This window comes from Lithobates pipiens, unplaced genomic scaffold, assembly GCF_037356315.1.
Source record: "Lithobates pipiens isolate NorthernLeopardFrog02 unplaced genomic scaffold, aLitPip1_a1.2 Scaffold_16, whole genome shotgun sequence".
Classification (NCBI taxonomy): domain Eukaryota; kingdom Metazoa; phylum Chordata; class Amphibia; order Anura; family Ranidae; genus Lithobates; species Lithobates pipiens.
In genome coordinates, this window is record NW_027507748.1 from 590,747,702 (window position 1) to 590,819,790 (window position 72,089).

Genomic DNA, 72,089 nt, shown 5'->3' on the forward strand with positions numbered 1-72,089 from the left:
ATCTGATCAGATACTATATTACTAAGGGAGGTGTATGCTTTGCGCGTGGGTGTTAGCGGTACTGGCACTAACCTGACGCTGGGGCGACGCAGGCCTTATCTGACCCTCAAACTTATATCACCCGCCGGGTGATCAGGGGGTTAAACCTTTATTAGGTAATAAATGGCGGGTGCCCTGAAACAAAAAAAAATAACTAACCAACCAGCGTCACCTGTAACAGTTATATGGTGATCACTGGTGAAAGGGTTAACTGGGGGGCAATCAGGGGGCTATGCGGTAGTATATGGGGGTCCCTGACGCTATAAAAAGCTGCAGCGAACCTAAATACCTACCTGCCTAACTAGCGTCACCTGTGACACTAATACATCGATCAGAAAAACGATCGCTTATTAGTGACACTGGCAATGGGGGGTGATCACGGGGTTAAACCTTTATTGGGGGGGTTAGGGGGGCACCCTAGAGCTAAAGGGGGCTAGCCCTAACTGCCCTAACAGTTATTACAGTCACAAATGACACCAATGCAAAAAAAAAAAAAAAAAAGAAAAAAAAAATATGCAATTGGTGTCACTGTGACTGGGGGAGGCAGGGGTGATTGGGGGGTGATTGGGGGGTGATCAGGGGGGTGAAAAGTGTGCCTGGCGTGTTCTACTGTTAGTGTAGTGTTAGGTGCAACTCACGATCCTCTCTCCTCGGTGCCGGAACGAAAAAGACCGACACGAGGAGAGATTACATCACTTCCTCTGCCTGTGTTTACATTACAGGAGAGGAAGTGATGTCACCGAGCATTTTCATTCGTCGGGAGCGATCGCGAGGGGGTGGCCATGAATGAATGGCCGTCCCCTCGTCCGGGATCGCTCCCGAACGAATACCGACCGCCGCAGGCACCGGGCGGGGGCCCCGATCGGGCCCCCGACCCGCGGGCAGGCAAGGACGTACATGTAAGCCCTTATGCCTGCCCGTGCCATTCTGTCGACGTACATCGTCGTGCGGCGGTCGGCAAGTGGTTAAACCACGTCAACTAATTAATCCGTGACTACATAATCAATCCCTCATTCCCAACAGCCACCACAAAACACAAGTTCGATCAACAAAACAGAACAGAAAAAAAACAGGCAGAAGATATAATTGCAGGTAAGTTATTATACCAATAGACTCGGGAAAAGATATATACCTGTCTTTGAGGACCACAGGCAGCCGATATGGACACAGATTAACCAATCACGACTACAGGATAAAACTGTAGTAGACTAGATATTAAAACTGTCTTACTGTTTTGCTGGAGGTGATCAAGTCTCCATCCCGTCCATGCTGATTTCCCTGTTTGCTGTCTTTTGTCTGTCCTTTGGGCCTAGTCTCGAGCTCCACGCTGTGGGCACCAATTGTTTTGGTTAGAACCAGTCAAGGTCCAAGATTATTTCTTTCACTGGTCAGATTAACAGTATTAAGGTGTGGCCACACCAAAATAAAAATTCACAGTATCAGTGTATCAACTTTCGATTTATTTCAGTTCCTGTTTTCAATTTATATACTGATAGCCGGACATTTCATTATCAGACTAGGCAGGCTTATGCAAAATACAAAGTGACCACAGAAACATATACATCTTATGATAATGATAATGCATGACAGTGCATAGATTTTAAGCTGGGTCCTTGTCCATATAGGGGAGCAGCATTCTATTAAAGCCATATAGGGTAGGAGGGTAGGTATTTTGCTTCTCGACATCAATGTCACCATTTTGGGTGTAGAAGCCGGCGCAGTCTTTTCCTTAACTCTTGCTGTTCCACGATAAGGGAGGGGTGAGTTGTGCACATTATCTATTGAATATGAGTTTAAGGCTAATAAGAAAAGCTTGTTTGAAACAAGTACTTATATATTTAAAAACATATTATGGAATAGACATTTCCTCCATTACAGTATAATATTCTTGAAAACATTATACACCTTTATGTTTTTTTTTACATTTTAAAGTGGGGGTGCCAGATATAGGATCCGCCCTGGGTGCTAAATGCTCCAGGTACGCCCCTGCATGTCATTATGTGTTGCGTCATGCGCCTCTGCACACTGGGCCTGCTGCAAACCTCCTAGATCTACCCGGATAGGGCACAGCCGCTGCCGCTTCCCTTAAGAGTCCCTCCCTCGGCCTCTGGACCATACCCTTTCCAATGCACCAGGTACTGTATGTGGCCCACTGAACCTATGGGAGTCAACAATAGACTGTACTTCATACTCCTTATGGTTCTCAACCTGTACAGGGTAAGGACGAGGCGTCGAGGAGGTAAAGCGGTTGCAAACCAATGGTTTTAATAAGGAGACATGAAATACATTAGAGATACACATATTAGAAGGAAGGTCTATTGCATAAGCCACTGGGTTAATCCTGCGAAGAATATGGAAAGTCCCAATAAACCAAGGTGTGAACTTCAGAGCGGGAACACGAAGTGGGAGGTTGCGAGATGACAGCCAGACCCTGTCCCCAACCTGGTAGGAAGGTGCAGACAGGCGTCTTAATTCAGCATGGAGTCTGTATCATTAGGATGTTGAAAAGCCTCCTGGACTTGTGCCCAAGTGGAACGAAGACCACAGAGATGCTCCTCTAATGCAGGAATACTCTGCGGTACAAACGAGTCAGGCAACAGGAAAGGTTGGAAACCATGGTTCGCCATAAATGGAGACAACTGGGAAGCAGAATTCAAGGCACTATTGTGAGCAAACTACACCCACGGTAAGAGGTCTGACCAGTGGTTATGAAGGTCAGAAATATAGCAACACCTTGGGTAGCCCATGTAAGCGAAAGATCTGCTGAGCAAAAAGGGAAGCCAGTACCTTAGAAGTGGGCAACTTCTTAAGTGGAATACAATGGGACAATTTCGAGAATCGGTCAACCACCATAAGGATAACTGTGTTGCCCTGGGAGTTGGGTAACTCCACAATAAAATCCATAGACAGGTGGGTCCAGGGCCTTTCTCCATTGGGTATGGGTTGTAGGAGGCCCACTGGAAGGTGTCGTGAAGTCTTACTCTGAGCACACACGGAACAGGAAGTTACATCAGCATGTAGACTAGGCCACCAAAATTGTTCAAAAATGGCCCAAAAGAGTTGATTCTTCCCAGGGTAGCCAGCAGCCTGATAAGCCTGGAGCACGATAGTACGGAGACTCTGCGACAAAGCAGCAGTCGCAAGGTTTCTCAGGAGCATGAACTTGAGCAGAACAAATAAGTAAGACTGGTGCGAACCGTAGCCAGAATACGATAAGGAGGAATCACAGGAACCAGAACCGACCACATCTTGGAAGTGGATGAAAATAGTTGTGACAAAGCTTCAGCCCTTACATTCTTAGTACCAGGTAAGAATGAGTCAAAGTAGTTGAAACTAGACAAGAAAAGAGCTCATCATACCCTTCTGGGAGAGAGGCATTTAGCATCAGACAAGAATGTGAGATTCTTATGGTCAGTAAGAATGAGAACTGGCACAGTGATACCTTTAAGTAGATATCTACATTCTCTCAGGGCTAAAATGATTGCTAACAGCTCTCTGTTGCCAATCTCATAATTGCACTTCACAGGTGACAATTTCTTGGAAAAGTAGCCACAAGAATGCATAGCGCTCTCAGAGATAGGACGTTGAGACAGAAGGGCGCCAACTACAGTCTCAGAAGCATCAACCTCAAGGATAAAAGGTAACATAGGATCAGGATGTGCCAACACAGGAGCAGAAACAAAGGCAGCGAGACTCTCAAAGACCTTAATGAACTCTGGAGACCAACTATGTGGGTTATCGTCCTTTCTGGTCATATCAGTCAGGGGCTTGACCAGAGACGAGAAGTTATGTATACATTTCCGATAATAGTTGGTAAAGCCAAGAAAAAGCTGCAGACGACATAAACCTATGGGTTGGGGCCACTGTAGGATTGCTGAAAGTTTCTCTGGGTTCTTCGAAAAACCAGCACTGGAAATTACATAACCCAGGAATTTAACCTGTTCACGATGGAATTGGCACTTCTCCAATTTACAATAGAATTGTTCTCTCTTAGTTTCTGAAGCACATGACAGACATCTGTGTGGTGGCTCTCCGGGGACTTGGAAAATATGAGGATATCATCAAGATAAATCATCCCACACAACTGCAAAAAATCTCGGAGGACATTGTTAACAAATTCCTGGAAAACTGTCAGGCGTTACAAAGGCCAAAAGGCATTACAAGGTACTCATAATTGCCTGTTCTGGTATTAAACGCAATTTTCCACTTGTCACCCTCCTTAATCCTCAGGAGATTGTATGTCCCTCGCAAACCAAGCTTCATGAAAAATATTGCTCCCTTGAGGCGGTCAAATAACTCTGTAATCAACTAAATCAGATAAGCATTCCTAATCGTGAAACAATTGAGACCCCTATAATCAATACAAGGTCTCAGTTCACCACTCTTCTTCACAAACAAGAAACCAGCACCAGCAGAAGACAAGGATTTTCGGATTAAACCTCAAGAAAGTGTGTCTGCAACATACTCCTCCATGGCCTTATCCTCCAAGATTGAGAAATGGCAAACCTGGTCACGAGGGGGTATGGCACCAGGTTGAAGGTCAATTGCGCAATCATATGACCGGTGTGGAGGCAAACTACCGGCTTCACCTTTTTTTAAAGACATTTCTAAGATGGCGGTACTCTTCTGGCAGGGAGGAGAGGGAAGAAGTGCACAGGACCTTGGCTACCTTCTGGAAGCATGTCTTACTGCATTGTGGCAACCAGGAGAGAACCTCAGCATGGAGCCAATCAAAAGAGGGGTTGTGCCTCTGTAACCAAGGGTAACCAATAACCAGCGGAAACTTAGGTGAGAAAATAACTTTGAATTGGATTATCTCATTATGAAGAGCTCCTACGGCCATAGACAACGGAACCATCTCATGAGTCACATGGGCAGGCTGTTGAGGTCTCCCGTCAAGAGCCTCAATTGTAAGTGGAGTGTCACGCAGCTACAGCGGAATTGAGTGCTTTGATACAAAGGCAGCATCAATGAACAGGCCTGCAGCCCCAGAGTTGATTAGAGCCTGTATTTCGACGGATGACTCAGCACAGGAAAGGGTAACCAAAACCAGGGGCTTATCCTTCTGGATAACTGGGGACAAAACAACACCACCTAAGGTCTGTCCGTGACAGGACCTCAAGGTTCGGGCGTTCCCTAGACGGGTAGGAAGTGACCTGCCTGGGCACAATAAAGGCACAATCTCTCCCTCCATTTAAAAGATTCTCTCATCCACAGAGAGACGCATGAAGCCCAAGTGCATGGGTTCATCTTCACAGACTCGATACCAAGAGGCATGGGAGGTAAGAGAGGCAAGGGTGGGACTGCAAAGTTCGGAGACAAATGTACAGGAGGCTTCCGCAAGCGCTCCTTAAAAGGAAGCCTTTCTCTGAGTCTGGAGTCAATGAGGATCGCAAACGTGATCAACTTCTCAAGCTCAGTGGGTATATCTTGAGCTGCTTTCTCATCCTTGATGGTATCTGAGAGACCATGAGAAAAATCAGCCACGAGGGCATCTTTGTTCTAAGCAACCTCTGCTGCCAGAGTACGGAGTTCAATGGCGCAATCGACAACAGTTCTAGTACTCTCTTTGATGGACATGAGGCACTTGGCAGCAGAAGCAGAAGGTGCAGAAACGTCAAATACCCTTTTAAAAGGAGCCACAAACTCTGGGTAACTCAAAACAATGTGTTTTTGCGTCTTCCAATAAAGGGTTTTCCCAGGCCAAGGCTCTCTCAGAAAGCAACGATATCATGAAACCTACTTTGCTTCTGTCCGTAGGAAACACCTGGGGCCTCTGCATTGGACTGGATCACCCCCAAATTGCTGGGGAAGTGGAGCAGAACCAGACATACCTCTTATAGAGGTAATTCTCAAGGCAGGTGCCTGCACAGAGACTGGAGCAGCAGCAGGGCTGGCCTACAACAAAGGTTGTACCATAGCAGCCACAGTGTGAGATTCCAGGTGAGCCATGGGACTCAGGAGCATTTGTAATGCCATGACAAACTGATCCATGTGGTGATCCTGCTCATCCAATCTGTAAAAAAATATTAGATATGTTGTGTGCACTCGTCTGAGACGAACGGCTGAGTTTTCTCTACACGCATATGCTTTTAATGTCAAATGTGAGTACATTTTAATATTAATAAACGAACGATCTGATTAAGACTGTATTACGCTATGGATATGTCTTTCCTCATATATAATTAACGTTGGATACCATACGGACGGAACAACGAAGCTTCACCCAGTGCACCAGCAACAGCCAGAGAGCGGCACAGTGGCTTACATTGTGAAGGTCCATCCAGCCCCACTAGGGGCATTAACTCTGGTGAGAGCATTCACATACTATAGCACTGAGTGGCGCACCGGGGATGAAGTTCTCTTATTGAAAACCTACACCATTTGCACGAGTGAACCAATTATTCCCTATTGATTCTATGCACCAATAACAAACAACAATCTGCAGAGGCAGTATTATTAAGCCAAATATTTTATTTTTGGACTTATATTGGACATAAATGCGTCTTCATGCGATTATTGGTTGAAAATATTTCTGATCCTTAGTTGCTTCTGTACACATGTTGCGTCATTATACGATTACTGGTTGAATTATTTATGACCCTTGGCTGTCTTGATCTGTAGTTGTTTTTTGCACATTAATTTTTTGCACATTTCTTTGCACATGTTTGCACAGTCTACTTTAAATTAGCACATCGCTGAATATAAGCAATAACTTCACCATTTTTGTACACTTAACTGAAAGTTTACATGTTTTTAGCATCCACCTATAATAGGTTGACACGTATAAGATAATTTAATACCCACTTTGGTTTTAATTTTAATTTTAATTTTAATTTTAATTATGATGGAACACGACAATTAACTCCACATTTGATCACAAAAAAACCTTTTTAAATAACAAACACCAGGTTTTGATGATAGGTTAATTCATCACTTCACTCATAGGGTTTAGCGCCATAGCCTTATAATTTACACTGTAAAAAAATATTACCAACAAGTGGATTGATTGCATCTTCTGAATTCATGGCTTCCCCCTACTGCCAGAAACCATGGATCAGACTGAGACAGAAGTAGAGTTAAATCACACTTGTTTAATAATAATAAAAAAGGTAAACAGAGTAAATGTAGTCAAAACATAGGCAGACTTCAGGAACCGGAACAGATAGTCAGACTAGCCAAAATGTCAGGGAGCCAGAGATGAACGTAGTAGAACAGCAAGCAGGATCTGGAGCCAGAAGGAATGTCAGCCAAGCAAGCCTTTAACAGGAACACAGGAGAGCATTTCTAGAGCTGTGACCAAGGTAAAGTCAGAGATCATCTGGTCTGGATGGCTTAAGTAGGCAGGACTGATGAGGAAGATATCATCAACAGGTGAGTCACTGTGGAGAGATAGGAGCTGGCAATTAGCCAACAGCTGAGCGGCCAGCTTAGAGAAGGAAGGGCTGAGCCCAGCCCTGACAACACCCACAGCAGGGAGCCAGCCATCCACAACAGGGAGTCAGCCACCCGCAGCAGGGATCCAACCAACCATCCACAGGAGCCAGCCACAGAGGACGCAGGAGACAGCCATAGTTAGGATAAGAGGAGCACTACACGGTGCCAATTTTATTTCTTAATTTTGGTTGGGGCAGGGGCAGTGGCGTCTGGTGCTAAAAAATTTTGGGGGGGTGCAAACAAATTGAAAAATTCTGAAAAAAACGCAATCAATTGTAGCCTCAATGTGCCATCAAAAGCAGCCACTGTGCCATCAAACGCTGCCATTGTGCCCATCAAATGCTGCCACTTTGCCCATCAAGCGTAGCCACTGTGCACATCAAACACAGCCACATCGCCCATCAAACAAACCCACTTTGCCCATCAAACGCAGCCACTTTGCCTATCAAACGCTGCCACTGTGCCCCAAATGCTGCCACTGTTCCCATCAAACGCTGCCACTGTGCCCATTAAATGCTGCTACTGTGTCCCAAATGCTGCCACTCTTCCCATTGAACGCTGCCACTGTTCCCCAAATGTTGCCACTGTGCCCATTAAATGCAGCCACTGTGCCCCAAATGCTGTCACTGTTCCCATCGAATGCTGCCACTGTGCTCCAAATGTTGCCACTGTGCCCATTAAATGCTGCCATTGTGCCCCAAATGCTGTCACTGTTCCCATCGAATGCTGCCACTATGCCCCAAATGTTGCCACTGTGCCCCAAGTGCTGCCACTGTACCCCAAATTTTGCCACTGTACCCCAAGTGCTGCCATTGTGCCCCAAATGTTGCCACTGTGCCCCAAGTGCTGCCACTGTGTGGCCGGCACTTACCTTGTCTTGGGTGGGCAGCGACAAGGGGCCAGACACCTGAATAGGGGGCGGCAGCTGCGACATTAGATAGATTCATGCAATGCATGAATCTATCTATTGGTGATAGAGCGATGCAGGAGAGAGGGGGCGGTGCTCCTGCACCCTTGATGGATGCACCGCCACTGGGCAGGGGTGAGAGTCATGACATAGGGAGGGGGTCCCGTGAGGACCAGAGAGAATGAAGGTGCTCTCTGTACACTCTGTTAGAAAGAAGCCCCCTCCTGATTCCATTAGACTTTTTTGTAGTTTCTCATGGGACCTGGAGGGGCCTCTTTCTAACAGAGACTATCTAATGGACACTGAAAGGGGCACCTCTGTTAGAGAGACCCCCCCCCCCCCCTCCATGTCCCATTAGACTCTGTATTTTCCACTAGGGCCTGGAGGGGATGCTTTCTAACAGACACTCTAATGGACACAGAGAGGGCCTCTGTTAGAGAACGACCCCCCTCCAGGTCCCATTAGACTCTGTAGTCTCTAATGGGGCCTGGAGGGGATGCTTTCTCACAGAATTTCTAATAGACACAGAGATTGCCTGTTAGAGAGAAACCACAGCCCCATTATGCTTCTTTGTAATCATTAATGGGAACTGGAGGGAGGTCTCTCTCTAACAGAGACTCTCTAATTGTCACTGAGATGGCTTCTTTCGAGGGAAACCCCCTCCAGGTTCCCTTAAAGTGGCCAGTTTCACTTCCTGTATTTTGTTTATTGTTGAATGTGAAGAGAATCTGTTATTAAACAGTGTTTTTAAAAAAAGGCAGAAGTTGTACTTTATGCAAAATGTAGGGGTGGGGCCAGGGGCAGATCCTGGTGGGTCATGGGCGGGGCCTGACAGGGGGTCCTTGCTTTATCTGGACCGGGTGCCCTGAGTGTTGTCAGTTCCCCCCCTGTCCAGTTATATATACAGAACCAGCTCTTTAGGGAGTTTATTCCACATTTTCACAGATATTGAAGAATCCTTTCTGTATTTGGAGATTAAATCTCTTTTCCTCCAGACATAAAGCGTGCCCCTTGTCCTCTGTGATGACCTTAAAGTGAATAACTCAACACCATGATGATCATATCCCCCCTTATCCTCCTCTTTTTAAGAGAGAATAAATTCAGTTCATCTAATTTTTCCTCATAGCTGAGCTCCCATACCTCGTATCAATTTGATTGCCCTTCTCTGCACTTTGGTGAAACTCTGCTGATTTCCATCATCCAATCATGGCAAGCAAAATGCATGTTTTTTTAGTTTGATTGCAATGATTTAGTATTCTATACAGAGTGAAATTTCACATTCACTAAGCACTGGGGCCAATTTCCTTGCAAAACACAAATGCCTATGCAAAATGAGCAGCCTAATTGCTTTAGGTAAATCAAATGCTTTGTTCTGAAGGTATACATTCCCCCCCCCCCCCCTTTATAGGTGGAAGACTTTAGGGGCTTAGTCTTGTAATTTAGTTTAGATATATCCCTTATTTTAATTTGCTTGTTATTTTTGCATACAGCAGTTCAAATATGTAAGTTAGGCATGAAGTACATTGCACAGACAGGGAATGTAGAAAATACTTTGAAGAATAGGGATGAGCTTAGAGTTTGAGTCGAACTCATGTTCGACTCGAACATTGCCTGTTTGCCTGTTCTGGGAAGAGTGAACAATTTGGGCTGTTTGCGGCAAATTCGAAAAGCCGGAACACCCTGTATAAGTCTATGGGAGAAATCTAAAGTGCTAATTTTAAAGGCTAATGTGCAGGTTACTGTCCTAAAAAGTGTTTGGGGACCTGGGTCCTGCCCCAGGGGACATGGATCAATGCAAAAAAAAGTTTTAAAAACTGCAGTTTTTTCAGGAGCAGTCTGCCAGCCTGTCTGCTGCCTCATCTACATTCTACCAATCAAGTTCAGCTTCCTGCCTTTGAGTTCCCGGCTACTATCTGCACACACTTCTGGACTGATCCTAGGCACTCTTACCCCACTGTGCTCCAGTGGATGCTGCCTCACTATCAGTGGTCCTCGAGCCGGAGCTGTACAAGGGGCCTTCCTCTACACATCAGGCTCATGACTAGGTACATAACAGTAGCTATGTGTCTGGTCTCCTTAGCTGCTGATCCCTGACATCCAGAGATCAGCATTGTTAGAGACAGCAATCAGGTATCAGGGACCAGAAGGGAAGTCAGCCAAGCAAAAGTCTTGAACAGGAAAACACAGCAGAGATTATCTGGATATGTTGACCAGCGAAGGCACAGGAGATCTGGCTGATAAGCTGGCTGATAAGCAGGAAATGACCATCAGGTGAGCCAATGTGGAATGATGAGTGCTGACAATTAACCGACAGCTGGGCAGCCTGAGCTCTGAGAGGGGAAGGCTGAGCTCAGCCCTAACACATACAAACAGACTTTAGCTTCTAGATTAAATGTCTATGGGAAACTGTATCGAATGCTTTTGCAAAATCCAGATAGACCACATCCACAGGCCTCCCCCTATCTAGATGGTAGCTCTCTTCATCCTAGTATGTTAACAGATTGGTCTGGCAAGAACGACACTTCGTTAACCCATGCTGGTTACTACTAATGATACTGTTATCTTCAACAAATTCTTGGATACACTCGCTTATCATCCCCTCCAATAAGTTACCTACTATTGATGTTAGGTTGACTGGCCTTTCTTTCCCAACAATATGTCTCTGCACTTTATTGAATATTGGTACCACATTGGCTTTGCTCCAATCAGCTGGTACCAATCCTGACAGTATGCTGTCCAGAAAGATTAGGTATAATGGTCTGGCTATAACATGATTGAGTTCTTTGAGGACTCTCGGGTGTAAGCCATCTGGTCCCGATGATTTATTTGTGTTAAGCTTATCTAGTCTTTCCTTGACTCTAGCCTCTGTTAGCCTTATATTTCATGACACATTCGACATTGGAGAGTGAAAATTCGCAGTTAAGATATGGATGATGTTTTCTGGCATGTCATACAAAAACACAGAACTAATACTGAAATACACCTTTAAAAATGTTTGCAACAATTATGCCCTGTACACACGGTCGGACATTCCGACAACAAAATCCATCAGATTTTTTTCGACGAATGTTGGCTCAAACTTGTCTTGCATACACACAGTCACACAAAGTTGGTCGGAAATTTTGAACATCAAGAATGTGGTGACATACAACTCATACGATGAGCGGAGAAAAATTAAGTTCAATAGCCAGTGCTGCTCTTCTGGTTGATTCTGAGCATGAGTGGCATTTTGTGCATCGGAATTTGTCTACACACGATGGGAATTTTACGTAAAAACAGATTTTGTTGTCAGAAAATTTTAGATCCAGCTCTCAAACTTTGTGTGTCAGAAATTCCGATGGAAAAAGTCAGATGGAGCCTACACATGGTCGAAATTTTCGACAACAAGCTCCGATCACACATTTTCCATTGGAAATTCTGACAGGGCATTAGTCTATATTGATTTATATAACTGAGTTCAAACAGATGCACAACGTACCGTCTCCCTGTTATTGTCTATTAATCTTTATGCTTGGATCTCATTGTGGTATAAACATATGCAGTAATATTTTCAGGATTATCAGTATTGAACATATTGTATGGAAATTTCCACTAGTGTACACTATAATTTGTACTTCCTGTGTAAAATATTTCTTCCACATACCAGACAAAGTAGCTTGTGTCTAGTGTTACACAAATGCCAGTCAACATATTAAAATAATATAGCTTGGTGGAACAGGATGATTGTCTGCAGTAATGATAGAAGTCTAACATTTATTACAATAGGAATGAGAAAATGCAAAAACTCATTATACACTAAAATCTTCCCTACAGGGTCGATTTTGTGTAGGGAGAGGTGCAAGCTACATCCTCTTATAATTACAACCTCTGCTTAATAGTTTGATAATTAATATTTTTATACCAGCTTTAATTTCTGTCACAAGAAAGCTAATGATGTGTGAGGCAACCCTTATTTGAAAACTTATGAGTCAATTTTCCTACATTTTTCTTTGTAAGACAAATATTAATAAAATTGTCTTAAAAACATTCTCTTTTAAATGAGGGCATCATACATCAAACAATAATAAAGTGTTTGTTTGAAATTAATTTGCAACTTTTATTCATAAACTTTAGTGGCATAATTTAAAGATAACCGTCTAAATTACATTAAAGATAACAATCTAAATTGCATTAAAGTGGCTCATATAAACAAAGCAATTTATATGTTCACAATCTCATTAAGAGATTTTAATTTATACATATATTTATTCTAAAAATATAGACTGCCCAGTGTCAGATGTGCCAAGCCCAAAACCAAGCCCATGACTGTGGCTAAGTTATAAAGATTTTCTCAAGAACCAAGCCCTTATTAAAAAAATATAAAAAGCTGATTTTGGTCCTTCACAGGACTTAAGTTTAGCCTTCTCTTCCATCTGCTTCTGATCTTACATGCTGTCATCTGCAAGAACCACAATGAGCCAAAGCCAACAGTCATGTGCAACCAAGCCTGGAAAGGCTGGTGCTGGAGGTCCTTGTGGAGCTCGAAGCTTTAGTAGTTGTTCAACTGGTGGTGGGTATGGCAGAGTCAACTTCTCTTCATCTTCTCTGATACGATCTGGAGGGCCTCAGAGTTACTCTGTGCACCTTGGTGGTGGAAGTGGTAAATATGGCACCAACAGTCTTTACTGCTTAGGAGGAAGCAAACGGATTTCCATAGCTACTGGCACCAATAAGGGAATAAGCACAGTGGGCAAAGGATTAAGCTTCAGTGGTGAAAGTTTTCCTATTTGTCCACCTGGAGGTATCCAAAATGTTACTGTCAACCAAATCCTCCTCCATCCAGTAAAAGTTGATATTGATCCAAACATCCAGAGAGTCAAAACAGAAGAAAGGGAGCAAATTAAATCTCTCAACAACAAATTTGCATGCTTCATAGACAAGGTAAGTTAAATGCACTCAAATGTTCTGTAAAACTATTGCCTAAAAATATTGTATAGTTTTCCTAACCTTACTGACTGTTCTTACGACTGTTTTAGGTCAGATTCCTTGAGCAACAGAATAAAATTCTGGAAACAAAATGGAAGTTTTTGCAAGAACAAAGTAAAAAATTGGCCAACATGAAAGACACCATCAAACCATTATTTGAGATGTACATTAGCAGCCTTCAAAGACAACTGGATACCACTAAGAATGAAAAATGTCGTCTTGAAGGAGATCTGAAAAATATGCAGGATGTTGTCGAAGATTTTAAGGCTAAGTAGGTGAAACTAAATTCATGTTTATTATCCCGCATCAGTAAATAATATTATTTACCATCTATCCTGAATAGAATCAACTACAATATTATGACAAATTTACATAAGTATTGGGCATTAAAAAAAATATGCTCTGAAATATCTTGAGTCCTGTATGTGTCAAATATTTCAATATGGTAATTACTAAGAACTTATGTTTACCTTTGTTTACAGATATGAAGAAGAGATTAACAAACGTGCCTGTGCTGAAAATGAATTTGTATCTTTGAAAAAGGTATATTTCATAACAGTGGCTAAATTATAATGTAACATATCCCTTATTATTGTATATTAAATATTGGTTTTAATTTATTTAATTTTTCTGATTTTACTAACCTAAAAGAAATCCTACTATTTTGTAATTATCTCTGAAGAAGATCAATTTGTCTAAGTAGAAATGTACCTGACAGCAAAAATACATTTATTTTATCAATCCAGCTAAATTAATTTTTTTCGTCTCATTAATTTAATGTGTGAAAAATCATTCTCCATTGTGTGTTCAGTTGGATTATTTTACATAAAAGTGTAATATTTAAGTATACAGCACCAAAACTGTTTGCAGTCTCCCTCCTGATATACTGCTAGTATAGCTTAATTTTAAACATTAAAGTCAAACACTTGGTGAATGACTAGACATAGACATACAGATTAAATACTTATATAGGAGATATGTTTTCTGCCATTGGACTTGTGTTTCTGTCAATCCAGTAGAGGCCTGCTTTTCTGTGCTACATTTAAAGTATATGTTACCGCTAACATTTCATATTCCTGATATGTGCCTTTTGTACCCTGTAACTGCATGAAATAGTTCCTGCTTATTTTGCATTGCCTCCTTTGTAATCTTTGAACCTATTGATCCTGTCATTCCCCATGCTTTCCTATTTCAAACTGACCAGGGAGTGCTTCCATCTCAACATGGTCAGTTTTCTTCTTTGCATTCTACTCGGGAGCACAGTCTGCCTGCACTCCAATGGTCAGACGTCTATGGTTTGTGTATACTTTAAATTACACTTACAGATCTTGTCCCTCCATCAACCAGTTATTGGACAATGAAAGGAGAAGCAGCAGACTAATGTGCTTGTTTCTCTACCACTTTGCTATCTCATCCTATCAGCAGCTCTATTGTTAGGAAATAAGCATTACAGAACACTTGTTTGGCTCCATGTGCTACTTCTTCCTGCCACAGTCTGAGCTCTGTTGGACAGAGGATTGCAAGAAAGAGAGCACATTTAGATGTTTCCACTGCTTATAATAATATAATAGGGATAGCTAAACCCAATAACAAAAAATGTAATATATTGCAATGTATGATCCTTAGATGTAGTGGCTTCATTAAAGGGTAAGTTCACCTTTACAGAAAATCTGTAAGGTGAACTTACACTGGATACCCTCCCCATCCCCCCTGGTCCCACTGTACCTAAAGCCAGCGATCACCCACTAAGAGACATCTGACCGCCACTTCACTGGTCTGGGGATTTGAAATTCCCCACGGCTTAATCTCCTAAATGTACCTCGTAAAGGTACGCATCAGAGGCATTCTAATTGGTCTATGTGACGGAGCCACTTTAATGAATAAAGTGCTGCAATAAAATATGCCCTTTATATCTTCCTGGGATCCAGTTTCAGTGTTTCCTAGAAGTATACCATAAACTGTAGGAATGGATTCAGTTCAATTCAATGTTTAGTGCATTTGAAGCTTTTTCCAAACCATCCACAAACTGAATCTAGATGATTGGCCTGTAGGTGTTCTAAACAGCATTGAAAGCACAAATCCAGCCCAAGTTTGTTTTATAGTTCTGGATATAGTAGTGAAGAGTTAAATTTGCTGGCAAGTCTCTACTTTTGTGATCCCTTTGGGGAGATTTTCCCTCACTTTCTGCCCCTATGATACCTATGCGGTAGTTGAGGTTGTCACCAGAACAAGAAGTAAAAAACAGCAATGACAACATTGTCAGATTTCCAAACCCTTTATAACTCTACTAAAAATGTGGTTAGATTTCTGTCTGAGCCCTCAGTGGAGAAATGTCTCTTCACTGAGTTCTATTTTAATGCCAGTCCCACCAACTAAGCCCTTGACTTTGCTCCCCCTATACCACATTGCTGACTTACAGCTTACATAGGGTTGAAGAGTCTCTCTCCACCCTCATCCAAAAGTATTGAGAGCATGAGCTCCAAACACCAGTGCTGTCATGTGAAATGGGATTATTGAACAGTTTTCTTGAATACCATTATCTGAAGAGTGGCAAAGTGTTAAAATTAAGGGGAGTATGTGCCGCTAATAGGGTTGCATTTAAAAGAAGCTGTTTCTTTGCCCTGCAAAACCAAACACAGATTTGCTCTAAAGTAAACCTACCCTGAGAGATCTATGGAGACTGTCAATGTTAACCTCTTGGTTTGAATGCTAGCAGCCCAGACATCTGTTACTTTTTAAGCAAACCAACCTGGAACAAGCATGTAGGTTAGAAAGTCAGAGTGAACTGAGAACTACTGACTTGCATGACATTGGACTATGGCGTTGTTACAAATTCCATGTTGTCTCAGACAGTACAAAATTCCTTTTATAAACCATGACAATGTTTTTTCATATAGTTTTATTGAATTTTCCCATTATTTCTCATTATGTGCTTTTCTGTTATATATACAGTATAAAAAAACAACAGTTAGGTGCTTTAGCATAGGACTATTCATTTTAAATACATCTAACATGTTTTCATGCTTTTTTTTTTTAAGGCTGTTGATGTCCTGTACATGCAAAAGACTGATCTGGATTGCAAGCAAGATGCCTTGGTGGATGAGCTAAATTTCCTGAAGACTTTGTTTGATGCGGTATTAATCCCATTATTCAAATTATTAACTGCTATTAAAGTGCTGATTTATCAATGTGTGGGGGGGGGGGGTGTGGATTGGCTATGAAAAGTGCTTACACAACAATTGCATTGTGTTTGCTTGTCAAATTTTACGATAGCAATTAATTGTAGGGTGTATGATATGTTTGTGTAATCCCTTTAACCATTTGCATGTAAGCCCATGAAACATAAAAACTTTAGGCAAATAGAAAATGCTGTCATTGTAACATATAGGTCAAGATAGCATAAACATTGTGGGAAGCTAATAATAATTGTTTAGGACATCAATTTATATTCCACAAATTTCCCAATGCAAACTACAGACTGCCCATATAGGACAATGTACACACATTGTTATAAAAGGTGAACAGATTTTTGGGTCATTTTCATTGATGGCATCTATATTATTGCCCCTGCCCTTTTAGAGCTTGCTAGAAAGTTTGTAGAAAGGATCCTATATTGGTAGGCAAATTCTTGTCTTCCTCTTTAAATCCTCTGGTCCAGTTTTCTGGGTTTTATGTATTAATGAGTCTCTTTGCCAGGTTGGCACACAATATTGCTCTCCCTGGCAGATTGTTAATCTTTTATTTCAGTTCACGTTCTGAAGCCTGTAGCTGGTCATATGTTTTTTTTCTGGCACATAATAAGGGCCTGTCATGTCACAATAGAGAGCAACTTAAATCGTCTGCATGGTTTAAGAGAAAAATGCTTGTTGTCTGCCTTCACATTGTAAAGCGCTGCACAAATTGTTGCCACTATATAAATCCTGCATAATAATAAATAATAATAATAATAATATTTCAGCAAATTGTTTCCCCAAGACTGTTGCAGATTGAAAGAGTCTATCTATTTAGAGAGCTAAAAAGAGAAAGAAGACATGCAGCTAATCTAAAGAGAGAATGTTATTAAGCAAGAAATTGTTGTGTTAAAGCAGTCTTAAATCATATCTAAAACCAGCATTGGCGTGTGCAGCCTCTTGCATTATGGTGTGCACCCCAGAGCACTAATGCACATACAGTATATCAGCAGAGCAGTGGATGGTGTCAGCAGAGCAGAGATTGGTGTCAGTAGTTTTTATTTTTATTGTTTTTTTTTAATTTTGTTACTTTAATTATTTTTTACAATATTATTATTTATTTATTTTCTTTAGGAGCCCCATTGGGGGTCCTTGGTGAAATATCAAGGGTCTAAACAGACCCCTTATTTCTCACTTTTGAGACAAAGCTTCCCCTGTCCCTTTCTCTACAGCCTCAGCTGCGCTGGACAGTGAACTAACGAGAAATGCTCTGCGCTGAGGGGCATCCTGTTCATTCAATAACTGTGTTCATTCAGAAAAGGATGGGGCCAGAAAATAAAATATTTTCCATCCCCTTCCCTGTTCTCCATCCTGAAACATCCCATGCAGCAGCTGGCAGGAGAGGAAGGAAGCTGTCAGAGAACTGTAGGGGGGAGACAGGGCATTAGGAAGTAGGGGAAATCGGCACTGTACAGGGTGATTAGGGTGTATTCAGGCACACCTGGCACACCCTGTGCGCACACCTATGAAAACTTGAAAAAATAATATATTACAGCTTATGAGTCCCTAGATGTGATAGCTACTTCAATTTTTTTATAGCTATGTTCATTTTCTTCAAGAACAAATACCTGTTGATTCTGTCAGAAATCCAGTATTCTTTTTACTTTTTGTAAACTGAACTGATATCTCAAATATTATTAGCTTTCCCAGCTATATTCTGTGAGCTGCAAATTAAAGTTCATCTACATATAATGGAGAGTAGAAGAGTGGGAGTGGTTTATTGGCCTTATCTGCAGAGTAGCCTAGGGTGACAATGCTGATCGTCCATACACACAGTGAGCTTTGTTACCCTAAGATAGGAAAGTGTTTCTTTGGCAGAATTGCCAGGTGAACATAGAGGAGGTAAACTGCAAGCTATATACTTTTTATTATTGGATTTAGGTATGCTTTAATATGCCTTTAACACATTGCGATTGCTCATATCAGTTCAAGTACCCTGTCATGTGTACCCATTGCCGTTAGTATGTCTGGTTTCTCTATCATGTGTCCTGCACTAATGGATATTTTGAGAAATTATAGACTATTGGGGGACATTGTTACCCGGAGCATTAAGCTAGGTCTTTTTTACATGTTGTTACACTTGCTCATTACAGGAATTGGCTGATATGGAAGAACGAATTTCCAACACCAATGTTATCTTGACTATGGACAACAACCGAGACCTTGATTTGGATGGAGTCATTGCTGAGGCTAAAGCTCAGTATGAGGAAATTGCCGCCAAGAGCAGAGCGGAGGCTGAAGCCAACTATGCTAGACAAGTAAGTGATCAGCAACAAATATGCCCATGCCTATGTTGGGAAACAACAACTGTGCTACCCATATTAGATATCACAATGCATGCCAGAGTGATAGAAATAATTCTAGGGCCATCGTTCATTGGCTAGCATATAAATATATGACCTGTAAATGCTTTTTAAATGTCACCTTTTGACAATTTTGGGTACCGAAGTTTGTCGCTATTCCTTGGTTTCTATTTACTTGACACAACGCCATATTTTATATTTTAACAAAAGATACAGGAGTTGATTTACTAAAGGCCAATAGACTGTGCACTTTTCAAAGTGCCATTGCACTCTGCAGGGCAGTTACATAGTTGCAAAGTAGGCGAGGTTGAAAAAACACACAAGTCCATTAAGTCCAACCTATTGAGACCTGGTAATCTCAAACCATGCAGAACGTATTACTAATGTTCAGATAAAGGATCATCTGGGTAGCAGTGGCCATAACATGATTTCATTTGATGTTAGCTGTAAGCAAAAATCACATACGGGAAAGATAAAAACACTTAATTTCAAGAGAGCAAATTTTCCAAGGATGAGGGCTGCTCTCCAGGACTTAGACTGGGAGAGAATATTGGCACCAATGGGCACAGAACAGAAATGGGAATTCTTCAAAAAGCTTGTTTGTGATCTCACGGCAAAGTATATTCCCATGAGCAATACGTTTAAAAGGTTAAAAATAAAGCCGATGTGGCTCACGGCCAAAGTTAAAAAAGCTATAAACTATAAAAAAAGAGCTTTCAAAAAATATAAAAATGAAGGAACGCTAGTGTCATTTAAATGTTACAAGGAATATAACAGAATATGTAAAAAGGAAATCAAGGATGCAAAAATTCAAAATGAAAGACAGATTGCAAAAGACAGTAGGACAAACCCCAAAAAATTCTTCAAATATATTAATAGTAAAAAGGTTAAGTCTGAGCATGTAGGCCCTTTGCAAAATAATCTGGAGTGGGTGACTGGGGACAAAGAGAAGGCTAACATATTAAATACTTTCTTCAGCTCTGGGTATACAAAGGAGCATGGGGGAGCTCATGTCCATAATGGGGGTGGTACTGACGCAGCCCCAAATCCACAATGGCTCATAAGTGATATGGTCCAGAAATATTTGGACAGAATAAAGGTGGATAAAGCACCTGGACCTGATGGCATCCACCCACGGATCCTAAAAGAATTGAGCTCTGTAATTTCAAATCCATTGTATCTAATTTTTAGGGACTCATTAATGACAGGAATAGTACCACTGGATTGGCGCAGGGTCAATGTGGTGCCTATATTTAAAAAGGGAACAAAGTCTTCAAGTAATTATAGACCCGTTAGTTTAACTTCTATAGTTGGGAAGATACTGGAGGGATTAATAAAAGACCACATAGACGAGTTCTTGCAGGAAAAAAAAAATATTTTAAGCAACAGACAGCATGGATTCATGAAAGACAGAAGTTGTCAGACAAACCTGATTTCTTTTTATGAGGTGGTAAGTAAAACCTTGGAGGTGGTGGACGTGATATATTTGGATTTTGCAAAAGCGTTCGATACAGTTCCGCACACACGGCTCATGTGTAAGGTAAAGTCTACAGGTTTGGAAACATCAGTTTGTAGATGGATAGAAAACTGGCTAAAAGACATAATTCAGAGAGTCGTGGTTAATGATTCTTACTCTGAATGGTCTAAGGTTATCAGTGGTGTACCCCAAGGTTCAGTGCTGGGACCCTTGCTTTTTAATATCTTTATAAATGATATTGGGTCTGGGATCAAAAGTAACATTTCCGTCTTTGCAGATGACACCAAGCTATGCAGTGCAATAACGTCCTTACAGGATGTCACCAATTTACAAGCAGACCTCAATGCTCTGTCTAATTGGGCGACTATGTGGCAGATGAGGTTTAATGTTGAGAAATGTAAGGTTATGCACTTGGGGGCTAAGAATATGCATGCATCATACACGCTAGGGGGAGTACAACTGGGGGAACCTATAGTGGAGAAGGATCTGGGGGTTTTGGTAGATCATAAGCTCAATAATAGCATGCAATGCCAAGCTGCAGTTTCCAAAGCGAGCAAAGTCCTTTCCTGTATTAAGAGAGGTATGGGCTCCAGAGAGAGAGATATCATTTTGCCCCTGTTCAGATCATTAGTAAGACCTCATCTGGAATATGCCGTTCAGTTTTGGGCACCAGTTCTCAAAAAGGATATCGGGGAACTGGAGAAAGTGCAGAGAAGGGCAACCAAACTGATAAGGAGCATGGAGCAACTCAGCTATGAGGAAAGATTAGAGGAGCTGAATTTATTCACTCTTGATAAGAGGAGATTAAGGGGGGATTTGATCAACATGTACAAATATATAAGGGGTCCATATAGGGAACTTGGTGTCGAGTTATTCACTTTACAGTCAACAAAGAGGACAAGGGGGCACTCTTTACGTCTAGAGGAGAAGAGATTTCATCTCCAAATATGGAAAGGTTTCTTCACAGTAAGAGCTGTGAAAATGTGGAATAGACTCTTATGGCCAGCTCAGTGGATTGCTTTAAGAAAGGCCTGGATTATTTCCTAAGTGTACAGAATATAACTGGGTACTAAAATTTATAGGTAAAGTTGATCCGGGGAAAATCCGATTGCCTCTCGGGGGATCAGGAAGGAATTTTTTCCCCTGATTTAACAAATTGGATCATGCTCTGCTGGGGTTTTTTGCCTTCCTCTGGATCAACTGTGGGTATAGAATTGGGTATATGGGCTGGTATATTATATATATATATTTTTAAAAAATATTTTTTGGTTGAACTGGATGGACTTGTGTCTTTTTTCAACCTGACTAACTATGTAACTATGTGTGCGATTATATGTCAGTATTACATTGTATATTCCTGTATATTGTGGTCGTTCAGGTGCCTATCTAATAGTTTTTTGAAATTATTGATGCTTCCCGCTGAGACCACTGCCTGTGGAAGAGAATTCCACATCCTAACTGCTCTTACAGTAAAGAACCCTCTAAGGCAGCGTACACACGCGGGGACTGTTCGCTCAACTTTGTTCGTCAAACAGTTTCAGCGGACAGTCCGCTCAAAATTAGCATGGACGGACATGGCCACACACGACGTACGAACAGTTTGCTGAAACCGTGCGCGATGACGTGAACGGCACGTACGACGGGACTAGAAAACGACGTCCTATACACTGCAATGCAACCTTGGGCGTATAAATTCTTTCTGAGCATGCGCGGAACTTTGTTTGACGAACAAGCCTACACACGAGGGGACTGTTCGCTGAAACAAGGTTTCAGCGGACAGTTTTTCACGCGGGGACGCGGGGACTGTTCGCTCAACTTTGTTCGTCAAACAGTTTCAGCGGACAGTCCGCTCAAAATTAGCATGGACGGACATGGCCACACACGACGTACGAACAGTTTGCTGAAACCGTGCGCGATGACGTGAACGGCACGTACGACGGGACTAGAAAACGACGTCCTATACACTGCAATGCAACCTTGGGCGTATAAATTCTTTCTGAGCATGCGCGGAACTTTGTTTGACGAACAAGCCTACACACAAGGGGACTGTTCGCTGAAACAAGGTTTCAGCGGACAGTTTTTCGGAAATTCCGAAAAACCTTGTTCAGCAGACTGTTCGCTGAAACTGTCCGCTGAAAGCCCACACACGAGCGGACTGTCCGCTGAAACACTGTTCAGCGGACAAAGTTGAGCGAACAGTCCCCGCGTGTGTACGCGGCCTAATGTTTAACCTCTTTTCTTCTAATTTTAGTGAATGGCCGCGTGTCTTATTAAATTTCCTTTCATGTAAAAGCTTTATCTCTATTGCGCGGTCACCAGTATAGTATTTGTATATTGAAATCATATACCCTCTCAAGTGTCTCTTCTCCAGAGAGAATTCGTTCCATGCTCATAACCTTTCCTCATAACTAAGGTACTCCAATCCCTTTATTAGTTTTATTGCCCTTCATTGGACTCTCTCCAGTTACAGCACATCCTTCCTGAGGACTGGTGCCCAGACCTGGACAGCATACTCCGGACCAGAGTCTTGTAGAGTGCAATAATTATTGTTTTACCTCTGGAGTTAATCCCCTTTTTAATGCATGCCAATATTTTGTTTGCTTTGCTTTCAGCAGCTTGGCATTGCATGCCATTGCTGAGCCTGTTATCTACTAGAACCCACAGCTCCTTTTCCATCCTAGATTCCCCCAGAGGATCTCCCCCTAGTGAGAAGATTGCATTCATATTATTGCCACCCAATTGCATTATTTTAAATGTTTCTACATTAAACCTCATTTGCCATGTAGTTGCCCACCCCATTAATTTGTTCAGATCTTCTTGCAAAGTTTCCACATCCTGCAGAAAAGTTTTTGCCCTGCTTAGCTTAGTATCGTCCACAAATACAGAGATTGAGCTGTTTATTTCATCCTCCAGGTCGTTTATGAATAAATTAAATAGGATTGCTCCCAGGACAGAACCCTGAGGGATCCAACTTTCCACCTCAGACCATTCCAAGTACTCCCCATTTATCACTACCCTCTGAACTCGCCCCTGTAGCCAGTTTTCAATACATGTACTCACCCTATGGTCCATGCCAATGGACCTTACTTTGTACAGTAAACGTTTATGGTGAAATGTATCAAAAGCTTTTGCAAAATCCAGATACACTACATTGACGGGCCTTCCGTTATCTAGATGACAGCTCACCTCCTCATAGAAGATTAATAGATTGGTTTGGCAAGAACGATTCTTCATGAAACCATGCTGATTACTACTAATGATACTGTTGTCATTACTAAAATCTTTTATATAGACCCCTTGGCCCTTTTTTAAACATTGATGCTACATTGGCTTTTCTCCAATCAGCTGGTACCATTCTATTCATGAGACTGTTTGAAAAAATAAGGAACAATGGTCTGTCAATGGTCTTGACTGAGTTCCTTAAGGGTGCATGCCATCTGGTCCCGGTGACTTATTAATGTTAACTTCTTCAAGTCTATTTCTAATTCTCTCCTCTGTTAACCATGGAGCTGCTTCCTGTGACATGTCATGCGGATACAAACATTACAGTTTTGGTTACTGAAGCCCCCCCAATTCTCTCGTGAAGACTGAGGAGAAGAATAAATTCAATAAATCCACCATCTCTCCATCCTTAGTAACTAGATTACCTTCATCATTCTTTATGGAACCATAAATACACATTTTTCCTCCCTGTTGCTCCAGAGCTTAGTAAGGGAGGTAAAGTTTCACTTTGCAAAGAATACCCAATCACATACAAGGAAATAAAAAAAACTGCATTTTTGCTTGCAGATTATTGGAAGATGGAAGTCAACAGAGCTTCTGCTCATTTACTAAGCTCTGGAATAACTACTTTTGCATGGTGCAACTGCACTTTGCAAAGTGCACAGTCTTTTTGTCTTTAGTAAATCAACCCCACAGTGTGTTTGCATGCATTTTAAAGCAGTAGTAAACAGCTGTTTTGTTTTTGTTTTCTTGCAATATGTGAAACTTACCTAAGAACAAAGCCCTCCAGCAGCATACTGTCACCACTGAAGATGCTTCATCTTCATCCAGTTTTCCTTCCGGGTTCGCAGACTCCAGTTGTGTGAGTGGCCAGAGCCGTGATGATGCCACTCTCACGCATGTGTACAGGAGCCACCGTTTACAGCACAGAACTCTGAATGAACAGCACGGGTATGCTGTTTCTACCGAGCACAGGTGCTGGTGATGTCATCGGCTGCATGTACAGTAAACATCTCTTAACAGTGCATGTTTAGGAGATATTTACAGTACCTTTAGGTAAAAATAATGCATGGGAGTTTGCTCCCACTTTAACATGTGTGCAAAAATTCTGTTTTACTGTTAAATAGGAGTATGTAAAAGCATTATTGTCTATAGTCTGGGCAGAGTTGCTTTTTAATATCTGTTCAGTCACTGGAAACACAGCATTATATTATTTCTAGTATTTCCTCAGATTAAAATAATCATTCTATTTGTTGGATTGATCATTGACTGATTTCTCTATAGTTCATACTTTTAAAGCGGGAGTCCGCCGGGACTCCGGGTTTTTTTTTTTTTTTTTAAAGCCAGCAGCTACAAATACTGCAGCTGCTGACTTTTAAAATAGTGACACTTACCTGTCCAGTGTGCCCACGATGTCGGCACACGAAGCCGATCTCTAGATCGTCTCTCGGGTGCTGCGGCCGCCATCTTGGGTATGGGAATCAGGAAATGGAGCCTTTCGGCTTCATTTCCCGGTTCCCTACTGCGCATGCGCGAGTCGCGCTGCGCAATAAGGACGGTCCCCGCTGCCTCTGGGATCTGTGTGTTTCCCAGCAGGCAGCGGAGCACTTGCGGAAAGGGGCGGGCACTTGCGGAAAGGGGCGTAATCTACGCCCCTTTCCGCAGAGAGCTATCCCGGAAGTGGGTACAGATACCTGTACTGTACAGGTATCTGCACCCCCCTCCCCCCTGAAAGGTGCCAATTGTGGCGCCGGAGGGGGGGAGGGTTCCGATGAGCGGAAGGTCCACTTTAGGGTGGACCTCCGCTTTAACGACCAGTATTGTTGTATTACTTTCCATATTACAGTTTTAATACTTATTGTTTACATACCTCATCACCTTTCAAAACTTTTAAAAGAAACAAAACCATTTGTTTTTTATTTTTTTCATTTTAGTAGGTTTTTTTCCCATTACATTCTGCCCCAATGACTATAAAGGTAGAATACACAGAAGACATATGCCCCAAAGAAAAAATAAACTTACAGAGGCCTTAACCCTCCCCTACTCTACTACGAAAGATCTTTTTTTTCCTGCCAAAGCGCCCTCACTTCCCGTCACTTCCTGTCTCTGTGTGCACCATCAGCGGAGCAGGAAGTTAGAGGGTGGTCTGAGTAATGAAACATACAACAATAAGGTTCTGAAAAACGTTATAAACTTTTCCACTATATCCTAAACAAACAAACAAAAAAGTTTAGGCTGCAGTTCCATTTTATATTTAATTGATGCAGTAGAATAACTTGTGTTGTGACAGGTTAATTGTATGATCTATAATAAAACATTTGAATTTGTGCTGGGTTGATGATAAATATTACACAAATACCAAATTATCTGCACATCCCTGACAGTACCAGCAGCTCAAAGACACAGCGGGGCAACATGGGGATAATCTGCGTAATCAGAGGAATGAGATCCAGGATTTGAACAGCATGATAAAGAGACTGCATGGAGAAATCGACTGTGTAAAGAAACAGGTAAGACCTTTCCTACTGTACACAGTATGTTCTCATCTTGGTTCCTGTTACTGATGATAGGGCCCTTACAGGGGAGGGGGCAGTCCTTGGCATGCATCTATTGTTAGCTCAGCCATATCTGTATCATTTAATTTGGTAATAATTTGTTTAATTTTCACATCGCACAAGGCTGCTTAACGAAACTTCAAGTGGATATAAAATATAGTTTAATTTGATGTGTATTGGTTAAAAATTGCAAATGAAAACATAGCATAGGAACCTTTGCATCAGTCCCTAGCAATACCCCTCAAAGCAACATTTACATCCATCTGAGCCATCTGTGGCTTAAAGACTAAGTTCACTTTTGTTTATCTTTTTTTTTTATTATTCCAGCTCCCCTATGTACCAATATAGCATTAATGTACTTCTTTTGCAAAAATAAAACAGTTTTCCATTTATTCTACCCACGGTTAACTCACTCTGTTAATGGCTGTTTTAAAATCCTGCTGCATTACTTCTGCCTTACTTCCTGAATAGACTTTAGGTCATGACACAGAAAGGAGATGACCAGCTGATCTCATTAGCACACACCCTGTATCATCTACCCACAGCTGGTCAACTCCTTCCTGTGTCATGATCTAAAGTCTGTTCAAGAAGTAAGGCAGAAGTAAAGGAGCAGTGTTTTTTTTTTACAACACACATCAGTGTGCTCCTGCTTCTTCAATGCCTAGGCATAGGTTGCTGTGGTGGGTCTTGGGTTGCATTCTATATCTGTAATGTATTTTGCAGGTAGCTCCAGGACTTGGCTGTGCTTTCTAAAAGGGGTCCCTGAATCCCAAGACTGAATGGCTAAATAGGTTAAGCAGCTTACCCTAGGTTTAGAGAATTTTTAAACTTAGCGCATATGTTTTTTCTAACAGCTTTAGAGCTATGCTCACTCTTTAAGGTATCATTTTATTCCTGCAGATTTGTGCACTAGAGACAGCAATTACTGATGCTGAACAGCGCGGGGATGTTGCTTTGAAAGATGCCAAAAATAAGTTATGTGAACTAGAAGCTGCTCTGCAAAAAGCCAAAGAAGATCTTGCAGTTCAGCTACGTGACTACCAGGAACTGCTTAATGTAAAAATGGCCCTGGATCTTGAGATTGCGACCTACAGGACTCTTCTGGAGGGTGAAGAAAGCAGGTAGGTGTTATAAAATAAGTCTCCCAAAAAATAAATAAAAGCATTATACATCTAAAAGCAAATGTATCCTGTACTACCTAAGCAAGTTTTATTAGTGTAATATTTTCAATATGAGTCTAATTTACACTAGCGTCTTTAAAGCAGACCTTCCATTAACCTATATGTAAACCCTCACCTTGTAAAACAACCCAATCAGTTTAAAATAGAAATAAAAAGGCAAAACATTTGTTTTTATAAGTGATCACATAACCTCTGTTCTCAGCTCCATAAGGATCTTAGCCCTTGCACACACGGTCGGAGATTCCGACGGAATGTGTCCGATCGGACCAATTTGTCGGATATTCCGACTGTGTGTCGTCTACATCGGACTGTTTCCGTCGGAGTATACGACGGACCAAGTTTTCCAACTTGTTGGTAAAATTTTCCGACAAAATACTCCGATCGGACACACTCCGAACATGTGTAGAGAATTCCAATCAGACAAAGTGCCACGCATGCTCAGATCAAATTCCTACACCAAAGCTATTGGCTACTAGCGTGAAGGTAGTCCTGTCATAACGAAATAACGTCATCAGGTTGGATTTTCCGACAACTTTGTCCGACTGTGTGTATGCAACAGTTTCGGACAAAATCCGACGGACAAAATCCGACGGACAAAATCCGACGGATTGGGTTGTCGGAATCTCCGACTGTGTGTACAAGGGCTAAGAGAGTTGAGGAAGGAGAAGCAGCTGTTCTTCACTCTGAATGGGTGGGGGGGGGGGGGGGTGCCAGCACCAGTCTGCTGATTGGAGGAGAGCAGGCTGAGTTCCCAGCACAACCAGCAGAATGACTACATTGTGCCCTCAAGACTAGTGTGGTATGTTTTTAATAGGTAAGCGGAGGGACTGGCAGGCTCACCAGGCATTTCACATAAAAGAATCAATACAATGAGAACAGGATACTTTTCCATACAAGTAGATGGTGCAGCAGGCACATATCGGAAATATGAAATTCTAGGTTGACATATTCTTTAAGGAAATCTCCTTAAGATTCATTTCAAATTATAATATGAAGCCATGGATGGCATTTTTATACTAAATGGGTAAAAGAAGTGGGAGGTGTCACTTTTTTTACTTTAAATTTAGGTGAAAGTAAGGGATTGCAGCTCTGTTTCCCCTATTCACATGGTCTTCCTATAGCATGCCACCCTTCAGTGTGCCTTCACCATTTCTCCCTCTTCATTACTTCTTCGCTGTACTGTGCCTCACCTCCACATTTAGTGCCCACTTGTTTCATCTCTCCGTAATGTCATCCTTTATGTTCTATGCCTCACCTCCAGCACCCATATGCTACTGTTTTTCTCCACCTCTAGCATCCCCCTCCCTCTCATACTTTGGTTTGGGCATTATAGTCTTTCTTATGATTAAACATTTCTCTGAGCTGCAGTTATAGCTAATTCCAGGGTACTAGGTATAATTGTACACCCTGTCCTTTCAGCCTTAAATCCAATCACTGTCTAAATTTTGCAAACTTCACCTCCACAATATTTCCAAAATATGCCCCTACTTAACCAATGAAACCACCAAGTTACTTCCTTGTCCCCTTTGCCTTGACTATTGCAACTCCCTCCTCATTGGCCTACATCTACACAGGCTACCCCCCTCTCTTCATTTTATCATGAAAGTCCAATAAGCACAGATCAAAACCCAAGCAACAACATACAAAGCTATTTACAACTTTGTCCCGAGCCAGTCACCAATCTCCACTAACCACTCTCAAAATATCATCCAAATCTTCCTCTCTGCTGCTCCCAAGACCTCCTTCTCTATAGCTCCCATGTCTGTTTCTCCCAAGTTTTCATCTAGGACTTGTCCAGTGCCTCTTCCATTCCTCTAAACTCTTTACCCCAATCTACTTGGCTATCTCCTACTCTGTCCATCTTTAGGTGATCCCTGAAAACTCATCTCTTCCCCTCCTCCCCTAAAAATGTAAATGTTAATTTTGCCATCAATTCATCTCTCCCAGGTAATACCTTTTTGTACCCCTTGTACATTCCTATTAGATAGTAAGTTTTCATGAGCAGGGCCTTCTCTACCCTCTTGTATTAAATTTTATTTTTTCCCTTTATTTTGTAAACCACTGCACAAACTGTTGGTTCTATATAAATGCTGAATAAGAATAACAGTAATAATAGTAATAATAAATGAGGGCTTATTCCTATTTGATTTCAGTATGCACGGGGCTGGGTAGGGTGGGACCATTTTATAATTTTCACTATATTTCCAAAATAGCCTTGCATTCACTGTTATCTTTTATTGCACAAGTGTTGTAATAATGATAATTTGCAAAACCTTGTTGTTAACAAAAAACATTTTTTTCATAAATTAGCTCTAGTGGAGACTTCATTGTAATCTATAGTACTAACACCATTTTTTTTTTTTTTTTTTGCAGGATACATGGCAAAGTTGACAACAATGTTACAATCTGTAAGTTTCACTTTAAAACAAAAATATAATTTACAATCCTTAAAGCCAAACTCCAGGCACAGACGTTTTAATTTATATATATTTATCAATAGCCACATTGGATATAAATCCATGATGTGTGCTCCAAACCCCTTTGCATACCCAGAGGTTATAATTTAAAGGTAGCAGTGACATCATCATTGTGCTGAATTTAACCTGTGCAGAGAGCAGAGCTGTGGGGGGATCCAGCAGGCCTTACCCACTACAGGCTGCCTCCAGAGAATTATAAGAGGGGAGTGGATACAAGACCAGTCACCTTCCAGAAGTAGAGAGAACAGCAGTGATTGGTCTTTTTTTGAGGGAAGCTCCTGCACAAAGGCAAAGTTTCATTCTTAATCACTGCACTGATCTCAAATAAATACATACAGCATGTCAAGATCCAAGTGGAAAATACTCCTCTTGGATTTAGACAATATTTGCTTATCCTGGAGATTAGCTTAAAGCTTAAACTTTTAAAAATGTATTTTTGGATATAATGTAAGGGGTTAAAACCTCTTTCTGGTCCATATTGTTGTCTGTGTATTACTGATGGGAAGTTCCAGTCTCTTGATGTGTCCTGGTGTCCACTGTCACTGGTACAGAAAGTAGGATAATATAAAATGTTACATTACTACAAAAACAAGAGGAGAAATCTTCCAATGTACATACTTGCTCCCATGATAACTGATCAGAAGGGAATTACCCTTATTTTGAAGAGCTTTCCTTTTACGTCCTATTATGTCTACAAGACCTTTTTTCAGATAATCTTTTTGTCACAAGATAAGTGAATCTCCATTATAGCGAGGACAAACCAAGGATCTTCAGTGGGAAGTACTCATCAACAGAATCTATATGATAATCTAGGAAGTAATTCCATTCTTCTTGATTTGCTTGCATTTGTTTTTTTTTAATCTCAACTACAAATATTGAATGAGGAAACTTTTGATTACCATATATCCAGTTAAAAATGCCTTTAGGCCCCTTCCACATGAGGTGGATACGCTCAGCGGAGTCCGCATGCTCAGTGGGAGATATCTCCGTTGATCTCCGCTGACTCGGTGGATGACAGCATGTTGGTTTTCATCAGATCTCATCCGATCCAACGTGCCAGGACAGATGGGGAGCATATGGCCATATGTCTGATTTTAGCAGATCGGATGTCAGCAGACATGTCACTGCTGACATCAGTCGCTCCATAGACCTGCATGGAGTGTCCATTCAGGTCTGCCTAAAACACTGGCAGGCGGACTTGAACGGTTCGCCCGTGTGAAATGGGCCTTAAACTTCATTATCTTAAGATTGTTGTGAAATATGAAATTTTCATTAACATTGGATCTGATTTTGCTTTGCAGCTGTCTTTAACAGTGCTGGAAAGGTGGCCAGTTCTGGTTTGAGCTGTGGAACAGGATCTTGCAGTTTCCCGAGGAGCAATGCAGCAGGAGGTAGGAATGCAGCGTGATCTGCTGTAACCTTTTCTACCACTTACATTTCTGACACTTTAATCCATTTGTATTTTTCACTATTTGTATCACAACAGTTGTATATAACAACATCGTGAAGGCGAGCAAATCTGATGCTTCTGCGTGTGGAACAGGAAAATGCAACATCAACAGCAAGGCAGCTAGTGCCACAGGAGGGATTGCAGTACTTGCTTCAACTGCTTTCAGCAAGAAGAACTATTAAGGGAATTTAAAAACCTTTAGTAGCAGTGCAAATATTTTACACTGAAAGCTATTTTCTTACTGAAAACTACTTTGCATAAAGCTTTGATAATAACTAAGGGTGGTATTTGTATTTGGTATTGTTTTCTGTTCTTTAGCCTTGGCAAACTAAAACATCATAATAATCACATAAAGGATCAGCATGTCCTTCGTCTTCCACTATTTAAAAATCCTGTACTGGCATGTAATGTAACTTGTAACTGTGTATCTATAATTCAATAAACTGCATGTTAAATTCATTCTGTTATTTTCTTTTTAAAATGTAAATACAACTACATTATGTTGGGTTGTTAACAGTGTTCTGGAGATTTTATAGGTGGCAACTCCTATCCTCATATTGATTAGTGGTTCCCAATTATTAACTACTGCAGTAGGGTACAGACACAAAAAATGCATTCAGCTTTCCAAAACACTTGTTCTGTTTTTATTTGATGCAATTGAAGGTTTTTATACACATGATTATGTAGGTATTACATTAACCACTTCAATACAGGGCATTCTCAGTCCCTTCCTGCCCAGGCCATTTTTCAGTTTTCGGCGCTGTAACATTTTCAAATGACAATTGCGCGGTCATGCAATACTGTACCCATATGACATTTTTATCATTGTTTTCCCCACAAATAGAGCTTTCTTTTGGTGGTAATTGATCACCTCTGCAGTTTTTATTTTTTGCGCTATAAACAAAAGAAGAGCGACAAGTTTGAAAAAGACACAATATTTTTTACTATCCAATTTAAAAAAAAAAAAAAAAAAACTGTTTTTTTTCTCAGTTAAGGCCAATATGTATTCTTCTACGTATTTTTGGTAAAAAAATTGCAATAAGCGCATATTGATTGGTTTGCACAAAAGTTATACTGTAGGAGACACATTTTTGGCATTATTAATGGCATATTGCGGCAGACATATCGGACACATTTGACACTATTTTGGGACCATTCACATTTACACAGCAATCAATGCTATAAAAATGCGCTGATTACTGTATAAATGCCACTGGCAGGGAAGGAGTTAACGCTAGGGGGTGATCAAGGGGTTAAATGTGTTCCCTAGGGAGTGATTGTAATTGTGGGGGAGGGGACTGACTTGGGGAGGAGACCAATCGGTGTCCCTATATACAAGGAACACACGATCAGTCTCCTCTCCCCTGACAGGACGTGGATCTGTGTGTTTACACACACAGATTCATGGTCCTGCTCTGTAACGAGCAATCGTGAGTGCCCAGCTGTCATCGCTGCCTCTGGGCATGCACAACAACTCCTCTGTGACATGGCATGCGCGTGCCACCTATACTACCGGGAAGCCGAGGACATCATATGACGCCCGCCCAGGATGGGAGATCCTATCTGTGGACATCATATGTCTATGGGTAGTGAAGTTGTTAATATTAGAATTGTACTTTTAAGGTAACAAGAGGCATAACGTAGGCAGGCTAATTTTAATCAGGACTCGAAAGAATGCAAATGTGCTGAAAAGATTATTAGTGCCGTGTGCACAGTGAATGCAGTGTGCAATACATACAAAATAGAATACAATAATATACAGAATTTATAAACTTTACAATATTCCCTCGTTTGATCAATATTTTGATTATTAACTATACCTGCTCCACACCCTTAGGTGGAGGTAGTCTTGGCTAAAGAGGCATTGTGGAGAATATAATAGTTGAGAGCAGCTTTTTCACTGCAAAATTACTTTTCATTGTGAAAAACAAATGATTTAAAAATAAATATATATATTTACAGAGCAATTGGCTGTACACTCCTGTGACCAGAAGGGTCTTATAACTTAATTGTGGACATGTTGACTTATCAGCATAGTTGAACACAGACAGTTCTACATAAAATGGAAGACGTATAAAATACAACATGACTTCAACATGGCTGAATTTACAAACACACACACATATATATATATATATATATATATATATATATATATATATATATATATATATATATACAGCATCTCACAAAAGTGAGTACAACCCTGACATTTTTGTAAATATTTTATTATATCTTTTCATGTGACAACACTGAAGAAATTAAACTTTGGCACAATGTAAAGTAGTGAGTTTACATCTTGTATAACAGTGTAAATTTGCTGTCCTCTCAAAATAACTCAACACACAGCCATTAATGTTTAAACCGCTGGCAACATAAGTGAGTACACCCCTAAGTGGAAGTATCAGAATTGGGCCCAATTAGCCATTTTCCCTCCCCGGTGTCACGTGACTCATTAGTATTACAAGTTCTCAGGTGTGAATGGGGAGCAGGTGTGTTAAATTTGGTGTTATCACTTTCACTCTCTCATGCTGGTCACTGGAAGTTCAACATGGTACCTCATGGCACAGAACTCTGACGATCTAAAAAAAAGAATTGTTGCTTTACATAAATATGGCCTAGGCTATACGAAGATTGCCAAGACCCTGAAACTGAGCTGCAGCATAGTGGCCAAGACCATACTGTGGTTTAACAGGACAGGTTCCACTCAGAACAGGCCTCACCATGGTCGACCAAAGAAGTTGCATGCACGTGTTCAGCGGCATATCCAGAGGTTGTCTTTGAGAAATAGGCGTATGAGTGCTGCCAGCATTACTGCAGAGTTTGAAGGGGTGGGGGCTAGTGCTCAGACTATATGTGGCACACTGCATCAAATTGGTCTGCATGGCTGTCAGCCCAAGAAATAAGCCTCTTCTAAAGATGATACATAAAAAAAAACAGCAAACAGTTTGCTGAAGACAAGCCAACTAAGGACATGAATTACTGGAACCATGTCCTGTGGTCTGATGAGACCAAGATAAACTTATTTGGTTCAGATGGTTTCAAGCATGTGTGGCGGAAACCAGATGAGGAGTACAAAGACAAGTGTGCCTTGCCTACAGACAAGCATGGTGGTGGGAGTGTCATGGTCTGGGGTTGCATGAGTGCTGCTGGCACTGGGGAGCTACAGTTCATTGAGGGAACCATGAATGCCAACATGTATTGTGACATACTGAAGCATAGCATGATCCCCTCCCTCTAGAGACTGGGCCGCAGGGCAGTATTCCAACAAGAGAATGACCCCAAACACACCTCTTAGCCCTTGTACACACGGTTGTACAATCCGATGGACAATGTCCAATAGGAGTGTGTTGTCCGATTATCCGACAGTGTGTGGGCTCCATTGGACGGACCAAGTTTGAGGGCTTGGCTATAAAATTTTCCAGCAACATGATCCGATCACGTCAGTTCCGATCGCGTGTAGCATAGTCCGACAGCATGCTCACAATAAAATTCTGAGACGGAAGCGCTCGGTCAGGTAAAACTACCGCTCGTAATCGATATAGCACATTCGCCACACTGCAATGTTTAAAATTCTTTCATGCAGCACATTCTCTTTTTCTTTACAATGCTACAAGAATGAAGTTGTTTTGTTGCTCATATTCACACACACTTCTCCCAAACGTATTTCTTTATTCTTTTTTTTTTTATAATTTTGTGATCTCCTTTTTTGACAGTTTGCTCATCTTTGCATTTTTTTTGTGTGTTTTGTGTGTCAACTTACCACAACACCATTATTATCTTTTTATTTTATTGTTTTCTTTTTTAATAAAGAGGAGGTTGTTTGGTGTTGGTGCCCATTGTTATTCATTTGACTTTGTATTTTTGAAATGTACCTGCCTACTCACAAATAAACTGTCCTTTTTGAAGTAAAACACATAGGCAAGTATTTCTTCAACCAAAAAAAACCTTTATTTAGGTGTCAGTAACAAATAAAGAGGGAGGCAGCGCTGGAAAAACTGGGGAGATTAGTGAAGCCTTTGGCCCCCGGGGCACACATCAACTATTTAAAAGCAAAAATTGGTGACCTGAGGAGTACATATTTGAGGGAGAGCAGTCTGGTCCTGAAGTCCAAGAAACCCGGAACAGCAGCAGATGACATCTATGTTCCCAGGCTGTGGTCCTACAAGAGGCTGCATGAGGATAAAGGAGCACAGCATATCAATTAGAGCATATTGCAATGATGGTAATTAGGGAATGAGGAAAGAAATACAATACATTAGCAATAATTAAATACATAGAATGTGATGTTAAAGGAGAAAACTTACCTTCATATAGTCCTTCTGCAGGACCTGAATGATGGCAGAACAGGTCTCTGGAATAACGATTCCCAGAGCCTGGGGGAAGATGCCTGTCGAGAACTTGAGGTCCTGAAGACTTCTCCCTGTCGCCAAGTAGCGCAACGTGGCGATGAGCCTCTGCTGCGGGGTGATGGTTTGCTGCATGCAGGTATCCTGCCTGCTGATATAAGGGGACAGCAAAGCCAGCAGACGGTGAAAAATGGGGTCCGTCATCCGGAGATAATTCCTGAAATCATCAGGATTATTCTCCCGTAACTCACAAAGCAAAGGCATGTGCGAGAACTGGTCACGCTGGCGCAACCAATTCTTGGTCCACAAACTCCTCCTCACCCTGTTCATGGACCGGGCTTGTGTCAAAGCTAAAAGCCCAACACCAAGCCCCTGCACAGCACAAACTCTTTGATGAGTACGTACACGAAACATTGCTTGAAAACGGTGGGCTGGTCAAAATACGGACAACAGAAAGCACCGATAAACAGCAATGCCTGAAAGAACGACCTGAAAAGCAGAAACGAGCAGACAATAAGCAATGAAAATCAAAGCGTACTATACCAAGATATAGTCCACAATGAGCAACAAATGCTAACTGACTACACACATTGACAAGCAGATACACACCAACAAGCACAAACTGAAGAGCAGTAACGAACTGAAGCACAAATCTGAAAAGCGCAAATCGTCCCTAACCAAACTTCTACTAACACGCGATAAACACGAGATTAGCAGAAGGAGCCCAAAGGGTGCCGGACGTGGTGCTGAACTTCCCTTTTCTAGTGCCATTGTATGCAGCTTATTTCACCGTGTTCTTAGCAACCGGAAATTCTGACAACTTAGTCTGACCATGAGTATGCAACACCACTTCCGGACCACTTCCGGACTAAATCCGTCGGAATTTATCTGATGGATTTGGTTGTCGGAATGTTCAACCATGTGTACAAGAGCTAAGACGACCACTACTTTGCTAAAGAAGCTGAGGGTAAAGGTGATGGACTGGCCAAGCATTTCTCCAGACCTAAACCCTATTAAGCATCTGTAGGGCATTCTCAAACAGAAAGTGGAGGAGTGCAAGGTCTCTAACATCCACCAGCTACATGATGTCGTTATGGAGGAGTGGAAGAGGACTCCAGTGGCAACCTATGAAGCTCTGGTGAACTCCATGCCCAAGAGGGTTAACCACCTCAATACAGTGCAGTTACACCCCCTTCCTGACCAGACCAATTTTCAGCTTTCAGCGCTCTCACAGTTTGAATGACAATTACTCAGTAATGCAACACTGTACTGTTTGGTAAAAATAACCCACATTAGTATATATTATTTGGTCTTTGTGAAAGTTATAGAGTCTACAAACTATGGTGCCAATCGCTGAAAATTGATCACATCTGATCAGGCCTTCAGTACATCAGGTGTATATAATTTCTTGAGACACTAACAAGTCAGGAAAGTACAAATACCCCCAAATGACCCCTTTTTATAAAGTAGACATTCCAAGGTATTAAGTAAGTAGCATGGTGAGTTTTTTTAAGTTGTCATTTTTTCCCACAATTCTTTGCAAAATGAAGATTTTTTTTTATTATTATTTTTTTTTACAAAATGTTCATATTATCAGGTTATTTCTCACACACAGCATATGCATACAACAAATTACACCCCAAAATACATTCTGCTACTCTTCCCTAGTACGGCAATACCACATGTGAAAACAAACATTGAAGTAGTATGTTCAGGCATTCTAGGAGCATAAATGACACCTCATTTCATTCCTACCTATCACACTTTTGAAGGTCCTGGACCACCAGGACAGTGAAATTACCCACAAAATTACCCCATTTTGGAAAGCAAACACCCCAACGTACAGTGGTGTGAAAAAGTGTTTGCCCCCTTCCTCATTTCCTGTTCCTTTGCATGTTTGTCACACTTAAGTGTTTCGGAACATCAAACCAATTTAAACAATAGTCAAGGACAACACAAGTAAACACAAAATACAATTTGTAAATGAAGGTGTTTATTATTAAAGGTGAAAAAAAATCCAAACCATCATGGCCCTGTGTGAAAAAGTGATTGCCCCCTAAACCTAATAACTGGTTGGGCCACCCTTAGCAGCAACAACTGCAACCAAGCGTTTGCGATAACGTGCAATGAGGCTTTTACAGCGTCCTGGAGGAATTTTGGCCCACTCATCTTTGCAGAATTGTCCTAATTCAGTTACATTAGAGGGTTTTCGAGCATGAACGGCCTTTTTAAGGTCATACCACAATATCTCAATAGGATTCAGGTCAGGACTTTGGCTAGGCCACTCCAAAGTCTTCATTTTGTTTTTCTTCAGCCATTCGGTGGTGGACTTGCTGGTGTGTTTAGGATCATTGTCCTGCTGCAGAACCCAAGTTCGTTTCAGCTTGAGTACACGAACAGATGGTCGGACATTCTCCTTCAGGATCTCTTGGTAGACAGCAGAATTCATAGTTCCTTTTATCACGGCAAGTCTTCCAGGTCCTGAAGCAGCAAAACAGCCCCAGACCATCACACTACCACCACCATATTTTACTGTTGGTATAATGTTCTTTTTATGAAATGCAGTGTTCCTTCTACGCCAGATATACTTGGACACACACCTTCCAAAGAGTTCCACTTTTGTCTCATCGGTCCACAGAATGTTGTCCCAAAAGTCTTGGGGATCATCAAGATGTGTTGTGGAGAAATTGAGACGAGCTTTGATGTTCTTTTTGCTCAGCAGTGGTTTTCTCCTTGGAACTCTGCCATGCAGGCCATTTTTGCCCAGTCTTTTCCTGATGGTGGAGGCATGAACGCTGACCTTAACTGAGGCAAGTGAGGTCTGCAGTTCCTTGGACGTTGTTGTGGGGTCTTTTGTGACCTCTTGGATGAGTCGTCGCTGCGCTCTTGGGGTAATTTTGGGCGGCCGGCCACTCCTGGGAAGGTTCACCACTGTTCCATGTCTTCGCCATTTGTGGATAATGGCTCTCACTGTGGTTCGCTGGATTCCCAAAGCTTTGGAAATGGCTTTATAACCCTTTCCAGACTGATAGATCTCAATTACTTTCTTTCTCAATTGTTCCTGAATTTCTTTGGGTCTCGGCATGATGTGTAGCTTTTAAGGATCTTCTGGTGGACCTTACTGTGTCAAGCAGCTCCTATTTAAGTGATGCCTTGATTGTGAACAGGTGTGGCAATAATCAGGCCTGGGTGTGGCTAGAGAAATTGAACTCAGGTGTGGACAACCACAGTTATAGTATGTTTTAACAAGGGGGGCAATCACTTTTTCACACAGGGCCATGATGGTTTGGATTTTTTTTCACCTTTAATAATAAACACCTTCAGTTACAAATTGCATTTTGTGTTTACTTGTGTTGTCCTTGACTATTGTTTAAATTGGTTTGATGTTCCGAAACACTTAAGTGTGACAAACATGCAAAGGAACAGGAAATGAGGAAGGGGGCAAACACTTTTTCACACCACTGTATATTCTATGAGACATGGGCTGCAAATAGGTACTCAGGTACTCTGATGGGCTGGAGATAGGTACTCTGGTACTCTGATGGCCTGGTGACAGGTACTCGGGTACTCTGATGGCCTGGTGACAGGTACTCAGGTACTCTGATGGCCTGGTGACAGGTACTCGGGTACTCTGATGGCCTGGTGACAGGTACTCATATGGACTGTGACAGGTACTCGGGTACTGAGATGAACTGTGACAGGTACTCAGATGAACTGTGACGGGTACTCAGATGGACTGCGACAGGTACTCAGGTACTCAGATGGGCTGGGACAGGTACTCAGGTACTCAGATGGGCTGGGACAGGTACTCAGGTACTCAGATGGGCTGGGACAGGTACTCGGGTACTCTGATGGGCTGTGACAGCTACTAGGGTAATCAGATGAACCGTGACAGGTACTTGGGTACTTTGATGGGCTGTGACAGGTACTCGGGTACTCTGATGGACTGTGACAGATACTCGGGTACTCTGATGAACCGTGACAGGTACTCGGGTACCCTGATGCACTGTGACAGGTACTCGGGTACCCTGATGGACCGTGACAGGTACTCGGGTACTCTGATGGACCGTGACAGGTACTTGGGTACTCTGATGGACAGTGACAGGTACTCGGGTACTCTGATGGGCCGTGACAGGTACTCGGGTACTCTGATGGACCTTGACAGATACTCGGGTACCATGATGGACTGTGACAGGTACTCGGGTACCCTGATGGACCGTGACAGGTACTCGGGTTCCCTGATGGACCGTGACAGGTACTCGGGTACTCTGATGGACCGTGACAGGTACTCGGATACTCTGATGGACCGTGACAGGTACTCGGGTACCCTGATGGACTGTGGCAGGTACTCAGGTGCTCAGATGTGCCGTGACAGGTACTCAAATACTCTGATGGACTGTGACAGGTACTCTGATGGACTGTGATTGACAGGCACTATGGGGGATGGTGACAGGTCCTCTTTATTGTGGGGGGGGGGAAATCAGTGTGATTGGTGTATACGAGGCGGTAACGAGATGTTACCGCAATCTCCTCCTCACACACGATTGGTGTGTGAGGAGGAGAACAACCCGGTAACATCTCGTTTCCGCGGTTTGTTTACATTTTAGTGATCGGCTGTGAAAGGATCACAGCCCATCACGTGGGTAAACAGCCGGCCAATGGCTGTTTACCAGCGTCGGTGATGAGCAGTGTTCCCGGGGGAACGATCGAGCGCATTCCCTGTTTAAACGGCCTCCCGCCACAATAGGTGCGCCGCCTGGCCGTCATTTGACGGCCGGCGGTCAGCATCTAGTTAAGGCAGTGCTGGAAAATAATGGTGGCCACACAAAATATTGACACTTTGGCTGAAATTTTTACTTAGAGGTGTACTCCCATTTGTTGCCAGCGGTTTAGACATTAATGGCTGTGTGTTGCGTTATTTTGGGGGGACAGCTAATTTACACTGTTATACAAGCTGTACACTCACTACTTTACATTGTAGCAAAGTATAATTTGTTCAGTGTTGTCACATGAAAGGATATAATAAAATATTTACAAAAATGTGAGGGGGTATAGTCATTTTGTGAAATACTGTGTATATATATATATATATATATATATATATATATATATACACACGCACACAGTATATATGACACTTTGCTACAATGTAGAGTAGTAAGTGGGTTGATGAAGGCAGTTATAGCTTTTAGTCAGAAAATAACAACTGAATGAGGATGAGCTTCTAGTTGAACCCATGTTCAACTCGATCATCGTCTGTTCGGGCCATTCGTCAAATTCCGAACATTATGGGCCGTTCACGCTAAATTCGAATGGCGCGTCATGGCCCATAATTCACTGCAGCATCGCAGTACATTGCTGGCTGCTGATTGGCCAAGCATGCACTATGACCCCCATGCTTTGGCCAATCACAGCGCAGAAGAAATGGAGAGCCATGATTGGCCAAAGCCAGGGTGACTTTGACCAATTATGTCTCAGGTGGTTTAGTACACACCCCACACTATATAACGCCACCTGCGTGGTGGCCTCGTGTAGTGTGTTGCGCCGGTGGTTAAAAGACAGACAGAGAGAGAGAGAGACAGTGTCATTTAATTTGCATTAGATAGAGTAGGCAGGCGAGTCAGTTAGCTTCAGTTACAGTGTGTAGAGAATATATATGCATCCCAGGTGTGTTGTAAATATATTTATACACTGTATTCAGTTTAGCTAGATCTATTCCTGTTATTCTCTTCATATAATAATATACTGACAGGCAGGGAGCTGCAGTGTTTTCACTTAGTGTACTGTGTCCTTTCCACAGTGTGCACCTAAAATTTTACCTGAATACAATTGCCGGTGTCCTCGTACAAATACAGGCAGGGAGCTGCAGTATTTTTTTTTAGTGTCCTTTGCACAGTGTGCACCTAAAGCTTTACCTGAATACTGGCGTTCTCATACAAATACAGGTAGGGAGCTGCAGTATTTTGTTTTAGTGCCCTTTGCACAGTCTGCACCTAAAGCTTTACCTGAATACAATTTCCGATGTTCTCATACAAATACAGGCAGGGAGCTGCAGTATTTTGTTTTAGTGTCCTTTGCACAGTGTGCATCTAAAGCTTTACCTGAATACAATTGGCAGTGTTCTTATACAAATACAGGCAGGGAACGTCTTGGCCTCACTGGACAGGGCGATCCTTGGTAAGGTGCATATTACCGCTGACTCATGGTCCAGCAGACATGGACAGGGACGTTACTTATCTTTTACGGCGCATTGGGTGACTCTGGCAGCTGGGAAGGATGTAAGACAAGGTGTAGTAGTGTAATGCCCCGTACACACGAGCGGACTTTTCGACATCCAAAGTCCGACGGGCTGAGTCCGTCAGACTATCCGATCGTGTGTGGGCTGCAACGGACTTTAGAAATGAAGCATGCTTTAAATTTTCCCGACGGAACTCCGCCGGACCCGGTCCCCTTCGAAAAATCCGCTCGTGTGTGTGCTACTCCGACGGACTAAAACCGGCGCTAGGGCAGCTATTGGCTACTGTCTAGGAACTTCCTACGTCGAATCCAGTCGTACGTCATCACGTTCGACTCCGTCGGAGTTTGGTGTGATGGTGTGTGGTCAAGTCCGTTCGGTCGAAAAGTCCGCCAGAACTCCGTCGGAACTCCGGCGGAACTCCGGCGGAACTCCTTTGGAGGTCTGTCAGACTTAATCCCTCTCGTGTGTACGGGGCATTAGAGGTTGTTCCACCACCACACCTCCAAAATGCTACCACTGGTGATTCTGACACACCTCTCTCCTCCACCTCCTCCTCTTCTTCTTCCATGGCCTCTACCTGTGTTTTGTCTTCGGAACCAGCGGCGCCCCAAAGGCGTTCAAGGGGCTACACAAGTGCGCAGGCAAAAAGATGCCACTGGGGCAGAGATTCTGTGAGCTCTGCAGGGGCAGGCTGAGAGGTGGTTGATGCCATGCAAGCTTAAGCCAGGAATGGTGGTTTGAGACAATGGCACCAACCTCCTCTCCGCCCTCCGTCAGGGACAACTGACCTGTGTGCCCTGTTTGGCTCACGTCCTTAACTTGGTGGTGCAGCGGTTCTTGAGCAGGTACCTGGGCTTACAGGATGTCCTGAGGCAGGCCAGGAAAGTCCGTGTGCATTTCTGCTGGTCCACCGGACCTCCAAAAGGAATTTAACCTGCTCAAGAACTGCCTAATCTGTGACATGCCCACCAAGTGGAACTCAACATTGGCCATGCTGACGCGGCTGCACAAGCAGCAGAGGTCCATCAATGAGTACCTGTGTGACTATGGCATCAGGACAGGGTCAGGAGAGCTTGGTTGCTTGGTTTTTTACCCCACGCCAGTGGGCCATGATCAGGGAAGCATGCACTGTCCTGTCACCATTTGAGGAGGCCATGGTGAGCAGTGACAGTGTATGCATCTGTGACACTGTCCCTCTTGTCCACCTGTTGGAGCACACACTGCATGGAATGATGGACAGGGCACTCGAGGCAGAACTGAGGCAGGAAGAGGAGGACTTCCTTACCTCTCAAGGTCCCCTTTATCCAAACAGTGTTCCTGCTGGCCTGCCGATCACACAGAAAGAGGACGAAGAGGAGGAGGAGGATTGTGTCAGCATGGAGGTGGAGCCTAGCACTCAGCATCAGCAGCAGTCTTTAAGGGATCATTTACAGTCCCAAAAAACCCATGGACTTGTACGTGGCTGGGAGGAAGTGTCCGTGGATCATGACGTCTTTAGTGACCCAGAGGACTCCAGACCGAGTGCCTCAGCTAACCTATGCTGCATGGCCTCCCTGATCCTGCAAAGCCTGCGGAAGGATCCTCGTATTTGTTGGATCAAGGAGAGGGATCAATACTGGCTGGCAACCCTCCTTGATCCACGTTACAAGGGTAAGGTTGCGGACCTTATCTTGCCGTCGCAGAGGGAGCAGAGGATGAAACATCTTCGGGAGGCCTTGCAGAAAGGTCAGTGCAACGCTTTCCCAGAGACTAGGAGGTTGCAATTTCCTGGTTCTGGACAACATGTTGCTGAGGCTTCGGTCAGTCACAGAAGGAGCAGTGGAGAAGGTGGGTATCTGACCGATGCGTTCAGAATTTTTTTTTAGTCCGCAGCATCAAGGTATGATTGGTTCCAGCAACCATCGCCAGTGTCTGATTTACATGGTGCAGGAATACCTAGGGGCAAGATCAGACTTGGACACCTTTCCCACTGAAAATCTTCAGGGTTACTGGGTCTTAAGGATGGATCACTGGCCAGAGCTTGCACAGTATGCAATTGAGCTACTGGCCTGTCCTGCATCCAGAGTTCTTTCGGAACGCACATACAGTGCTGCTGGAGGCTTTGTAATCGATCACAGGGTGTGCCTGTCCACCGACTCGGTTGATCGACTGACCTTCATAAAAATGAATCAGTCTTGGATCATCACCAGCTACCAAGCACCTGATGCTGATGTAACTGAATAATTTTTTTTTTAAATGTCAGAGACTTCAAGACTGCCTATGCTGATGCTGAATGACTATCATGTTATGCTGAGTGACTATCCTTTTCCTCCTCAATGATCATGCTGATAGCTTGTAAGAACATTTTTGGTTCTGGGTGCTGCCACCAGTGGTTAAGGCCCAATTTTTCAGCCCCCGTTTAACAGAGGCATGTAATTACAATTTTTGATGCAATACTTTGCAGCAGGGCTCATTCCTGCACTCCAACTAGAGTATCTGTGAGGGGTTGCAGTGTTATGGCACAAGCACCAGTGCCTAAGGCTCAATTTTTCAGCCCCTGTTTGACAGGGGCATGTAATTACAATTTTTGATGCAATACTTTGCTGCAGGGCTCATTCCTGCGCTCGAACTAGAGTATCTGTGAGGGGTTGCAGTGTTGTGGCACCAGTGCCTAAGGCCCAATTTTTCAGCCCTTGTTTAACAGGGGCGTGTTATTACAATTTTTGATGCAATACTTTACAGCAGGGCTCATTCCTGCGCTACAACTAGAGTTTCTGGGAGAGGTTGCAGTGTTGTGGCACCAGTGCCTAAGGCCCAATTTTCTGCCCCATTCAACATGGACATGTAATTACAATTCTTGATCTAATATTTCACAGCAGTGCCCATTCTTGCACCCACCATGAGTAACTGTGAGGTCTTACAGTGTTGTGGCAACACCACCACCAAAGGCCCAATTTTTCTGCCCCTGTTCAACAGGTGCATGTATTTCTTGATATAATAGTTCACAGCAGGGCGTTCCAGCGCCCACCAAGAGTAACTGTGAGGGATTACAGTGTTGTGGCAACACCAACACCTTAGGCCCAAATTTCTTCAGAGCATATAGAGCAGATCCCTACTTTCAAACATCCAACTTAAAAATGACTCCTACTTGCAAATGGAAGGAGACAACAGGAAGTGAGATTAAATCTACCCTTAGGAAGGGAAATTCTCTCCTGTAAGAGTAGGGATGAGCTTCGTGTTCGAGTCGAACATATGCTTGACTCGAACATCGGCTGTTCGCCCGTTCAGCGAATTCCGAACGTTATGGGCCGTTCTCACCAAATTCGTGTGGCGCTCACGGCCCACAATGCACTGCGATGGCGCAGTGCATTGCTGGCTCATGATTGGCCAAGAATGCACTGTGACCCCGCATGCTTGGCCAATCACAGCGCCAGCAGCGAGGAGAGCCATGATTGGCAACAGGCAGCATGCCTGTGGCCAATCATAGCTCAGGCTGTGTAGTACACGCCCCACACTATATAAGGCCGCCATCGAGGCGGCCTTGTGTAGTGTGTTGGCATCTGTAACAGTTAATGGGTGTTCTGTGTACCTTCAACACAGTATACACCGATCGTTATCGGCCAATTTTTCGTTCTTGCTCTTCTGTAGTGGTTGTTATCTGCGTGCCCTGACCGCAGTATACACCGCTATATTCACCTATATATCTAGCGATAGATCTATCTTTTATAATAGAGCTTGCAGTCAGTGTTAGGAGATTGTGCGTGCTGTCTGCATGCTCTGAACCCAGTATACACCGCTATATCCACCTATATAGCTAAATATCTTGCTCGTTTTAAATAGAGCTTTCAGTCAGTGTTAGGAGATTGTGCGTGCTGTCTGCGTGCTCTGAACGCAGTATACACCGCTATATCCACCTATATAGCTAAATATCTTGCTCGTTTTAAATAGAGCTTTCAGTCAGTGTTAGGAGATTGTGCGTGCTGTCTGCGTGCTCTGAACGCAGTATACACCGCTATATCCACCTATATAGCTAAATATCTTGCTTGTTTTAAATAGAGCTTTCAGTCAGTGTTAGGAGATTGTGCGTGCTGTCTGCATGCTCTGAACGCAGTATACACCGCTATATCCACCTATATAGCTAACTATCTTGCTCGTTTTAAATAGAGCTTGCAGTCAGCGGTAGGAGATTGTGCGTGCTGTCTGCGTGCTCTGAAAAAGATGGACGGCAAAACAAATTATACAGGGGTGATAACCCTTCCCTATGTTTTCCAAAAAGCTTAAAAATAGTTTTTTTGACTGGAGCTACACTATAAAAATGTACCAGTTGAAAATTACAAACCGATTCAACTTAACACAACAAACCTACACAGTCGCTGTCTTGTTTGCACCGCCTGTATACTGCTGTTCTGAGTATATAGGGCCTGGGGGCCACACGTATTTCCTTTTTTTAATATGGGTACGGGGTTCCCCTTAATATGCGTACAAGACCCAAAGGGGCTGGTAATGGGCAGGGAGGGCTACCCATGCCATTTTTCTCAATGATTTTCAACCATATGGCAGGAACCAGATATAACATTAAAACCGCAAGCAGCTTTAAATGACGTTATTTCCGTTAAATGTCATTTTGTGCAGGGACTGTTCTAAACACGGGAAACACGTGGCACTTCACAGGCATACTACAGACACCCCCCAGGCACGATATTTAAAGGAATATTTTACTTTTTTTTCACTTTAATCGTCATTAAAATCAGTGCTCCCGCCAAAACGGCCGTTTCTAAAAGTTTTTTTTGCATTGACCCATGTCCCCTGGGGCAGGAGCCAGGTCCCCAAACCCTTTTTAGGACAGTATCTTGCATATTAGTCGTTAAAATTAACACTTTTAATTTCAAACGTTCGAGTCCCATAGACTTCAATGGGGTTCTAACGTTCGTACGAATTTGGGGTCCGTTCGCAAGTTCTGGTGCGAACCGAACCGGGGGTGTTCGGCTCATCCCTATGTGAGAGTTGATATGGAAAAACGTGTCTCCTCTCCACTGATGCTTTATCATCAATCTTTGTTTCACTAAAAACTCCAAATTTTCAAAAAAAAATTGTCATTGGGACAGAAAGTGAGGTGAAATCTTCTGAAGAGGTGCACAGGCAGCAAAACAAATGTTACAGGGGTGATAACCTTTTCCTATGTTTTCCAAAAAGCTTAAAAATATTTTTTTTGGCTGGAGTTACACTTTAAAAATGTACCATTTCAAAATTACAAACAGATTCTACTTAACAACAAACCTATAGTCCCTGTCTTGTTTGCACCGACTGTATACTGCTGTTCAGAGTATATAGGGCCTGGGGAACTGATAGGGACTGATTTTCATCCATATTGCCGGGACCAGACATTACATTAAACCCGCAAGCAGTTTTAAATGACTTTTATTCCTTTAAAAATTTCATTTTGTTCTAAGCCTGGGAAACACATGCCACTTTACAGGCACCCCCTAGGTACGATATTTAAAGGAATATTTCACTTTTTTTCACTTTAAGCATCATTAAAATCAGTGCTCCCGAAAAAAACAGCTCTTTTTAAAACTTTTTTTTTGCATTGATACATGTCCCCTGGGGCAGGACTCGGGTCCCCAAACCCCTTTTAGGACAATAACTTGCATATTAGCCTTTAAAATTAGCACTTTTGATTTTAAACGTTTGAGTCCCATAGACTAACGGGGTTCTAAAGTTTTCCCAAACTTTCGGTCGGTTCGCAGGTTCTGGTGCAAACCGAACCAAGGGTGTTCGGCTCATCCCTACAACTGAATGTGCTATTTATGCAGATGGCACTACAAACTTCTGTTTTTGTTATTATGACTTGCATATAATATACAGAACAAGAGTTTCTGAAATCTCGCGTTGACTTGTCTTTAGGGGATAATGTCTATAATGACAACCCATTCACAAACAGACCTGTGCATCCTGACAGCTATGTGTTTTATCAGTTAATTTTCTCCCACCCTGTTAAACAGTTGAAATACCTGTGTTTGAAGTTAAAAAAACAATAAGTTATGTGAGGATGGAATTCTATGGTGTGATAATAATCATTAGGCATGTAGCTCAAAGACAACTTGGGTGATTTATGAATATAGAAAAATGTGGTGTGGTGTAGATGCTCTTATATGGGATGAAGCATGGGATGTAATAGCTCAAAATAAAACACACACTACCAAATAATGAATACACAGACACAATTGGTATATTGAAGTGGTTCTAAAAGCAGACTTTTTTTTCACTCGGCAGAGGAGAGTACCAAGTAGCACCAGCAGAGAACCCCAGTACAGAGGTATGGGGGCTGCTCTGTGCAAAACCATTGCCCGTGTTTGCTATTTAAAAAAAATATAATGCTTACCTTTAGAATCACTTTAAATAGTTGAAGATTTATTGATGCTTCATTAGGGGTAACCCAGCATAAGTAAAGATATGCATAAACCACAACACTGCTCTAGACCTGTGCCTCACACCATCTGTGGAATCTGAATGAATGAAAGCTGCACTCCAGTATATGCTCTTCCAGTCACCTTTATTCAATCTTCCACAGTATAGCTGTATTCATTATCGGAACCACCACCTCCTTAATGAGTTTAATCATGAATGGCTTGATTACAAGGCATCCTTAGGATTAAACCATTTGCAGTGGAATGTGTAACCAATCAGATTTTTGGAAATCTCAGCCAATGAAACCGAACTGACAAGTCTTTGTAAACAAACACACTTAAGGCCCGTACACACGATCTGACTTTTTGACAACAAACACGCAAATTAGCTGTTTTAAGGCAACATCCAACCGTGTGTATGCTCCATTGACAAACTTTTTCAGTTTTCATCAGACAAATGTTGGCTATGCTAACAGACAAACTTTTTGACAACATAAGTCCAATGGAGCAAAGTCTGATTGTGTGTACAGAAAACCATCGGACTTTACAAACATGCATGCTCAGAACCAATCCAAAAGATCAGACAACAATACAGAAGTTAACCAAAGTTGGCGGTAAAGAGCAGAAAAACCACGTGATTTGGTGAAAGTTGGCTGAAGAAGTTCGATCGTGTGTATGCTTAACAAGTTCAGGACCAACACCCTTTGTACAGAAAACCCCGGGAAAGTTTGTTTAAAGTTCGGTCGTGTGTGTATGAGGCTATGAACACAAACTTAGATTGTTTGACCCCCAGCTCTAAACAACTGTGGACCATTTCTATGCCATTCACACTGAAGTCCTTCCACACTGGGGCAGCTATAAAATAGGCCTTGAGAGGCAGCTATTTAAAAAAACAGGATAGTCCTATAGGTCCATGATCAAGCGAAAGTGTAAAAGATGAGGATGCCACAAGTCTATAAATTGTAAAGTAAAATGTGTTCATTTTAATAATAAGTAAGTGATACATATTGGCTGTACCTACTGACTTATCAGGAAAAATACATTTAATGGACCATTTATAGACTTGTGGATCTCTCATCCTTCACAATTTTGTTGGACACTGGATTAGCCGTCATACAAAATTTCAGTAGGAAATGGAGCGATATGTGAAATCTGGAATTATAGCTCCTATTGCTGATAAATGTAGAAAGCCAAAGGATGGGAGGGAAGTTTTCTGAGTTACTCATTAACAGCAGAAGTAAACGATCACTATTGTGAAAAAAACACTTGTAGTCTGGTAACTGTATTTTGTTAATATTTGTAATGATAGTATTTTGTGTATGAGTTACTCTTTTAATTTTACATGTCTTATTTTTCATTTAAATAGTGTCCAAGCTGTTCCACAAAGGTTATATTTTATTCATATGGTTTAAGGCGTCTTTGTACCTGTCTAATGCATTGCTGAACATACTAAATGTGTTTTTTTTAAAGCACCTCAATGCTCAAAAAGGAGCCTTTTTTCAAAGCAGGTCGCCACAATACATATATGGTTCCCATTTGAGCATTGTGGTACATGTATGTGCATGGAGGGGCATTTGCAAGGTGCGTTAAGGTCAGTGGCAGCCCGTCCATTAAGGGCACCGCCCCCTCTCTCCAGGCTACCCCCTATATGGTAATGGGTAGATTCATGCATAGCATGAATCTATCCACGGCCACTGCGGCCACCCCCTATTCATGCGTCAGGCCCCTTCAGGGCACCGGGCGCATGAATTACAGTGGCAGTTTTTTTTTTTAAGCACCTGATTAGAGTCAGAGGCTCGCAGAGCATGCGACTGGAACCCACCCAGGTGTATTACGACAGCAAATTAAAGTTTTCTGTTGAAACACTGATCCTGCGATTGGCCGAAAAGAGAAGACTCCTGATTGGCCACTGAGGAGGAAATGGAATCCGCCACCAGTGATGGGGAACAGGAGAATGGGAGAATGCCACCTCCAACCAGGGGGGAGCCACCGGTGACTGGGTAAGTGCTACCGACCAATGGGGGGTGACATACTGTTTGCCGTCCCCCAATTTTTTTTTTCCACCAGCCGTCACGGGTTGCTGTGCAATTTAAATCTAATTGCACCACATTGCCAACTGTGCATTACTCTACTTTGCAAAGACCTACCTTTTTCCAAAAGAGGAAACATTTTTTTTGCAGTAATTGTTAAAATATGTTGACCAGAGCTAAAGTTTATTGTGTTATTTACCTAAAGTTGATTTTAAAGTACGGGGGTTGATTTATTAAGCCTGGAGAGTGCAAAATCTGGTGCAGCTCTGCAATGTTGCCAATCAGCTTCTAACTTCAGTTTTTTCAATTAAACTTTGACAAAAAAAAACCTGGAAGCTGATTGGTTTCTATGCAGAACCTCGCCAGATAGATTTTGCACTCTCCAGTTTTAGTAAATCCACCCCTATGTGTCACCAAATTGTGTTGTATTGGAATCTTCAACCAGTATTATCTTGTGATGACAGAAAAAAACAGCACTGCACACACAGCTGGACAGGTACTTTAACCACTTGCCGACCAGCTACCGTCATTTTACTGCGGCAGGTCAGCACAATCCCACGAACCGTCGTAGCTATATGTCGGCTCGCGGGATCGGGATGCACTGCGGGGGTGCCAAGAGATAGCGAGCATGAGGGACAGAACACGGAAGTGTGTGTGTAAACACACAAATCCGTGTTCTGTTCTGAGAGGATTGACAGATCGTGTGTTCCTATTAGCTAGGAACCACGATCTGTCACAATCGGTCAGTTCCCTCCCACTTCAGTTAGAATCACCTCTCAGGGAACACAATTAACGCCTTGATCGCCCCCTAGTGTCAACCCCTTCACTGACAGTGACATTTTTACAGTAATCAATGCATTTTTATAGCATTGATCCCTGTATAAATACCAGTGGTCCCAGAAATATGTCAAAATTGTCAGATGTGTCCACCATAATGTCACAGTCATGATAAAAATCAGAGAATGTCACGTGACCTGTGACGCAACGCGTTGAGCCTTCGGTGTGCAGAGAGGCTGTGAGGAGGAGTACAATCTGACGCTCTATCTGAGGCTTATGTTTTCAACTGGTTTCGTGAGTAGGATTACTAAAGGCTGTGTAGTATTATCCTGTGTTACAATAACACACTATCCCTGGTTCTCTTTCCTTTCTTACATGCCCGCTAATGGTGGAGTGAGTTTAAGATAAAGAGGAAGGAAAAATGCTATATAAGCTATAGACAGCGATGAGAATGTGTGGATACGATCGAAATGACTGAGGCTGAAAAGACATATTATTAATTGCAGATTATATATGAAGTTTTAAAGAGATCAGCGCACTATGTTATGAAGCTGTAAAGAGACTAGTGCACAGATATGAACTGTACCTGATTGCAGAAACATTGTATGTTCAAGTGATGATTAATGAATTTGTTGGATTCATTTGGTTTTGCTTGCACATTGGGTATAATTAGATATTGAGCAACAGGATTTTTATGCACAAAAGGCACTTTATTATTATTTTTTTTAATTGTATGGATTCATTTGGTGTATATTCACCACCCTTTAAGCATGCATAGCACTTTACATCTGCATTGTGTATATGTAGATAATTACATGGATTAATTTGGTTTGCACATATCCCTATGCACGTTAAGCACTTTATATTTGCATTGATTATATGTAATTAATCACATGGACTAAATTGGTTTGTACATACTACTTTTACATATTTATTATTAAGGTATTTATACGCACAGGGATTCAATAATTTATTGTGAATGCTCAAATTATTGAATATTCATATTGAGTATTTATACAATATTTGATTTGGTTTAAATACCTAGGATTGAATTTAGCGCACTTATATATTTTATATAAAAATCGCAGATCGCTGCCATTACTTGTAAAAAATAAATAAAAAATTATCAAAATGTAGACGCTTTAACTTTTGCGCAAACCAATCAATATTCGTTTATTGCAATTTTTTTACCAAAAATATGTAGAAAAATACATATCGGCCTAAACTGAGAAAAAATTAGCTTTTTTTAAAAAAAAAATGGGGATATTTATTATAGCAAAAAAGTACAAAATACAGGCATACCCCACTTTTAAGTACATAATGGGGTTTATTTACTAAACCTGGAAAGTGAAAAATCAGGCTCACTTCTGCATAGAAACCAATGAGCTTCCAGGTTTTATTACCAAAGCTTAATTGAACAAGCTGGAGTTAGAAGCTCATTGGTTTCTATGCAGAAGTGAGCCTGCTTTTGTACTTTCCAGCTTTAGTAAATAAACCCCCTTGTGTACTTAAAAGTGGGGTATGCCTGTATTGTGTTTTTTTTTTAATTGTCGCAGTTTTTTTGTTTATAGCAAAAAAGTAAAAAACCGCAGAGGTGATCAAATACCACCAAAAGAAAGCTCTATTGGTGGGTAAAAAAAAAGGATATCAATTTTGTTTGGGTGCAGCCTCACACGACAGCGCAATTGTCAGTTAAAGTGACGGGGTGCCGAATCGCAAAAAATGGCCTGGTCATTCAGCAGCCAAATCTTCTGGGGCTGAAGTGGTTAAATACTATATGGGAACAAATTTTATAACATTAACATGCATGCAGTTATATACACTAAGCAGATCACAATCATCAGGCCTGGACTGGGAAAAAAAATAGGCACGGGCATTTGGAATGAGCAGCCCATGACATCATAACCCCTTTCCTACTTTCCATCCTGATGAATCCCCCGGGAGAGGGGAGGGGGTAACCCGGCAAAGGTGCGGGGGGCGAGGGGGACAGGGAAAGAGCGCGCGGGGGGGGGAGAGAGCACAGGGAAGAACCTTGAGAACATGGGGTGGGGCGAGAGTACAGGGGGACTTGAGAGCACTGTGGGGGGAGGCGGAGAGCATGGGGGGGCAGAGAGCACAGGGGAGAGGCAGAGAACACAGGGAGGAAGAGGAAGAGGAGAGCACAAGGGGGCCGGAGAACATGAGGGGGCTGGAGAGCACAGGGAGTGGGGGGTTGGAGAGCACAGAGGGAAGCAAAAACACAGGGTGGGGCAGAGAGCACAGGGGGAGGTGGAGAGCACAGGGCGGAGGCGGAGATCACTGGGGGGCTGTAGAGCACTGGGGGGAGGTGGAGGGCAGCAGAGAGCATGAGAGGAGGTGGAGAGGTGGGCACCATAGAACATGGGGGGGCTAGAGAGCACTAGGGGGGCTAGAGAGCACTGGGAGGGTAGCGTAGAGCACAGGGAGAGAGATGGAGGGCACGGGGGCAGCGTAGAGTATGGGGGAGGTGGAGAGCACAGGGGGGAGATGGAGAGCACAGGGGATGAGGTGCAGGGCACAGGGGGCAGTGTAGAGCATGGGGGGAGGTGGAGAGCACAGGAGGGAGATGGAGAGCACAGGCGGTGAGGCGCAGGGCACAGGTGGGCAGCATAGAGCATGGGGGGAGGTGGAGATCACAGGGGGAGGTGAAAATCACAGGGGAAGAGGCGGAGGGCACAGGGGGGCAGCGTAGAGCATGGGGGAGGTGGAGAGCGCGGGAGGAAAGACGGAGGGCACAGGGGGGCAGCATAGAGCATGGGGAGGTGGAGAACACAGGAGGGAGGTGGTGAAAACAGGGGGGCTGGAGAGCACTTGGGTGCGCTAGAGAACATCGGGGAAGATGAAGTGCACAGGGGGGGCAGCGTAGAACATGGGAGGAGGTGGACATCACAGGAGGGAGGTGGAGAGCACAGGGGGAGAGTCAGACGGCACAGTGGGGCAGCGTAGAACATGGGGGAGGTGGAGAGTACTGGGTGGAGGTGGAGAGCACAGGGGGGGCTGGAGAGCACTGGGGGAGAAGTGGAGGGCACAGGGGGCAGGGGAGAGCCTGGGGGGGAGATGGAGAGCACAGGGGGGGAGATGGAGAGCACAGGGGGGCAGCGGAGAGCATGGGAAGATGGAGAGTAGAGGGGGGCAGCGGAGAGCATGGGGAGGTGGAGAGCACAGGGGGCAGCGGAGAGCATGGGGGGAGGTGGAGAGCACAGGGAGAGAGACGAAGAGCACGGGGGGAGCGGAGAGCATGGGGGGAGTTGGAGAGCACAGAAGGGAGGTGGAGAGCATTGGGTGGCTGGAGAGCACTGGGGGGGCTGGAGAGCACATGGGGGGATTTGGAGAGCACAGGGGGGAGAGGCGGAGGGCACAGGGGGGCAGTGTAGAGCATGGGGGGTGGTGGAGAGCCAAGGAGAGAGGAGGAGAGCACAGGGGGACTGGATAGCACTGGGGGAGAAGTGGAGGGCACAGGGGACAGCAAAGAGCATGGGGGAGGTGGCTATCACAGGGAGAGAGGCAGAGGGCACAGGGAGAGAGAGGCAGAGGGCACAGAAGAGAGCATGGGGGAGGTGGCTATCACATGGAGAGAGGCAGAGGGCACAGGGAAAGAGAGGCAGAGGGCACAGCAGAGAGCATGGGGGAGGTGGATATCACAGGGAGAGAGGCAGAAGGCACAGGGAGAGAGAGGCAGAGGGCACAGCAGAGAGCATGGGGGATGTGGAGAGCACTGGGTGGGTTAGAGAGTACTTTGCGGGGGGTAGAGAGCATGGTGGGGGGGGTAGAGATAAGCAGGATAGGAGGAGCAGTGGGGTGGCTGCATATAGAAGAATTATTCTCTCCATCTTCCTCCCAGTACCTGCAAGAGGTAGAGGAGCAGAGGCAGGCATTCAGAGACTGCGGGAGGAAGATGGAGAGAATGATTCTTCTATATGCAGCCATCCTCACCGCTCCTCCTATTCAGGTTACAGGTGGCCACTCTTACATTCTCTGTGATCCGGGGCTGCAGCAGGCTCCTCTCCCCTTCGTGGTCACACCCCCTGGCTCCAACGGCATAACTATACAGGCGGCCGTGGAGAGGTCTCTCCTCTAGCCCCTCCCCCTTCATGTTTCACTCCCCCTGGTGCTGATGGCTGAGCCTGAGCTGAACAGGCAGCCGGACGGCCGCGGAAAGGTTAGAGGGCTGGCGTGAGCTTAAAGAGCAGCCTGCTTTGGCCCCGCAAGTAAGGACATGCGGCCCGTCGGCCCCGGCCCACCGGGCAAATGCCCGGTTTGCCCTATGGCCAATCCGGGCCTGACAATCATGTACATATCTGAAGAAAAAAAATATTTCCCAATAAGACTAGCTACACTCTGCTGCATGCCTGAAGGCTGGGGGAAATTAGTTATATCTGTGTTTCTCATAGATAGAAGAAAATCTATTTAATTCACACATAACAAGATTTCACCAATATTATGTTTATTACCGGTAACTTAATGCAAACGTTTTACAGATGTACACCTGTCACACTCATATATATATATCTTTCAATCTGCCCACCTCTCAATAAATCAGGCACTCAATTTCGCTATCATAATGTTATTAGTTTAGTGCTGTTTTTGGCTTACGCATATCAACTTTGTTGCTTGGCATTCTCAAAGTTCTAATAAAAAAAAGTATTCTATTCTACAATCATACAACAAATATTTTCCTGGCAGGCTAAATCATGTAGCTACAAGATTTAGTCTCAGTAAATCAGACCCTTGCTATCATTCATAGTGTCAGGAAAAAAACATGTATATAACATATATTTATGTGTGTGTATCAAGAAGGCAATCAGCACATTGTTGTGCTGGTAAAAGTCCATGTATACACACACACACACACACACAAGTGTATTCCATCAAGCCAACAAAAGAAGGAGGGGTTGCAGCACAATGAGCTACCGTATATACTCGAGTATAGGCCGACCCGAATATAAGCCGAGGCCCCCAATTTACCCCCAAAAAAACTGGCAAACTTATTGACTCGTGTATAAGCCGAGGGTGAGACATGCCTGTCCATCCCTGTGTGTGTGTCCGTCCATCCCTGTGTGTCCGTCCATCCCTGTGTGTCCGTCCATCCCTGTGTGTCCGTCCATCCATCCCTGTGTGTGTGTGTGTGTGTCCATCCATCCATCCATCCCTGTGTGTGTGTGTGTCCATCCATCCATCCATCCCTGTGTGTGTGTGTGTGTCCATCCATCCATCCATCCCTGTGTGTGTGTGTGTCCATCCATCCATCCATCCCTGTGTGTGTGTGTGTCCATCCATCCATCCATCCCTGTGTGTGTGTGTCTCCATCCATCCATCCATCCCTGTGTGTGTGTGTCTCCATCCATCCATCCATCCCTGTGTGTGTGTGTCTCCATCCATCCATCCCTGTGTGTGTGTGTCCATGTGTGTGTGTGTGTGTGTGTGTGTGTGTGTGTGTGTGTGTGTGTGTGTGTGTGTGTGTCCAGCCTACCTGTGTCCCGAGCCTCCGTCCCGTGCCTTGCCTCCTTGCCTCCGTCCCGTGCCGTGCCTTGCCTCCGTCCCGTGTCGTGCCTTGCCTCCGTCCCGTCCCGTGCCGTGCCGTGCCTTGCCTTGCCTTGCCTCCGTCCCGTGCCTTGCCAGGATCGCCGCTCTTCGTCGGCGCCTCGGCGGCCATTGTAAAATTCAAAAGCCGCGCCTCCGCCTTCGCCTGTGATAGGCGGAACACTGAATTTCCCAGCAGCCTGTGTTCCGCCTATCACGGACATCGTCTCATCCTCGTCCGTAGTACGAGGATGAGACGATGTCCGTGATAGGCGGAACACAGGCTGCTGGGAAATTCAGTGTTCCGCCTATCACAGGCGAAGGCGGAGCCGGAGGCGCGGCTTTTGAATTATAGAATGGCCGCTGTCTGTCTGCTCGACACGCTGATCGAGCAGGCAGACAGCGATGACTCGAGTATAAGCCGAGGGGGGCACTTTCAGCCTCAAAAAAGAGGCTGAAAATCTCGGCTTATACTCGAGTATATACGGTAATTGTATTCCTCAGTTATGACAGGCATAAACAAACAAAAAAACTGTGACAATTTAAAAAAAAAAAACGACAATACAGGCATACCCCACTTTTAAGTACACAAGGGGGTTTATTTACTAAAGCTGGAAAGTGCAAAATCAGGCTAATTTCTGCATATAAACCAATGAGCTTCTAACCTTGGCTTGTTCAATTAAGCTTTGGTAATAAAACCTGGAAGCTCATCGGTTTCTATTGGAGCACAATGAGCTAAATTTCTATTGGAGCACAATGAGCTAAATTTATTGCTCAGTTAGTCAACTTTCAACTGAGTCTACCGATATTTTGATGTAACCATTTATTACTATTTTCTATTCTTAGTGCAAACTGTGCTTCCTCACATGCTACCCCCCCATATCCGTCCCCAGGGGGGTCACCCCATGCGAGGGTGTCTCTAAAATCGCCTCATCTGTGGCTAAGGGTCGGACGTTCTGGGTGAGTCATGGGGACCGTATATCTAATACTCCTTTTATAATTTAATCTTTTTTGCTGTATCATGTTCAATTATGTTTATACTGTTTTTTCCAAAAAATATTTTTTTCTATTTTCTATGTGTTAGATATTGTAGGTGACGCCTCCTGAGGAAGCGGCTTTTTGCCGCGAAACCAGTCGAGCTACACAATCACTCTACATTAATGTAAAAAACCTCTTTCTATGGGGTTTCCAGTAATGGCTGTCAAACTCTATTATTAATGTACAGACTGACGACTATTATTATATTTCCATTGAACTGTTAGGCCGCGTACACACGCGCGGACTGTTCGCCCAACCTTGTCCGCTGAACAGTGTTTGGGCGGACAGTCCGCTCGTGTGTGGGGCTTCAGCGGACAGTTTCAGCGGACAGTTGGACGAACAAGGTCTTACGGAAATTCCGAAAAACTGTCCGCTGAAACAAGGTTTCAGCGGACTGTTCGCTCGTGTGTAGGCTTGTTCGGCCAACTAAGTCTCGCGCATGCTCAGAAAGGATTTTAACGCCGAAAGCTATAATGCAGTGTATAGGACGTCGTATTTTTCGTCCCGTCGTACGTGCCGTTCACGTCATCGCGCACGGTTTCAGCAAACTGTTCGTCCGTCGTGTGTGGCCATGTCCGTCCATGCTAAGTTTGAGCGGACTGTTTGCCGAAACTGTTGGACGGACAAAGTTGGGCGAACAGTCCGCGCGTGTGTACGCGGCCTCATTTTTTTTGTCTTGTAACTTTATTCAATACATGTAAATGAAATTTTTAAAGAATTGTGTACATTATAGATTGGTACCGTAATAGTCCTCATTGTTCTCTATGCTCTAAAGGTACTTTTTGAGCCTTTTTGCTTTTCGGATAGACAACAATGATGAATGAGATACAGTGTATATGAACTGGACAATTTCCCAGGGTGCCTATTTACACCGACTGTACGGGCCATAACACATTATCCTCTATTTGGATAACTTTGCTCTGTCAGCTAGGTTTCTCAACGGGTGCATAGAATTATTTGTGAAGTTTGTGCCAAGATATGGCATGTATCCTTTGTGTTCTCCAGCCCTGGCTTAATTGCAGATATTTCCCTTGATCCACGAAAATGCCAGATCACACAGGGTTGTTGATCATGATTGAAAATCTTGTAGATATTTTGCTTTAGGTTTCATTACAATGAACTTTAAAAAAAATTGCTCCATGCATGGTTATTGTCCATTGTGGAGGTCCTCCGAAAATTGTCAAAATAAAATTGTAATCTACTCTAATATTCCTAGCAATCTTATTCATTAGCTGTATCAGTGTACTATATAAAATGTGCTTCAGTCAAAAAAAAGGGGTTAACGTGTGTCAGAATTTAGAATGGAACATTTATCATTTGCTTTGTAAGAGCAGACCAAAGTTCGAGAAGTTTACTAATTTCCATCCATAGCAACCAATCTCATACTATCTTTTTCAGTTTGGAAAAATGACACCTGGAATCTGGAATCTTGCTGTGGGCAACACAGAAACCTTCCTCCGACACAAGACAAGTGCCATGAGTTCTTTAGCAGGAGTCTGAAGCTAGGAAGTAGATTAAAATCTAAGTGATCCAATGACACGTGCACAGTTCTTTATAAGGAACTGCATTTAAAAAAATAGCATTGTAACCTGCACCGCTAAAGGCATCAGAACAACACAAAATTAAGATAGACATTAACACCAATTACTGTAAATGTTGTTCTAATTTATGAAGTGTATGTGTATGATCTGGATGCTTATCTCAATTACAAACTTTTCAGTGCAAAACAGGTATTAAGTCAAGATTACATCAGAATATTTTATATTGCTGTCCATCATTGCCTATATGCATATACGGTATCTTAGTCATCAGCAAAGGACTAGACTACTTGTTATCAGCCCCCTGAAGACACAATAACCATGGAACATAACATGTTAGCTCTATATAGTAGAAAAAGGTTGGTATAAATAGAAGAAAACTGCTAAGCATATAAAGTAGACCATGAGCTTTAAATAGTTTTTTATGTTTGCTGTTTGTCTAGCACATGTTCCTGAACACTAGAACTCAATAACTTCTAATTTACACCAAGACTTTTCTTCTGATGTCATACAGGTTTAGGAGCAGCTTGTAATACTTAATTATTCTTAGCAGTATTTGTGAGGGAAAAAAATCTGTAGCCTTATAGTTTATGTAGATCTTTCTAAAGCTTTTGATACAGTACCCCACAAATGCTTTAACTAGAAAGTAGTCCATCGAGTCTGCCCAATTTTAGTTTTTTGTGTTTTTCCCAAGCATTTAATGTTGTCTGTCTCAATAACCCTGCTGGAAGTTTATTCCAAGTATCAACTACCCTTTTAGTAAAATAATACTTTCTAAATTTTGTTATGAACTTTCCTCCAGTTAGTTTGAGGTCATGCCCCCTTGTTCTTGATTTTGAAAAAAAAAATGCCCTCCTGAACTCTATTCACCTCCTTGATGTATTTAAAGGTTTCAATCGTGTCTCCCCTTTCCCTTCTTTACTCCAGATTGTACATATTAAGTTCCTGAAGTTGCTCTCGATATGATTTATCCCTCAGATCTTTCACCATTTTTGTTACCCATCTCTTGATTGTACCCCCTTACCATTTCAAACAAGAGGGGGGGGGCGGGATCTGGGGGTTAAAGGGGGTTAAAGGGGGTTTCCAGATTCTGATAAGCCCCCTTCCCGCAGACCCCCACAACGAATGGCCAGGGCTGTGGGGATGAGGCCCTTGTCTCCATCAACATGGGGACATGGTGCTTTGAGGGGTCACAGACCCCCAAAGCATCCTCCGAATGTTGAGGGCATGTGGCCTGGTATGGTTCAGGAGGGTGGGGGGCCGCTCTCTCGTCCCCCCTCTTTTCCTGTGGCCTGCCAGGTTGCGTGCTCGGTCTGGTATGGATTTTTAGGGGGACCCCCACGTCAATTTTCAAAAAAAAATTTGAGGCAGGGTTCCCCTTAATATCCATACCAGACCTGAAGGGCCTGGTAATTGAATTTGGGGGACCCCCACACTTTTTTTAAAATTTATTAATACATTTTTTTTATCAATGACTTTCAATGAGTGTTCTCTGTATTACGGAGCCGACAATTCATAATAGCTGTGAGTGATTTTAAAGGACTTTTTTTCCTGCATAAATGACACTTTGTGCAGGGACAGTTCTAAGCACCAGAAACATGCGCCCCTTCACAGGCATACTATAGACACCCTCCAGGTACGAAATTTAAAGGAATATTACACTTTTATTGTTTCACTTTTTTCGGGAGCAGTGATTTTAATAATGATTAAACGTCCGTTTTTAAAACTTTTTTTGCATTGATACATGTCCCCTGGGGCAGGACCCGGCTCCCCAAACAAACTTTTTAGGACAGTAACTTGCATATTAGCCTTTAAAATTAGCACTTTAGAATGTTTTCTCTCTGTCAAATCTTTTCTCTCTGTCAAATCTTTTCTCTATATAATCTTGGACTAATAGAGGTAAGGTTAGGCACATTCGACCACAGGTTCTATAGACACAGATTGTTATTGTCAGAGTCACGTCGAATCTCCTATTCTATATCGAACTGAAAATAAAGCATTTATTTATGTCGGATCTTTCATTTTTTGGATTCTGTGCTTTCGTTATCATTTGTCAAAATGAAAACGAAAATACCTGAAATTCGGACGAAAATGCATTCGGACGAGAACGAATGCACATGTCTAGTAAGTACCCTTAAATCTTTTTCCCTCTGTAGTCCTAGCCAACACTTTACCCCCAATGTTGCACTCCCTCAGGGAATTCTTTTTCCCCTAGGTGCATTTTTTTACATTTAGAAACATTTAACTGCAGTTTCCACTGCTTTGACCAATCTTCCAGCAAAGCCAAATCATGTTTCATATTACAGACACCTCCAAGGATGTCAACCCTATTACACACCTTTGTATCATCAGCAAAAAGACATACCTTGCCCAACAAACCTATAGTTATATCACTTAAATAGAAATTAAATAGAACAGGACCCTGTACAGAGCCTTGTGCTACACCACGAGTGACTGCTCTCTGTTCCGAGTGAACCCTATTTCCAACCACCTCTATCCTTTACCCAACTGTATTTCCACTGAACCACCCAAGGGTTAAGTTCTAGTTTGTACAACTTTTGTATTAGATCATTATGTGGAACTGTATCAAATTCCTTGCTGAATTCAAGATATGCTATATCCACAGCACAACCCTGGTCTAAAACATTAGTAATATAGTCAAAAAATCTAACCGGATTTTCCCAGAAATTACAAATTAAGGTCTATTGGGATTGACAAAATTACATGTGCATGGATCAAAAATTGTTTACAGGAATTAAAAAAATCTCAAATTTTCAGAATCGTCTAGAGTGGTGAGTGGTGTGTCCCTGGGCTCTGTGCTGGTAAAAATAATGTTTAATTTGCTCATAAATGATATAGAGGTTGTAATAAATTGTTAAATCTCAGTGTTTTCTGATGATACTCTGAGCAGGGTAATCATTTTGCATTAATATATAGCTACCCTACAAGAAGACCTTGATAAAATAGAGAGGGGGATAAAACAGAGAGCTGCTGTACATGGCAGATGAGGTTTAATATTGAAAAATGTTAAATGCACTTGGAAGCTAAAAATATGAATGGAAGATACTTGTTAAAGGGAGAACCTTTGGGGGATTCAAAGATGGAAGGATTTGGGGGTCCTTGTGGATCGCTCAGCAGAAGGCAATTCCAAGCTGCAGCAGGCAAGGCCAAAAGACTGCTATCATTTACAAGAGATACAATTATAATACTAACACTTTACAAAACACTGCTTTGGCCTCACCTTGAGTTTGCTGTCCCGTCTTAGTCACCAATCCTCAGGAAGGATGTTCTTGAACTGAGGAGAGTTCAGAGAAGGGCAACAAATCTAAAAAGGGGGAAGGGGGACCTCAGTTATTAGGAATGACTACAAACAATAAACATATTCTCCCTGAAGAAGAGGTGCTTAGGAGGAGATTTGATTGCAATATATAAATGTTTCAAAAGATAAATGTCAGGAGACAGCTGTTTAATCTAAGATCTTTGGAGAGAGGAGACATGACCACTAGGGATGAGCCGAACACCCCCCTCCCCCCCCAATTTGGTTCGCAGCAGAACATGCGAACAAGCAAAAAAAATTGTTCGAACACACGAACACCTTAGAAGTCTATGGGACACGAATGTGAAAAATCAAAAGTGATCATTTTAAAGGCTTATATGCAAGTTATTGCCATGAAAAAGTGTTGGGGACCGAGTCCTGCCCCAGGGGAAATGTATCAATGCAAAAAAAAGTTTTTTCGGGAGCAGTAATTTTAATAATGCTTAAAGTTAAACAATAAAAATTAAATATCATTTAAATATTGTTTGGGGGGGGGGGGGTGTCCTTAGTATGCCTGTAAAGTAGTGTATCTTTCCCATGTTTATAACAGTGCCACAGCAAAATGAAATTTCTAAAGAAAAAAAATGTAATTTAAAACTGCTCACGGCTGTAATGTATTGTTGGATCCCAGCAATATAAATAAAAATACCAAAAATACAACAACAAAGTAAAATGGTGTGGATGTCCCCCCCAAAATCTATACCAGGCCCTTCAGGTCTGGTATGGATATCAAGGGAAACCCGGCACCAGAATTTTTAAGAGAATGGAGTGAGGGTCCCCCAGGCACCATATACTCTGAACAGCAGTATATATACTATATGGCCTGCCCTATATACTCTGAAGAAAATTGGGCCTTAGGTGTTGATTGTACCAGAACACTGTAAGCCCTCACAGTTACTCTTGGAATGGATCCTGCTATGAAATATTAGATCAAAAATTCTAATTACATGCCCCCGTTTACCAGGGGCAGAGCAATTGGGCCTTGGGTGGTGGTGCCACAATACTGTAACCCCTCACAGATACTCTTGTTGGGCGCAGGAATGGGCCCTGCTGTGCAATATTATATCTAAATTTGTAATTATATGATCCTGTTAAACAGGGGCAGAAAAATTGAGCCTTTGGTGGTGGTGGTGCCACAACACTGTAACCCCTCACAGATACTCTTGTTGGGTGCAGGAACAGGCCCTGCTTTGAAACATGACTGCCAGTTTCTTGTCCTTCTGTAGCACCCCCTCTCTAGGCTCATGTTACTCCCTTCCTCAACCTGGGAACCAACATCAGAGCCTTCAAATCGATGCGCATTCTCCAGCAGCATATAACCGACACTGTGGTCGAATAATTCTGAGGACTCCTCCGCGCATGATGGTGGGGCTACGGAAGGAGTGACTGTGGACAAGGAGGCAGTGGAATAGGCCGCTTTGGCAGCTGTGTTGGAAGGCAAACTACTCTGAGGCTGGGTGACAGAGAATGAGGTTGATGAGGACGGCTTTGTTATCCACTCCACCAACTCATCTGCATGTTGTGGCTCAATGACATGGCCAGCAGCAAAAAAGGACACGTGTCCCCCGCGGCCATCTGTAGAGGATGCACCATGTTTAGGACCACCACTGTTGACTGCAGACACAGAGGCTGATTGCCTTCTTTTAGTGGCCTGTGAGCATCTGCCTCTCCTTGGGGGCCTTCCGGACATGATATTTTTTTTTCATGCAACACCACACTACACTGTATTAGATACTGTGTACTTTGCCTGAAGTGTATTCGAAAGTGTACAGTGGCTGCACTGTATTGTATACTGTGTACACCACCAGAAGTGTAGTATTAGACACTGTGTAAACCGCCTGCACTGTAGAACAGTACACCACGGAATGCACTGTAGATATAGGCTACACTTGAAACAGAGTATATATATATATATATATATATATATATATATATATATATATATATATATATTTTTTTTTTTTTATATATACTGCCTGAATTTATAGTCTATGCTTGGGGATCACCTTTTCTGGAAAATAAGGTCAGCGTGGAGGCAGTTTCTTTCAAATCTGGTTGCCAGGGTTATTTAGCAGAGGTTTTCAAAGTCATGAAAACAAACACAAATAAAGTAAAATAAACAGTAATAATAAAAAATAAACAGTAAAATAAATCCTTGCCACATAGCACTAAACTATATAGTAGACTCCTCTCTATATGGTGTGGGGCTGGTCCCCGTCACCCACAAAACATGTGGTAAAGCAAACCTTCTTTTTAAATCCAAACAAAGCTCCTCTCTCTGATTTCCTTCTGAGTCTCAGGCGAGAGCTCTCCTGTGCTCTCTTCCTGCTCATTTAAAGTCCACCTGAGTGTGGACTCAAGTGGACCACAACATCCGGACCAGAACCTTCCATAGAGGCTGGAAGAACCCGGGCCGGATTCCGGTTCAGTCTCTTACAATAGAACGCATACGAGGTGAAATATACCGATTATCCATTACCTCACATGCCGTCACAATATATATACAAGACTGACAGTATATATATATATATATATATATATATATATATATATATATATATATATCAAATACACTGCCACTAACTGAATAACCTTCCTACTTAATCTAACTCAAGCTTATCTCTCTGTCCACTCCAACAACACTACACACGGCCGCTCTGTAAGCAGCCTTGTATAGTGTAAGGCCACATACGTGCACCTTTCCCACAGCCAGCAGCAGTAGCTGCCAGCGGAGTTTGCCTCTCTGTTTGTTTATATACGCAAATTGCTTTACAAGTAAATGTGAGTAACTCTCTTTTTATAACTAAATAAAAGCAGTTTTAAAACAAATTTGCACCATGGCTTCTCTTTCCTCCATGTACATAGTTACGGAGTACATAAGAAGTGAAGAGCGAACATTCCCCCAGCGCACCAGCAGCAGCATTCAGTAGCAGCACAGTGGCTTATACTGTGAAAGCCCCTCCAACCCCACAGGGGTATTTGATCTGGTGAGAGCAATCACATTACCACAATACTAAGTGGCGCACCGGGGAAGAGTGTTTTCTCTCTACATTGATGATTGGCACTTTTTTGCACTAGTCACCTTATTTTGTTACCACCACTTGAAACATTACAGCACGCGACTTTCCAGCGATTTCTGAATGCGATTTTGGAAAAGTTCTTATGTTTAAAGACGTTCTATGGGACTAAATATTCTGCACGAATTTTGCATGTTTACTGAGATTAATTAATTTGCACATATTTGAATTGTTTTGATTTTTTGATTTATTTTTCTTTTGGATGTTTTTTATGAATTTCCTAGGAATTTCTATGAATTTGGTACCAATAGTATAAGCAGAGTATATGTATGGGCCACCATAGCACTAGCACTTATATGCACACAAAGAATTTTTGATAGCACTGTTACATTAATTAAATGTACACATGAATTGGGTTTTAGCGCCATAGCCCATAGCCCATTTTTCAATCCACTATCATTTTAGAACAAACGAATCCCCGATGTTCGAGTCAAACTTATGTTTGACTCGAACCGCAGGCTCATCCCTAGTGGCCACACTAAAAAGTTGGATAAGTAGCAGTTCAATCATAAACTGCATAAGTTGTTCTTTGCTGTTAGAGCAGTAAAGATGTGGAGCTCCCTTTCGCAGTTAATGACATTAGTGGAGAATGTAGATAAATTCTAAAAACGATGGGGTTGATTTACTAAAGCCGATGAGTGCAAAAACTGGTGCACCTGTGAATTGCAGCCAATTAGCTGCTAACTTCAGTTTGTTTAACCTCCCTGGCGGTATGATCATTTCTGATTTTAGGTGCTGAAAGCGGTACAATTAATTTGCATGGAAATTTGGCGTTTTATATTGTAGGCCTGCAATTCTTAGGAATAACTCTCTTAAATCTGTTCAAACCAGAGTCTAGTAGACATCCCGGGTATGATAAAGTTTATAATATAATAAATAATGATAACAAATAATAATACAAATTATTCAATAATGTAATCAAATCCAAAAACACTGAAATTTGCTCATTTGCAGAATTGTCGCTGTCATTAGATTTAGTGTTTGATGACGGATCTCCCCACAAATCGCTATCGCTCAATTGTGCAAGTGATTCTAATTTATTATCACTGTTTTCTAGCTGGTCTAAAATCACTTTTGACATAAAGGGACAGTTTTTGGTTGCTATGGACAATCTCCAAATTCCAGGCAGAAAAAAACAGTATTTATAATATAAAAGTGCATGCAGGACACTGGACAGATCACTAGGGACAAAGGGGATGTGTATTTTTTGTATACAGTACTGTAATCTGTAATATTACAGTACTGTATGTGTATTGCATATTTTTACTTTTTTGAATTTGGCGCCGATCTCTGCTCCTGTGCGTCGTAACGTCGCAGGGAGCGGAGCTCGGCGGCACTCGGGCACTGTGTGAATCGAGCAGAGGACGGCTCACACACACAGTGCGGAGGACATCGCTGGATCCAGGGGACAAGGTAAGTAACTTCTCCCTGTATCCAGCGATGCGATCCTGAGTCTGGCTCTGGGTTACCGCTTATGGTACTGAAATCCCAGCCCGAGCCAGACTCGGCATTACCACCAGGGACGTTAATTAAGCTTTGGCAATAAAATCTGAAAGCTGATTTAGTAAATCAACCCCTATGTGTTTACATCTGCTTATGTTCAGCTCAAAACATCTTTTAGGGCTCATTTACACTGTTACATTCTGGCGCTGCAAAACTGAATTTTCCAGCAAATCTTATGATCCATAAAACACATTTAAATATTATACGTCCAAATGAGAATGTCCTTTTTGCTTAGACTGACATATTTAGTCTTATTAACGTTTAATAAGTGTGTTCTGAACTACTGTATAGTGCCAAGAGGTTTAACGTTAATATTGGGTTTTAAGCACTAGTAAGCAGATTGTTACTATGAGTGTCTATGAGTAATTGATCTGTAATAGTGAGGAATTGTTATGAGTAAACCTCTGATACTGCTGATCTATGCACTCTCCCACAGATAAAATGCAGTTGTAATGTAATTTATACAAGACAGTGTGTAATGTTCAGAAGATTTATAAGAGAGTATTCAGTCCCCACAAGGTATCATATAAAAGCATAATTTGTACCCTAAACCATAATTAATATGAAAAAAAATTAAAGGTTTTCTTAGGACATATAGTTCACGTTAATATGCTTGCAGTAAAACATTGCAATGGAACAGCATAGTGCACAGTGGGCCTTATTGGGGCCCAGTGATAGACATCCTGTTAAAACTAGAACCTAGACCTAGATTGTAGCAGACCAACAACAATCCATAGCCACACATTAAAGTGCCTTTGGTTGGCATAGCAAAAATCTGATTTAACAAGCTGTAGCTCAAAACCATGACATAGTTTTGCAATGGAATGTATTGATGTACTTTGCAGCAGGGAGCATCAACATCAAATTCTGGACACCAAAAGAGAGCCTTGTTCTATAGTGTATTTCCTGTGCAAAACTACTATTACATTCATGACACAGATTACATTAACTTGGACTTTTGTTTAACTTTCTTGTTGTTGCTTTCAAATTAAAGCGGAGTTCCAACTGTATAAAATTATTATTTTTTGGATGAATACTGTTTGTTTAAAACTCATATTTATAGTACTCATGTTTTAGGGATCTATCGTCGATTTCCTATCGTAAGATATCTTATATTCTTCTCTCCTGGTGGTATGAATATGTCAGATTTTTTAAACTGAAAGTGGTACATTGTTTTGTATAGAAATTTGGTGTTTTATATTGTAATTCCGTAATTGTAATTCCTGTAATTCTTAGCAATAACACACTTAAATCTGTCCAAACAAGAGTCTAGTAGACATCCCAGGTATGATAAAGTTTGAAACACAAAATCATAAATTGTAACATAATAAATAACTATAAATAATTATAATAAATAATAATATAATAATAATAAAATGTTTTCAATAATGTAATCAAATCAAAAACACTGAAATTTGCTCAGTTGCAGAATCATCGCTGTCATTACTTTCAGTGGTTTGATGACGAATTTCCCCACAAATCACTATCTCTCAATTCTGCAAATGATTCTAATTTATTATCGCTCTTTTCTAGCTGGTCTAAAACCTCTTTTGATGTAAAGGGACAAGTTTTGGTTGCCATGCCATTCTCAAGTTTCCAGGCAGAAAGAACAATATATATAATATAAAACTGCATGCAGGACACTGGACAGACCACTAGGGACAAAAGGGAGGTGAAATAATTTGATACAGTAATGTAATCTGTAACATACAGTGTATTGTATGTGTTTTGTGTTTTTCACTTTTTGAATTTAGCGCTAGGCTCCATCCCCATGCGTTGTGATGCTCGCAGGAAACGGAGCCTGCACTGTGGTAGATTGAGCGGAGACATGACTTGCACACGCAGCAGGGAGACATTGCAGGATTCTATGGACAAGGTAAGTAACTTTGTCTGGATCCTGCGCTGCCATCCCGAGTGTGGCTCAGGGTTACTGCTTTTGGTAATGAAAATTCACCCCGTGCCACACTTGGGAATACCGGTGGGGAGCTTAAGGGATTTTTCATTTTACACTAAACTAAAGGTACAACAAGAATTTCTTCATGTTGCAAAAATAGTATAGTAGTTCCCATTTCTTTCATCTCTGCCATCTTCTCATTTCTGTCAGCAGTTGTGTGTAATCATAATTATCTGCCTCGCTGCAGGAGATATCTGAGGCTGCATCCAATCCATGTCTAAATACACTCCCCCCGGCCACTTTATTAAGTACACCTGACCTTGCTAGTACCAGGTTGGGCCCACTTTTACCTTCAGTACTGCCTTAATTGTTCATGGCATGGATTCAACAAAGTGTTGGAAACATTCCTCAGAGATTTAGGTCCATATTTATGTAGCACTAACCCCCGAAGGAGCTGCTGGTTTTATTCGGGCTTACCGTTACCTCACCTGCTCGCTTCTTCATCTTAGGGGAGTCCAGTGGAAAGTAGCCCAAATGATGATAGATCAGACACGTGGTCCTTTTTGAAGATTTATTTAGGGGTAACACCAAAGAAAGACACAAGACACAGTCCTTCAATAGAGGATTATAGGATAAGGGGGAATTCAGGCACCTGGTAATTGTGGGTTAGAGGTATTAGTCAGATCCAGAGGACAAAAAGCTCCACAGACTGCATCCAGCAGTCACTGGATAGGTTCACTTGACCTAGCAGCAGATGAGATGCCAAACAAAGTCTCTGCCACAGACTTGTTAATTGAACTTAGTGGTTTTGAGAGTAGATGCACAACAAAGTCTCTGCCACAGACTTGTTAACTGAAATTAGAGATTTTGAGAATTTTTAGGAAGAACTACCATACAGTACCAGATTCTTTCAGCCGACCCGGCGATACTGTAAGGATATTGATGCGGGTTGCGTCCTCAAACTGAGCTTCCAGGCTCCTCCAGAGACACCAGCCTTGCGCTCGGTCCTCCACTGGAAAAGTCCTCCCCTGGATCCTCCAGCTTTTCTTGGCTTCTCCCCGCAGGCAAGACAGCACAGGACCACCCCTGGATCAGCAGGCCCTAAGACATTCCTGGGCCCACATTCTCAGCTGTGAAGCCTCTGGCCAGACCCCAGACCAGGAGGGCCCTGGGGTTGGGATCACAGACCCTGGAATTGGAGTACAGGGAACTCATTGTCATGTTCAAGGAACCAGTTAGAGATCATTTGAGCTTTGTGACATGGTGCATTATCCTGCTGGAAGTAGCCATCAGAAGAGGGATCATTATATAGGGATGGACAAGGTCAGCAACAATACTCAGGTAGGTTGTGGCATTTAAACGATGCTCAATTAGTACTAAGGGGCCCATAGTGTGCCAAGAAAATATTACCCACACCATTACACTACCACCACCACTAGCCTGAACCATTGATACAAGGCAGGATGGATCCATGCTTTCATGTTGCTTATGCCAAATTCTGACCCTACCATCTGAATGTTGCAGCTGAAATCAAGACTTATCAGACCAGGCAACATTTTTCCAGTCTTCTATTGTCCAATTTTGGTGAGCCTGTGCGAATTGTAGCCTCAGTTTCCTGTTTTTAGCTGACAGGAGTGGCCCAGTGTGGTATTCTGCTGCTGACATACATCTGCTATAAGGTTTGATGTGTTGTGCATTTAGAGATGGTATTATGTATACCTTGGTTGTAATAAGTGGTCATTTGAGTTACTGTTGCCTTTCTATCATCTCAAACCCGTCTGCCTGTTTTCTTCTGACCTTTGATATCAACAAGGCATTTTCGTCCACACAACTGCCTCAGCAGTTTTTTAAATGCTCAGACCAGCTGGTCTGGCACCAACAACCATTCCACATTGAAAGTCACTTAAATCCCCTTTCTTTCTCATTCTGATTCTTGAACTATAGAAAGTCGTCTTCACCACATCTATATGCCTAAATGCATTGAGTAGCTGCTATGTGATTGGCTAAATAGCAATTTGTGCTACCAAACAATTGAACAGGTGTGGTCAATGAGGTGTGGCAAATGAAGTGGTCGGTGAATGTAAATGGCATGCCTTTGAACCTACAGATAAACATATTGCCTGCATTCAATAAGCTGGCATAAATAACTGCAGGTAAGCATTTATGCCCTGCTTAGAATTTGTTAATCCCTGATACTTTATACATTTCTGCCATTATTCATTCTCTTTTATTATTCAGTTTATTATTCTGATGTTTCATCAGCTCTTGTGCAAAGTAGTGTGGTACGTTCTGTCAAAATGCAGTTTCAAAATCATCTCCACAAAGTTAGAGGAATTTCCCTAATCTCTATTGGAAAATTTACCCTAACCTCCTTATTTGGTGACAACTCAAAATTTTGCATTCATTATCACTTTCTATCTCAGTGGTAATGGTTCAGAGGACAAATAGAGATGGTAAGTTTACCTAGCAGGGAACACAGGCATCAAAAAAATTACTATAGTTCTAATTCTTTGCTACTCTATTAACCGCTAGCCAACCAGCCGCTGCAGTTGTACTGTGACAGCATGGCACGGCTGCACGAATCGACATTATGCTACGTTGGTAGCATAAACGGCCACTAGGGGGCGCTTGCACACTGCCAGAGGGTCGCGTGCATTGCCCCCCGCTCGCTCCCTGAGCCGATGCCAGTGCCCAGCAGTCACAATCACCTCCGGGCTCCCGCGATCGCTTGTGGCACACGGAGGACCGGCAGCTGTGTGTGTAAACACACAGTTTCCGGTTCTCTGAGCAGTGAACTGACAGATCGTCTGTTTATACAGAATATGTACAGTCCCATCCCCCCTTCAGTTAGAACACAAACTACGATACATATTAACTCCTTCCCTGCCCCCTAGTGTTAACCCCTTCACTGCCAGTGACAGTTTTACAATACACAATGCAATTTTAATCACACTGATCGCTGTATTAATGCCAATGGTCCCAAAAATGTGTCAAAATTGTCCGACGTGTCCGCCATAATTTCGCAGTCATGATAAAAATCACTGATCGCCGCCATTACTAGTAAAAAAAATAAATCTATCTCCTATTTTATAGATGCTATAACTTTTGCGCAAACCAATCAATTCTTTTTTACCAAAAATATGTAGAAGAATACGTATCAGC

The 72,089-nt window shown here is 42.6% G+C and overlaps 1 protein-coding gene across 1 annotated transcript; it reads left to right on the top strand.

Annotated features, from left to right (window-relative positions):
* The first annotated feature begins 12,811 nt into the window (after positions 1-12,811).
* LOC143984465 (keratin, type II cytoskeletal cochleal-like) lies at positions 12,812-31,425 on the top strand. Its single transcript, XM_077484626.1, has 10 exons — positions 12,812-13,303; positions 13,399-13,619; positions 13,831-13,891; positions 16,387-16,482; positions 18,672-18,836; positions 25,965-26,090; positions 27,036-27,256; positions 29,690-29,724; positions 31,095-31,184; positions 31,280-31,425. Exons 1-10 carry the CDS (start codon positions 12,812-12,814, stop codon positions 31,423-31,425), a joined length of 1,653 nt encoding a protein of 550 aa, XP_077340752.1.
* The last annotated feature ends 40,664 nt before the right edge of the window (positions 31,426-72,089 follow it).

Bases quoted from the DNA above. Each gene is read 5' to 3' on its own strand.
- LOC143984465 (XM_077484626.1), top strand. From the start codon at position 12,812: ATGCTGTCATCTGCAAGAACCACAATGAGCCAAAGCCAACAGTCATGT. The intron at 13,892-16,386 runs GTATATTTCATA...TTTTTTTTTAAG, and splicing joins AATTTGTATCTTTGAAAAAG to GCTGTTGATGTCCTGTACAT. The intron at 26,091-27,035 runs GTAAGACCTTTC...TTATTCCTGCAG, and splicing joins TCGACTGTGTAAAGAAACAG to ATTTGTGCACTAGAGACAGC.